This window comes from Lepeophtheirus salmonis, chromosome 8 (assembly GCF_016086655.4).
Source record: "Lepeophtheirus salmonis chromosome 8, UVic_Lsal_1.4, whole genome shotgun sequence".
Lineage (NCBI taxonomy): Eukaryota > Metazoa > Arthropoda > Copepoda > Siphonostomatoida > Caligidae > Lepeophtheirus > Lepeophtheirus salmonis.
In genome coordinates, this window is record NC_052138.2 from 6,843,996 (window position 1) to 6,916,084 (window position 72,089).

A 72,089-nucleotide genomic window follows, 5' to 3' on the forward strand; every position below is an offset into this window, starting at 1 on the left:
ATCCAGTAATATATTCTTCGCTTCGCAAAATTATTTCCTTAGTATTTAAAGATTGCAATAATTGAACTTCAACAACTTTCCCCTGTCGCTGTTTCCAATTTTAAGATAAAAAGAGAAAGTATGACGTGTGGGCAGACTTATACAGTGTACCCTTATATTTAGCTAAATTTTTAATACAGTGTGTCTTCCTTCCATAACAGCCCCAGCATGCCAGCGATCAAACTGGCAGCTCTTGAGGATGAAGGCCGGACTACCACACAGTCATGATAACAGCAAGAACCACTTCCCTAGATGGAAACGATTTGTGCCATCATCATTTCCGTCGTTTCTAAATGATTTTTTAACCAATGGAGTTCTAATAAATGATTTACTTATCCATTAGTTTTTGGGTACTTGGACCATGGGAAAAAAGGATCTCTACTCTGAGTCTCGTCATCTCTGAAAGCTTGCAATTTCTTTATATTCCCTTCACGACTATCCGCCCCTCAAATTGAAGAAGATATATAAAAAAAGACAAAATCATCAACTAATTATTATTAGAAATTCAAATTTGACAGCAAATCCTCACCCACCTAGACACGTGGCATCAATCATCCTAAAGAAAGGGGAGGAAGAACGAACATTCATGGGAGAAAGAATAAAGACTGTGTTATTAGGGGCTCAAGGAACCATGAGCTAATTTGACTTACTGAGTAAGCCTGGAGTAAATGAAGCATAAAGAAACGGAGAGAGAAAGGAAGAGAGAAAACCAACTTAGCTAATAGAATTATAAAAAAGGAAAAAAAGTTTTTCAAAACACTTTTATTTACACATGGAATAATCATCGCATCCTTCCCAAAAATACATTGTAGTAAGAACATATGTAACAATTTGTTTTACTATGTATTTCTCTGTTTCTAATAATCCTTTTTTATTTTGAAATAAAAAGAATGCGTATTATATATTGTACATATTTTGCCGAGTTTTGATATAACTTTGTTCAAATAAAGAGAAAATAGTACAAGTTATTATGATTTTTTTTTTTTTTTTCCTTTTCTTCTTTTGATTTCTTTCTCCCTTTGAATGTGTAATCATAACAATAATAAAAAGAAGACGAAAAAAAGGGATGAAAAAAAAAAAAGAAGAAGGAAAATCGATATTTTATTAATAAACTGAAACAAGGAATCCCTTCTATTCAATGATTTACCAGATGTCATCATACACACATACAGACAAGAACATACTGTAATTCAATTACGGATCGCAACAAAATAAAAACAACATCATACTGTTGATGAGTTACTTTATTACATATTAATTGTAACTACTGAATACTAATAATAATATGAATAATAAGAGTACGGACTAGCACTTGGAGGTAGCAATGAATTATTGAAAAGGATTTTTATATATAAATAAAATATATATGATGTAGATTTGACAAAATAATTTGGGAATTGTATTTTCTCCTACTGTTGATTAATTATTATTCGTTATTACAATTATTAAAGAGAACCGGAAATACTTTATTTTGGATGAATTGTATATGAATAAATAAATAATTTAAAAAACGGCGGTGAATCAGAGTCAGTTCATTGTTTTTTTCACCCCGCTGCATTTGCCGTCGTCGTCGACGACGACGCTTCTGACGACGATGTATGAACAACTCAGGAGCCATACAGTAGTATGTGCTTTTTGTTTTTGTTTTTCTTGCCCACTGTGGAGGAAGAGGAGGAGGAAAGAGAGAGAGAGAGAGAGAAACGAGGAAATGTTGATTCCGTCCACAAAGGGTTCAGTTCTCAAAAGTGAAGTGATGTGTGCAGAGGAGTCAAGAAGCCTACTAATGATGGACTATCTTCCCATCCCTCATCATCCCCACCCTGAGGCCGATTCCCCTCCCTCATCATGGGATTTAAAGGGAGATGAGGCCCCATCCGAACTGTGCTCTGGATGTGGAGTAATTATCAATGATCAATACATACTTCAAGTGGCTGGCCAGTCATGGCACTCCACTTGTCTGCGCTGCTCTGTTTGTCAAGAAATCTTGGATTCTCATTCCTCCTGTTTTATCAAGGATGATGTACTCTTTTGCAAGCTTGACTATGCGAGGTTCGTACGAGGGATTCAATTCCAGATTTTTTCTTTCATATTACAATTTATTTTTTTAATCATTTCAGAACCTTTGGATCCAAGTGCTATAAATGTTCAAGGAACATTTGTCCCTCGGACTGGGTCCGAAAGGCACGAGAACAAATCTACCATCTTGCTTGCTTCTCCTGTGATGGCTGTAAGAGACAACTCTCCACAGGTGAAGAGTTTGGCATCTTTGATGGCCGTGTTCTTTGCAAGTCCCATTTTTTGGAACTCCGTGATGGTATATCTTCCTCTTCGGACGAGAGTGGAGAGTCCTCAGAAAACAGTTCAAAGAAAAAGTCCAAGAGAATGCGAACCACTTTCACAGAGGATCAGATCCAGATCCTCCAAGCCAACTTTCAAATCGATTCCAATCCCGATGGCCAGGATTTGGAACGTATTGCACAAATCACGGGACTGAGCAAACGAGTCACACAAGTCTGGTTTCAAAACTGTCGTGCACGACAAAAGAAGTTTAGTGGACCTGGGAACGGAAAGCGCGGGAAGTCCTCCTCATCGTCTTCTTCCAGCTCTCTCAGCGTTCCACTATCAGATTGTAGTCCATCCCATATGGGAGAAGAGTCATCAACCCTCTGTCCTTCCTCTCAGCAATTGGATATCCATGTGAATATGTATCCCTCATATCGATCTCCTTCAGGTAAAGCAAATATATGCTCTTTCAATCACGGATCTTACTTTAACGTTGTATCTTTTTTTTTCTTTTCTTTGTAGAGTCAGACTCCATGGGAAAGGATTCCATGGGGCTCATGCGAGGAGAGGTCTGAGCAAGCCTTGGACAATATTAATAGTCCCTTCTACACTTACTTCTGTGATATCATTCAACATTAATTTCGACGATTTATAACGTAAATTAATTAGACCTTTTAATTAGAACATTTGTTATATCATACTATACTTTATGCTCTATATGCTTGTCTTTCTCTCTCTCTATCTGTCTACATATCTATCTATGTGTGTCCTTCAAATCCGTATTTATTAAAGTATTATCAAAAATATTATTAACTGAATAAATCGACTCCTGAATGTGATGTCCATCCGCCCAAATAACTCTGCCTTAATTAACTTATTAACGTCTACGTACATAGAGCGGAATTAAGTAATCACTTTGAGCTGTCATGTCTTACAAAACGAATTATACAAATAATTTGAAGTGGGTACATTCATAATAAGTACCATGGACTTGAAAAGAAGTAAGTGCATGGAAAGAACTTGGCACGATCCATTCTCCTTCTTCTATTCTCCTCGAGTCGGCGTTTTTATTTTTATCTTGTTATGAAAAACGGAGAAGAATTGAAGAAAAGGTAGCATTTATAATTAGACGTTACATACTCGTTACCCACTTTCCTCAAAGATCTCCCTATTTGAAGTAAATTAAATAATAAAGAAAACTACTACTGGTCTTTCTTGGTTCTTCATCCGCTACATTTTTTTAAATCAGGGGGCAACGACTCTAAGGATTGGGTAACGATTATATCCAATATTATTATGCGAGTGTGGTAAGAAAAGTTTCCAACCTAACAAAGATACAAGATATTTTTTGCTGGATATATAAAATACCAATTTTTTGAAGGTCTCCGACTCCAACACAATATATTTTATAGCCTATATAAGTACTATTGAGTCTAGAGAGACTATAAATATAGATCTAATTTATAGCTTTAAGTATTTGTTAGTTATACTCCGAGCTGGATTTACTTTGACGCGTCAAATTTTAGCAGAACAAGCCTTTATATGTCTGCTATTCTTTGAATCTATTTAAAGGTTACACGTTCAAAAATAAATATTTAATGACATGCTCAATACTCCAACTGTGAGTACAAAATGGCTGAAACGTTAGTGAGTAACAGTTAGCAGATGTTAGATAGATGTGACGAGCTTTTATTTACGTTGAGGTCGGACGCTTTTCAGACCCCTCTCTATTTTATTTTTCATATTATCAAAGTGTATTTTAACAAACTTTAATTAACATTTAAAAATATGGTGAGATAAAAGAAAAAAACAAAAAAATCTTGAACAAAAATCAAAAAAATTGGGAAATGTTTCATTTATCTTCTTAGAATCATATATACGACCCAATATTTCGTATACTTATTTTGGGTATATTTTATACTTTGTATCAAACTTTAAGGATAAGTTAAGAGGTCCCATAACTAAAACTTCATTCATATATAATACTTATTTGGGGGGGGGGGATTTTGTACAAATGAATTGAAGACAATAATCAAATTTATCAATGAGTGCAGCATCCAAACTATTATAGGAAAATATTCAATCCAAGGATTTTGTTCCATTTTCTAGTGATGCCATTTTTTAGAGGGGGTGTACTAGCAAATAGTCAACATAATCATATATTTTTCCCAATTTCAATGCCATTTTCATGACGTCATGCCTCGTAAAAGGAAGATCGAGGCAATCGAAGGAACATACTTCTAACAAGATCATCCATCTCAAGAGATGTTCGAATTCGGATTCCGAATTCCACGATAGACGGCGGGAAGATAATTCATCTGCCGGAACACTGCCAGACTTCATAAGGGAGGAGAGTGGACTCCTTTCTTGAGAAGTAGACACCTTGATCGAAACAATAAAACAATCCATTCACGATGAGAAGATAATTTAAATATTTCAAAATGTGATCACTTAAAAAATACAAAATGGAATAAAAAACCTTGGAGATTTTTTATTTTTTAAATAGACCTTTTTTTAAATTGTACATTAAATATTAAACTATAATATAAAGTATGATATTCCTATTCACTATGTATTACGAATAAGTTATAAGGGTCTAAAGAAGAGGGCCGTTTTTCATCATTTTCAGCCTAAATATAGCAATATATTGAGTTCAGAACAAGACACAGAATCAAAAATGACATTTTTAATCATAAAAACACCTTTGCATAAGTTTTATCAATCCTAATTTTGATTTGGAGATCTGAGGATAAAAATCAGATGACTAATGGAAATACTCTAATCCCAAAAAACTGACTGAGATCAGTTTTGGATTCTGCCCGGAAAAATAAATTCATTTTTTGGCTTAAATTCATTTGTACAAATTGAGTATTCACCTCTGTTATTCGTCAAAGAATACAACTAAAAACCAGGCTAAATTTTGATAAAAACTATTTTACCTTACTTTTGTTCTGATACACCACAAATAAAAATATATTCGACAAAATATCAGGATGGAATCTTTATTGTATATTCTTACAAAAAGCAAAAATAATACAAGCCTCAAAATTAGAAGGTATTGATTAGTCAATTCTTCCAAACTGTACGTTTATTTGAGAATAATATTTTATAATTCTGAGTGCCAGACTTTTTGTAGTTGCTACTTGAAGGTGTTTTTATAGTCAAAAGGGGTTATCATTATCCTTTAATTATTGAGAAGAGAACATATAAGTAGGAAGTAAACTTGATAGTGTGTGGGATTTGTATTTAATTTCGGTCATCTAATAGATAATCAAGTGAAACGTCATAACACTTAGGCTTGTCACCTTCAAACCATTCCTTAAAATCACAGGATTACCATTTTCATTTTCTGTTTTTTTAGCATACCGGAAAGTCATATTTTTCACAACTATAATAATAGTACATGTAATAATTTTTCACAGCAGAACGAGAGTTATTCATAACACTAAAAAGGACCATGAAATGTACTAGAAAAATCGTCAGAGAAAATACAATGTACAATTTTATGTTATAATCTGGTAGCCAGTCAAGGAAGATTTTACCCCATAGGCTACAGACGGTTTGACCCCCTGAAATTACATATGTCAAATAATATATTGTTGTTGTTTTTTTGGTCAGAATGCCCCCCCCCAGTTTGGCCTGGCCTCATGGCCCTTATGGACTTGAGGGGATTGGCCTGGGCTGTTTTCTGTGGCTCCTCCAGTTCCAGTTTGACCTTCTTGAGAGAGAGCCCATCTTTCTCTTCAACGTTTTGGACTTTCTGTCGTCGTAGACTGTGTCATGAAGACAGCCAACTGCGTGGAGTGGGCGAATGGAAATTTGTCCATCATGTTCAAGTGTCTTTTTCTCGACTTGTATGTAAGCTAAAGTGCTCAAGTTTTTTTTGTTTTGAAACTAATTGTTTATGCTTTGATATATGGAAATATGAATTCAGTAGACCAGGCGCGTTAAGGCAAAAAGGAGGCTAAAATGACGTCATGCTAAATAGTTATGACGTTTTTTAACTTCTATATTTTCATACCTACCGTCAAGTCGGTGCTTAACATTTTAACCTCTTTAGGAGGGAGTGATGTCGATTGCCAACTAAATTTTTACTACAATTGTACAATGTACACGCTCCAAACAGAAGATTTTATCTACGTCTCTATATCTATAACATTATTTGTGAAAATACTCAATGCTCACTCCAACTTAAAAGTAAAGTAACCCAGAATTTGTCATTTATAATTAGTACAAAATTGTTGAATGACTATTTCTATTTGGCTGGAGGGGCTACAGCCCCTCCAGCCCACCCCTACAGACGCCCCTGCTATATGTTTTTAACATACACCAATTTATTACTACTACAACTTGAATGTTTTGCTCAACTTCCCTTGTTATTAATCCTCACCAATGTCTTTCCCAATATTTATTTTAAATTAGCGTGGCTATTTTATTCTACGTTTATTCATAGGTCCCATCTTACATATGTATATATAAGATATTTCATGGTACAATAGACATTCTTACTCAAGTATGTACTTAAATATGTGATTTGAATTGAGTCCTTTTTGAATCCAGGGGGTTTTGTTTTCTTATTCACCACACTTTTTATAGTCGTAGGTTCTTTATAGAAATCCTAGCCAGCTATTCATCGAATGCCAATTAAAAGTGAATAATAAATGATGACATTTAAAGTGGGGGAAAAAAGAGAAATAGGTAAAAAGAAATTCTGGAATTTACATATGTACATACATAATATAGAAGAATCAACCGTAACAAATTTCTTTTTTATTTATCAAGATTGAAACAAAATCTGCGACACTTCATGCAGAGAGGGAAGGTATTTCTCTCTCTCTCTCTCTCTCTTCTTCCTTCATTGACTCCTACAACAACCGCACATCAATGAAAGAGACTTGAATGGATAAATTAGAGAAGAGAGAGAGAGAAGCCATTTTTCTTTTTCTTTCTCTTTTATGAGGTACTTCACTTTATTGTTACATTCACGGTACAAATATTTAGTAGTTTTTATTATTTAAATTATTATTATTATTATGAACTTCTAGTTCTTCTATTTCCCACCTCAAACTAAAAGGAGGGAAGGTGATTGTGGCTTGAATGGAAGGAATCCAGTTAGACATTCCGAATAATAATAATGAATATCCTCATTTAACCCCCCACGCACTCACAAAGCACTCACTCAATCTACTTCTTGGAAAGTGTCAGAGAGGCTGTATAACATCATAAAGGATGCATGTCACCTTTCATAGCAAAAGAAGCTGAGAAAAGGCCTGAAATAATCTGGTAGTTAGACAAATAAGTCAATCATACCAAATACCATTTTCATCCTTAGTCCTTCAAAAGAATATCATTGTCATGGTATCAATCCACAATTTTTAATATGAATGACATATATGTAATCAGCGACGTTTTTTCATCTTCTTCCTCTCAAACTTTTGGAGTTAAACAAAAATACAGGATTTTTATCAAATTAAATATTGTATGTAGATTATAAGTTTATCTTTCAACTATCCTCAAACAAAATTCCTTTAATTTGTCTCACGTTATGATTCTTTACTTTAGTCTTGAAGATGTTGGAAGGAAATAAATATACTTCTTTGGTACTGTATATTACACACATATGTTTTGATTTGTTTCCTCATTTTAACTACTTAAATCTTGTTTAGATTACCAAGTGTTTAATATATTATTATTAAAACTTCAATTATATGGGAAAGGAGTGATTGTATGCCTATATATGCAAACTGAAACAAATTTGCAATCCCAAGAATCTTTCTTTTTTATAAATGAGAAATGAAATTTAGTGATTGACACAAAGGTATTTATTAGTTAATATGAATTAGCTTGAGTAAGACCATGAAAGGTTTGGTGATTCTGGTTGAGTATTTTTTTTTTTTTTTGTATTTATTGGAAATATACAAAAGTCTGGTAATTAAAGTATGAAAATGTTTCATAGTTTTGAACCGGGTCGATCATAAATTTGAGTTTTGATTTATTTATAATATTGGATTCGAGTATTACTCCAACTCGGTTGGAAAAAACTCGACTTTACTGGAACTCCAATAATCAAAATCCGAGACATTGGAGCTCTAATCAGACAAATTTCTTTTATTTCTAAAAAAAAATTCATAAATCATATTAAAAAAGGAGGATCCAGATTGCAAAATATGTTAAAATTCTCAAAACCTCGAATTCGACAAAAGTCGAATATTGATATATTGACTTAATACGAATTGTACTCGAACCAGAACACACAAAAAACGAACTCGAGTCCAATACAACTAATATAAATAAATTTTGTTGATGAAAATCAAAATGTCAGGCCTTCTGCCTCCGCCTAGAAGTCATTATTGCCGCTAAGGGCAGCTACATTAATTATTAAGAAAGCTCAGGCACACATCTATTTATAGTATGAATTCTGTTGTAATTCTATTGTTTTTGTTTTTTAAAGTTGAAATTTCGAAGTGTTCACATCTTAATGGACCAGTCGGTGAAAAAAGTGATTGATGTAGAAGGAATTAAATTCCTTTCGATCTTATATAGAGGTTGGTAGAGCTTCTTCAATCCATCTTTGAGTATATTATGTAGGGGAGACCATAAGCCAGTTGCAACAGTCGCCTTTTCGTTTCCTTTTTGTATAAAAACTGTTTTTTTAGGGCTAAAAGTAGTTTTCTTTTTTTTTCATTCATTATTTTAATAATTTTGCAGTCAGTTTTTCATAGGTTTCCTTAGTAACTATAGAGAAGCATCTGCAGTAGGTGACCTAGAGGGGCTATAGCCTCCCCCCCAAAAAAAAAGGAAATTGGACACCCCTGCTACATCAGTTGAATTATTGATTGTTTTGATTTAAGTTGATGTAACTTTATCAAAAGTCATAGATGGAGGAGAAATTTAAGATATTGTAAAGCTCAGTACAAAGGGGAGAGTTGCAACAGGTGCAGCCATTTTCTTCGCATTGCTAATTCTTCTGTATTATTTTAAATAATTACACTTGGGCGTCCAGCATGTTTTTTTAGCCAGAGTATTTGTCCTGAAAAGGTTTTTAAAATGGACCTTTTTCATAACCGGTAGTGATGGATTCGTCCTATGACTGATTAATCGGTCCTTAAGTCCTAGTTGTATTCTAATTTTCTTCCCTCTCAACTAGTATTAAAGAAACTAAAAACGAAGAAATAATGAATTATAGCTAGAACGTATAATAATATGTTTTAGCCATACACATCCCATTTTAAACTTCAGCTTAGATCTTGTCTCTTGAGAAGAAGTTATGATGAAAGTTAAGCAAACGAAATGACATAGTTATTAATGAAGTTATTTCAGCTATTGTATTTGCCATAAAAGACCGCCTCTAGGACTGACAAATTTTATCAGGATTGGAGTGATACGGCTGCTGTCTTTTTAAGTTTTTTAGATGAATCCAACACTTTTGATCATGACTGATCCATAATCTAAACCCTATTATAGCTTAATTTATAGTGTGAAAGGTAAAATCGAAGACTTGACTTTAATTCAATCGGGATTACTTTAGGATGAATATCTTTAATTGCGAGGTTGCCTTTCTTAATGTAAGGCCAATTCCGGTCCATAAAAAATATATTATAAAAACTTTCAAAATCAACAATTTTTAGTGTGGGGGCAAAAATGTATAGGATTTCTGATTTGCTCAACCTCCAAGTGAGTTTTGAGGGGATTTGAGCAGAGAAGGTACACATGGAGTCTAATTTACAGAATTAAAAGCATATTGGCTTAAGGTCAGAGGCTTGAGAAGTCCCCTGGCAGTGGTAAACCCGGAAGATCAGAATTATGGAAGAGGTGGAGACTACGATCACCAAATCCAAGAAAGTCGATGAGGCGGCATGCAAAGGTTCTCGATATCATTGATTGAACTATGAGGAGGTATGTGAAGGATTTGGGAAGGCATTTGATTTACGACGACATCGGCAACTGCTTTTTAACAGCAAGCAATGCCAACTGGGTCACGAGAGGCCAAAAATTGTCCACATGATTAAAACATGATGGCCCAACAGTTCGCATCTATTGGCAATGTTCCTCCGTCGTTTATGTCATTATGGGGCTAGTAGAGAAAAGAGCCTTTACCAACCCTCACCGAAATTTGGATGATACCAAATCCTCCGTCCAGCATCATCGTACAGCCATGTCAGATGCCTTCATCAATAAGTGCTGCAGTGCGACATAGGTTAGAGACCCTGGTAGCCTCCAAAGTAAATCATTTTGAAAATAGAAAGATATATCAATAAAGAAGTTGATATCCTTTTCATTCTTGCAAGAGTTGACCCTGTTTGTTCCTTATCAAAAAGTGCACAATTATACTTTGCACAATGTATTATAATACGTTGAAAGTTACTGATTCAACATAATAAAAAGTATAGTTATTTATTCATAAAAAAATATATAATTTTTAACTGCTACGACTACGGGAAAGGTTGCATCATTCGAAGAACCGCATTCAAATGTATTTTGTGAAAACTATAGATTGGTTATAATTATCTATAAATTCAAACAATATGAGAAACATGTAGGTAGATTGTGTTAAAATTTGGCAAGTCTAAGTCCAGGCGGCGCCCGCAGGATTACATATAAATATAAATATATATATATTTTTTTTTTTGGGGGGGGGGCCTTGTTTTTTGGAATTTTTGAAAAAAAATTGAAAAGTTAAATTTGTTGGAAATTAATTTCAAATATTAATCCATAGCTTCTCTCAAAAAGTTAATTTTTTTCCAAAAAAATCCATTCAAAAATTAACATCTATTCACAAAAAACTAATTTTTTTGGAAAATCCATAGCCATTCTTCAAACATTTCAAAAAATCCCTAGCTGTTTTTAAAAAAAATCAAAACTCAACAGCTGTTCACAAAAAAAATAATTGTTTTGGAAAAAAATTTCAAATTTTTGCGAAAAAAAATCAAAAATCAACAGATATAAATATTTCTAATATATAACCCATAAATATTTACAAAACCAATAGCTATTCTCAAAACATTTCATAAATCAACAGCTGTTTACACAAAAAAAATCAAATTTAAAATTTTTTGAAGACAAATTTCAAAACTCAAAAATTAATTTTTTCGTAAAAAAACTGACAAATTAAAATAGAGTTTAAATATTGAATTTTCTAGTAAAAGCAAAAAATCCTTAAATTTTTTTTTTTTTTTTTTTTTTTTGGGGGAGCTACTACTCCCCCTTCGGATGCCCCTAAAGTCAAACTCCAAGGGATTCATCCAAAAACAACATGTTTCAACTATCCCCGGTCTTCCCTACAATCACAATGTAGCTATTATTTGTTTTCACATCCGAGATCTTGTGTACAAACAACAATGGATATACATAATAATAAGTACAACAAGGAGATGAGGAGAAGGATAAGAGACTGAGGGAGCAGCATCCAGGCATTCAAAACGGCAGCCAAAAAAAGAAGTTAATTTATGGATGTGTTGGCCTTTTTACTAAACAACAAGTCACACCACACCAAATCTCCGCTTCTACTAAAAAGAAAAATTTAAATACATAATCATCAAAAGATGTTATCAATAATTTCCTAAATGGTTTTGTGTCTTTGTCGGTCGATCCCTCGATCTCTCTCTCTCTCAGAGCGAGCGAACAACATTCTTTTGCAGTTATGTAGTGTTAAAGGAGAAAAAAGAAGGGAAAAGAAAACAACAATAACAACAACCAAAAAGAAGAAATAAAAAATCATTGTGTCAAAAGAAAGAATAAAAAATGGTGGACACAATAGAGTTGAAACATACTTTATTAAGAAGTGTTGTCCCTTAAAAGATTTTTATGGAGATCTCCTTCTTTCTAAGAAAAATAGAGTCAAATTCCTTGATACATATTATGTGTATAAGAAAAAAGAAGAATGGATTTGAATTCTGACTGTAGTTTTTTTTATTTTAAATATCATTTCTCCTTTTTTAATACCTACGGTACACTATACTAGACCCAATCAAAGAAAGGGGAGAAGAAAAGAAAGGAAAGGTTCCGTGATTCAAGGTTGATTTTGACATTTTTGCGAGTTTGTATTTTATTTATGTACATTTATGATGCATTGTACACAAAAAGGTGTAGATCTAATCTTGATTACATCCCCCCTTGGAGTACATTTTTACGATAGAAGATAAAAATAAAATAGTGGGTATGTAATTACCTACCATCATCCAACAAAATGTATCAAAATTATATTTTAATCACCCTTTTGAATATATAATTATATGAATCTACGTACTTTGTTATGTATTTAAGAGATAAAATCAAACAAGCGAGGAAAGGATTCTTTGTAGTGATGGGACGATTCAAAAAAAAAAAATTCGGAAAGCCGATTCCAATGCAATTCTAGTAAAAATTACCCAGGCCGATTTCAATTATTAAATATTTTAAATGATATGTAAAAAAAAAAAATTCTATCAGGGGCGTCCATAGATTATATTTTAGAGGGGGGAGGCTTGGTTTTTTGAATTTTTTTGCAAAAAAATCCAAAAATTGAAATTTTCGTGGAAAAAATTTGAAAAAATAAATTTCAAATATTAAATTTTTTGAAAATAAATTTAATATATACAACTTGATATTCAATTTTTTTTCAAAAATCTACAACTGTTCACAAAAAGTTAGATTTTTTGGGAAAAAAAAATCAAAAACTCTTAGATATTCCCAAAAAATTAAAATTTTCAGAAAAATTTCAAAAATCCACAACTGTTCACTAAAAATAAAAATTTTGGGAAAAAATTCTAAAATTAAATTTTTTGGAAAAAATATTCTAATATCCCCAGGTCTTCTCAAAAAAAAAAAAATTTTGGAAAAATATTTTAAAAATTAAATTTCTAATATAAAATTTTTGAAAAAAAAAATTTAATAATAAATTTTTCGGTCAAAAATTTAAGAAATATTTAGTTATTCACAGAAAAATTAATTTTTAGAAAAAATTTGAAAACTTGAAAACATTTATAAATATTAATTTTTTTGTAAAAAATTTCAAATATTAAATTTTCTTGTAAAAAAAAGAAATTCTACAATTTTGTGAGGGTCTATTTTTTTATTCATAACATAGAGAAGTAATAAATAGAATTGAAATTACAAATTAAGTATTATTTTCCCGATGTGATCCCGATTCCAATTCAAAAACGCAGCCGATTCTCCGATTCCGATTAATCGTCTCAGGACTAGTTCTGCAAAACAGATACATCCGAATAATTCTTCCTTTCAATACAATCTCTCAAATGAATAACTCTAAAATTGGCCCCCTCTTAACACACCTTAAATAGGATTATTATAAACACTCAACTTCTGGTGACTAACTGTCAAGGATAAAAGATATGATTATGAGGGGAGCGACTTTTTGTAGTTCCAAAGCTGTTATCACTGTTATTTTACTAATGAAGAGGGAAGAAATAAGAATAAAGTAATCACTTGTGCATGAATGACGATTAATAATACTGAGGAATTATTTAGGAGTATAAGTCTAAGGATCCACATCGGAGTAATTTGTTTCTATATCATGACTAAATACAGAGACGTATTTCCTACTTCTCGTAGCTGCTTCCAGCTAATCCAATAAAGCCTCACGACAGCTAAGCTGCTCTCCTCCGAAATATTCTTCAAATTGTCAGGATATTTGTATATTAATTTATATAAATCAAAGACTTTCGTTTAGAAATGGTGTCATTTCATACTCAGTCATTGATAAGATTATTATCAATTGAATGTACATGTCAACAAGAAAAATAAATAGAAAGGTAGCTACCGTATGCTTGTATTTTTTTTCAAATTTTTGACTGTCGTGGTTGAGAGGGGCTAAAAAAGCTGGACGTGACTTCTACATGTCAACTAGCTACCGTATGCTTGTATTTTTTCAAATTTTTGATTGTTGTAGCTAGTCATGTAAGGCACAGGCCCTTAGTGCCCTCCTCCCCCTCCCTAAAAAAACGATCCCTGTCCACTAAAGCTGAAGAATTGTGACCAAGAATTCTGTATTTTTAAATGTTCACCCAGACTTGACATATCAGAGAGGTGTAGTAATAAATACGTATTCAATAAATTATCTTTTTTATTTAAAAAAGTCATAAAAATAAATTAACTTCAAATTTTGAGTGCTTTTTTTTTTAAATTTCAAGAATAAATAAATAAAAATTTCATCTCAACCCCCGAAAAATCCTAGTCACGGCACTGCCCCTTATAACTTATGAAGGATATAAGTAAACTTTGACTTGCAGCTTTTTCAATAGTATGAATAACGAGAAACCCCTATACTCACAAGCCCTATACTGACCTTATTGACAGAGACTTCCGAGTTCTAGGAAGATTTATAAATCTAGCTTTAAAAAAAACCCACACACACCCATACTAATTGGTGTGCTAGGCAAATACAATCCTAGTCAATGACTGTCATTTTATTCGCAGTACATTCATTCCCTGTAAAATTAATCAACATAGATTTAACTCCCTCTAAGAAGAGGGATATTTAGTGACGTCATACGGTTTATGTTTTTAAACTAGTTAATAGTTTTTGTGTAACACTGTACAGGGAGGTCTGGACAGACTGCGCTGTAGATGTCTAGGGATGGATGGAAGGGGGACGGACATAATTTATTGGCGAACCAGTCTGATAGTGTTTACAGATTAGAAATGACGTCATCATAAGTCTTTAATAGTGTGTAGGAATTGAATCCCTGGATATCATTATTCACTGGTACTTTGGGGATCTAGGAGTAAATCCCATCTTCCTTCTTTCAAATGGGAATGAAATATCCGGGGATACATCTTGCAAAGAGTGAACGTACTAGGAATGTTTTTACCGGTCACACCTCCTTGGCTATATACAAGATATGTTTGTTCAAGTTATTCAAGTAAAATTAGTCCCAAAGATGTTTGATTTGAAGGTGTACTAGATGTATTACTGGGATTCTTAAAAAAAGGTTCGTGGTAGTATGTAACAACATGGAAAAATTTGGAAGTTCGTCAAATAACTGATTGACTGAATAATATTTTAGTAGTTCTCCAATTATAATTAATTATAATGAAGTCTAGGAATGTTCAAGCCCATTGCTTTACATACATACATAAATTGATGACGAACATTCTTCTGTTGTTAGAACATATAATAGAGAGTGCTTATTATTGTTTCGAAGGACCCTCATCAGTTGTGGGCGGATCCACCCTTCATTCTATTCAAAATTTTATGCATAATGGGTCACTTACTTGTACAAGGAACCAAAACGTTTTATTATTTTGTTTTTTGTTCACCTTCGAAACACACATACAATTCCATAGAGAAGAGGTAGTCTATTTAAAGAGAGAGAATTGATAGGGTGTGGACATTGTTCTGAGCCAGTTCAAGGGTGGATCTCCTTTCTGTTGCATGATGTGGTGTGGCCTTCTTCTTCTGCTTCGTCTTCAATAAGTCAATTAAAAAGAAAACATTTTTTCTTTATTTCTTTCGTCCTTTCTTTTCTACGGAGACAATGAAGCAAACGACGACTAAGGAACTCACATAAACTTTGTAAGTGTTTGAAGTCGTTCATCAAGGAATAACAAATTGGGATTTTTTACTCTTTTACTCGTATTGTGTTATGTTCGTCAGGGAGGTGGACACAAAAAGTTGCCGTTTAACATGTATTTCTTGGGATATTGATAAACTCCCCCCCCCCTCCCCCCTTATGAGAGAGTGACGAGTGGCAAACAGGATGAAAGGGGTTGAAAGAGGTTAGGGGAACGTTCCATTGTTTAGAAAGATGGAGTAAACAACAACAACAACAAAAATAATAATAATCATTTGTACACCTGGTATCACTGCAATTCATAACAAGAATCATTTAGGATGACGTAAAAGCATTTATAATTAGTGACTGAATCCCGTCCAGTTCAGTCCTCATATCACTCGCAAAACTTGTAAATTCGATCCTTGATGACGTCACTCAACTTTATTTCTTCGTTTTTTTATTCTTTCTAATACTGACGGTCCAAAGGACCGGCCCTAAGACTAGACTGGACCGAATAAATAAGAACCGTTACGACAATAGTCCTGATAATTATATATTTGAGTCCTTGATGACGCCCCTCAACTACATTTATTTTCTTTTTTTAATCAACTCTAGTATCTATATTCCGAAGGACCAGTCTTAAAACTGGACCGGACCGAATAAAGGAGTACTGACTCAACATTACTGGTGTAACAACATATATAATCTCCTGATATGTGTGTAATAATTAATTAATAGATCATTAATGAAGAAGGGGAAAAAAGGATCTGCAACAATGAATATGTGTAATATTTTATAACTATAATTAATATTCCTTATAGATCATTTTGACGCGACCTCAGCATTGTTGATATGAGACATTTTGGGGGCTAATCAAGCCATTTTTAAAATAATGGCATTGATATCAAGGAAAATAGAGAACTATTTGATCTCAAAAAGAGACCAACAAATAGAAGGACTTTAACCTTACACTCTTTAAAAGTTTTACCCCTATAATGCCGAGTTTTATTTTACACTTGACCCAAAAATATATTAAAAATATGTTATTACATCGTTATACAATCTTTTTTCCTTGCTAAGATAGAAATTAACCATTACAATGGAAAGAATAAGATTTTTTTCTCAAACTATCCTTCTTTTTTCGTTCCTAATCCATCAACAAATAATAATAATAATTGTTCTGATATAATCATTCTTAGGGATTTTAGCACATACTACTTTGATTATATTTAATTATCAGGGATTTAAATTTGCATCAAGTAGTATTTAATGCAGATATTAAGTTGTTGTTATTTTGTATCATTAAAGCCATTTAATGAAGATTCATCGATAATTGGGGGAAATTTGTTCAACTTATGGAGTTAAAATATCAACTTGGAGCTTTAATGATGTAATTTATGACGTCATTGGAAATGCTCAATAAAAGCAAGAACATAAACCTATAACACCATACACATAATATTAAATGCATAAGTTTTCAAATCCTCCATTTGAGTTGTTTGACTCGAAAAGTTATTAGATGAAATTGGTAATATATATTATAATCAACAGATCATTAAACAGGGGAAAAATTAAATAAATATAATTTCTATAGAGAGTAAGGTTTATGTCATTATATTTGTTGGTCCCATTTTTGACAACCAATAGTTCACTATTTTCCTGAATATTATGAAAAAAGGTGTTCATTGAAACCAAACCAGGATGTTTAGGCCCCAAAATGGCTCACATCAACAATGCTGACGTCATATGAAAACACTTTATTCTGCTCACGTAGTGACTTTAACTGTATCTCGCAACCTTTCTTTTAAAAAGCAAAAATATTGAAAAAAGAAGCTCAAAACAGTTGGTAGTTGTAAGAAATTTTTTCTTTATTCAATTTTTTCTGAATGGCTATGGCTTTTTGAAATTTTTTTCTAAAACAATGTAGTCATTGACATTCCATTTTTGGAATTTTTTTTCCCAAAAAATTTAATTTTTCATTTTTTTTTCCAAAAAAAAATTATTTTCTGTGAATAAATTTGGATTTTTTTAATTCCTTTTTTCCAAAAAGTTAAATTTTGTGTGAACATCTGTGCATTTTTGAAGTTTGATTTAAAAAAATTCACTTTATACGAATAGTTATGGATTTTTGAAATTTTGGATCTTTTTTTCCAAAAAAGATCCAAAAACTGAGCCGCTCCACCCCAAAAAAAAAAAAAAATATATAATCCTGCGGACACTCCTTGTTCCTAAGAACAAAATTGAGGTTTTTCCCCATTTTTTTAAAATCTATATTTTATTCATTTAATTACTGACTGCTTCTAATGATGTTGATAAAAAAAGTATGATTTTGTCGATATTACATATCCTTAATTTCAAAATATCGAATTTCTTTCATTTCTTGACGAGGGAATGCGCTTGGAAATGATAATTAATTATCCCTCTTTTCTTGTCCCTAACTCGAAAAAAATTATACAAAGTTAGACATTTCATAATGATTTTCAGTATACATTACTTTAATTATATTCAAATATCAGTGATTATTATTTGCATCACGTAGTATTTAATACAAATGTTAAGTGTTTTATTTCATTCTTAAAGCTATTTGATTATCAAGTTTTATTGAAGAATTGTCGAACGTATGTAGAAAAAATATCAACTTTCAGCCTCCGAGATGGCGTTTCTTTCATTTATGCTGCAATTTCCGATGTCAGGGAAAATACTTTTTAAGTTTTTGAGAAAAATTTCTTCTATTTTTGAAAAATAGAGATAGCGACTGAAAATAATGCAGAATACAAATATAGGCAATGAGTTCGATATTTGCAGAGAGTTCTATCTGGGGCTATTGGACAAAACATTTTCCGAAGCTGGATAATTTTGGACATTTGGTAGAAAAAGTATACTTAATATGCATTAGCTAGTGTTGTGGCCATCTTTATGTAGGATTGAAAACTGTACTCTCTTCCAGGTCAGTCTCGGTCCGGTACAGTAAAAGATAGATAGATAGATCAATATAGGTTGCGTGTATTCCCATATTTGAATATTGCGTAAAATTCATTAAACAAAATTTTTAGATTTCTAGTCAATTACCACCATATATTTATATATGTTACAGGCAATGTAGGAAACTGCCATTTTTCACATTGCCCGGGCAGTCTATAAAATTTCCAATAGACTGGTCAATTTACTTTTATTTACATTGTCAGGTAAAATAATTTTTGAAAATTGGATTTTTAATCAATTCACCTCACTAAATTTGTCTGCCTGTGTCCCTTGAAGACAAAAATCGCTGAGTAGGTTGCTCATCATTTACTTCACATCTTTAGTGACAAGGGAGCACCACAGATATTACAAAGTGACAATGGCAGGGAGTTTGCCAATTGAATAATCATAGAACTGGTTACGATGTAGCCAGACTGCAAACTTGTGGATGGAAAGCCCCGTCACTCACAATTTCATTTTAAAGAGGATTTTTTGGTCACATACCAAAAAGGCCTACGGGAAACACGTTGTTGGTCATAATATACGACTTTCAAGTTCAACCTGATTTCAAAAAGTTCGTCTCATGTTCATTAAATTGGAGAGAGGGATCTGATAAATAACAATCTGTGGTGATAAGCGTTAGGGTTCAACTACGGCATTGGAGAAAATAATCTCTTGGGTTTCGTGGTTATGGAGGAATCCTCGTTGGCTTATTATGTTACCTGCATTTGAGACTTTACTTTAATCAATAACTAAATTGAATATTAATTTCATCTCATTCTCAAATACCTGGAGTAAAATTGACTTGACAATGGAATTGTTCCTTGGAAACTTGGATGAACATTATGTTTGCGAGGGTTTTACTCCAAGTTATCGCCCGGATTGAATTATCTGTTCAGCTCAAAGTTTGGAACTCGAGTCAAGATGAATTCATAGTATGAAAGATGCAGAAGTCATCTACTACCTACAAATGTCTTATTCAGTGATATTCTATAAATTCCAGAGATTGACAATAATGAAAATTCGCAAACTCCATAGCTTGATATTCCACGTCGAGCAAACGAATTATCAATCATGTTTTTGTCAAAATGGACTATAGGAACAGTATCTAACCGGCATAGTGAGATACTGTCAATTCCATGAACTCCTCTGATTAACGATTATTTCCTCTTTCCTATATTATAACACCAGCAGATGATCTCATGGAGTGTCTCTGAGTCCGTGTCTCTCTAATTCATCAATTTTGTACTTGCAACAAAAGCTCAGATTCTTAGCCATATTGTTAGTGGAACTTCAATATGTCATATAGATATCATATTGCAAGATTTACAAAATTGAGCCAATGTGAATGATTCTTCTTTCCATTGAATTTATATCAAAAGGTAAAGACATTCCATCGATATGACTTTTTAGCTTTGAAATGGATTGGATTCGCTCTGCTTTAAAAAAAATCAGATTTTCTAGCCCATGAGCCCATATATTTTTTTACTACTTGTATTGGAGTCCTGAGAAGTAACTCCTTATTTGGAGGGATTTAAATGAATATTGCAAACTCTATCAACTTGGCTTTCAATTAGATCGTAGAATTGGTTGAATAATTGGTTGAATAATCCCTGGATCCTTCCCTTCATTCTTATATCCTGTTTTACATCCAGGGACACAACATATTTTCGGGGTTGAATTACACGAGCGGAACTCAAGAGGACACGAGACTTATTTTATTTCCTCGAAATAACTATTAAAAAGAAGGGAATTCAAAATACTACTGAGAAAGTAGTTTCTTCTCTCCATCATCCCTACCTATGTACACTTTCCTTCTCTGTAAAAACTAATTTAAGTCCATGTATATAGTAGTAATTGGTCTAGCATAGGCAATGAATTCGATATTTGTAGAACTCATTGGCAGACAAGATTAATAGAAATACATAAATTTCTATTAACCTTGATCGGCAGAGAGTTCTAGCTTGGACTATTGAACAAAAAAAATCCAAAGCTGGATCATTTGAGACATTTGATAGAAAAAGTAAACTTAACATATTGATACATGCATTAGCTAGTGTTGTGACCATCTTTATATAGGATTGAAGACTGTACTCCCTTCCAGTTCAGTCTCAGTCCGATACAGTAAAAATTTAAGAATGATTCTCGCTGCATGTTGGTATGTATCTTTGCACTTTTTTTCTTAAGGAGATGATAAGGTTTAGAGAAGAAGAAGGAATAAGACAAATGATTTTGGACAACAATATCAAAGATGAGGAAACGATAGTTCAACTGGAATATTTTCTCTTATCATCTCCTTTTAAAAAAGTAGAAGAGTTCAGGATTAATTTTAATTTCTTAATGTCCTGGGCAATGCCGGGCAAACCTACTCTACTTCCTTATAAAAAAAAAGGTGCAAGGATACATACTAACACCAACATGCAGCGATAATAATTCTTACAAAATTTACGGTCTTTATGTTTTTATTTATTAAGCAGAATAGTTCTTGATTTATTTTAATTTCTTAATGTCCTGGGCAAACCCACTCTAGTATTGTATTATAATAATAATAAAACAATATTTTTTTGCAAGATATGTCCAATAATCTTAATACATATTTGATATATCTTATTTGGCTCAATAAACCATATACATTTGTAGGGAAAATTCAGAGGACAGGTAGTTAAGGACCGCTCCCAATGATCAACAGTCCACACGTTGTTACCTTTATATATCATGCCACCTTTCATCTAAAAAGAAACAGAAAAAATGCCCGAAATCACGCCAACTGCTATATATATATTAAGTCCTCCCAGACTATCATTAGCCCTATTAATATTAAAATCCTACAAAGTATTTTATTCGATACTGTATATAATATTGCTTCGTAATATTTTAATTAAAAGTGTAGCTATACATTTTTATTTATATGTGATAGCCAAAATTTATTCATAGAAATAACAAAATGGCCAATCTTATATGTACAAAAAAAAAAACTTGCAAATCTTCCTCCTCCTCCCCGTTTTTGTCTGCCTAGTAACAGTTTTTATTCTTCATTCTACTATTAAAAATTAGAAAGGAAGGGGAGATCCCATTAACCAGTTACTTTGTCTTGGATGAACACTTATGATAATTCAATCTGGTCAATATTTTTCAGATAGTAACATGAAGGGGGAGACTGCATTAACCAGTTAATTTGTCTTGGTTTGCTGTGATTCAAATAAACACTTATTGCCGCAATTCAAATGAACACTTATGATCATTCTATTGAAGCATTGGATATTACGCAGGATACTAAGTTATTTGGAGATAAAGTAATTTTAAATTTGTTATGTAGTTAGTGCATATATTAAGCGATTTTTACTTTATACAATTTAGGAGTAGGTTAGTTTATTGACATGGGGTTGAACAGGATTTAATTCACAAAGGTTATTATAATAAACTTTTGTTTTCTGATTAAAAAAAAACATCAACAAAAAAATTATTAATCATAAATTTGGTTTAGTTACATACTGAGAGGATTGTTACATAGCTATCTGTTGATTGTTTACTGTTACTGATTATTTGGTATTTTTGCAATTTGTTGGGTTGTCTTCAAAGCATGCGTAACTGTGGGAGTATCGCCGTAGACAATACCTGTTGAGGAGTAATTCTGACGAACAATATTGGCTTACTTATTCCTTCGTTTATTTATCAAGAAGAATACATTACGAAACCGCTATGACGGATCAAGTGAGATTAGTGAATCGACAGCTGACAACAAAATACATAGGGTGTTTTTGTGTTAGTGAGGTAACGTCGTTTCCGAAGGACTGATCCCAACGACCGATAGTCTGAACTACATGTCCCAATGATTGACAGTACAAAGGACTGGTCGTAAGATGGACTGGACCGAATAAATAAGGATCCACACAGCACTAGTGTTGTCCCACCTCACAACTAGCTTTTGTCCACTCTCAACCTCAACTGTCAAAAGGCAAAGAAAAAATTACAAAAAAAGAAAGAATACATTTGGTGATGTCAATTCTTAATTATTATTAATAGAATAGTTCATAATTATTATTTACGTATATTGATTTCATAATCTTATCAATGACTAAGTATTAAATGTCACGAATTCTAAACGAAGGACTTTGATGAATATAAATCAATATAAAATTCAAATTACTATCTAATACCCTTTGTGAGTTCATAATACGTAGAGAAGCTTAACAGTCATGACGTTTTATTAGATTAGCTTTGAGCATCCCTGAGAGGGTGGAAATCCTACTCCGTATCGAGTAAAAAGATTGGCAAGAATAGCTTCTAATCTAAGTCGATCCTCAGTTCTATTCTTTGAAGGAATTTTTATCATAACCATAGCATAACTTCCAAACTAATGTTGTATAGTTGTAATGCTCTCAATAGAGGCATGGAGAGATTTGACAATATGGATCCTTCATATTACAATATTAAACTGCCATGTCCTCTAAATATTGAAATCCTATTAGCTTCTTAATTGCAAAATTGTTATTGCCCAGAATCGGATTCAGAATTATGTAGGATACCAAAGAAAAATTCCATTGCATTTATCAAGACCCAAAAATAGACAATTATATATTTATATTTTTTTTAATATTAAATTTCATATTATAACTGTTATTCTACATAGGATTAAAATAGTGTGCGTGTGATGTACGTCCCGTTTAGAAAAACAATGATAAAAATGCAATTATTTCAAATATTTTTTGACATTAAATAAAAGTTGTTCGAAATTTGAGTTACGTACGTAAAGTTATGTTTAATTCTGATCAGACCAAATTCCTAGGTTCTAGAAGGCAAGTTTGATTTTTTGCTAATAAGTTGATTTTTTTCTTAAAATAAGACCGATTCTCCCGTGTCCCGACGTTTTTTAAAAGGTATGGGTTGCTGATTCGAAAATGCATCAAAAAATGAATTATTGTACTAACAGAAAAATGGAGAACGTATATTTAATACGAATTCAAAAAGGGAATTAGGAAGAAGATGAGCAAGTTAATCTTATTATGTATTTTCATTATGGCTGAAGAAGGAAAAAAAAAGAAAGCAATGGGAATGACAATAAATAAATCACAGGATCAAACATTTGACAAAATTACTTTATATTTACCAAAATCAGTATTTTCACATGGTCAATTATATGTTGCATTTTCAAGAGTATCCAAAGGGTGTGCAGGTTTGATTATATTTATATCAGATGGACCAAAAATAACAACAAATGTTGTATACACGGAGGTTTTACATTAGAAATTTACCTATTATATAATTTTAGTAGATCGTTTTAGTTTAGAATTTTAGCATAAACAAACTAAATATTAATGAAATCTTTATAATTGGCTTTCTTCGCAAAAAGGCGAATGTGTTTTGTTTTTTTCTGCTTCGTTTTTACTATTAAATTATAGAAGTCCTACTTTCTAAATCAAATTGTGCACGCGCAAGACTTTATTGCATCTTGAACCCTTGTGAAATCCATTTACAATTTTTTTAATACAATTCCATATTCCTTTTATAATACAAATATTATTAATAAGTAAAATTTTTCTAATGACCCATAAAAAAGTTCAAATGGGGGGGTCAAAAAAAAAAAATATTTATCTACGTTCATTCCCATTGACGAGACGCAATATTCACCACCTCAATTTTTGTTTAGGACGATACCCTCTAATGTACATAGTGCAATTTATTCTGATGTAAAGAAATAATTGAAACTTTTTGCTTTTCTTTAATTTTGTTCAATATTGTTTTTACCAGACTCTAAAGATTCATTCAATTATTTATTTTTATCATATTTATCACCGAATTAGATATAAATATATATACATGACATGAGTCTGTTCACGCCTAATCTCCATTTCAATCATACAACTTAGTCATATACTTGATCATTTACAATCTCGCTGACCCACCCAAAAATGTTACCAACATGATTGTTCCGACATATTCTGTTGTTCCAACGTACTTTTGTAAAAAAAAATAGACAACTATAAATTGTATTTAAAAGCAGTATATTAATTACGTGAATATATACTTAGATAATGGGTAAGTATATATATATATTGAAAATGATTTGCTACAGGGAAAGAATGGAACCACAAAAATAATTAATCATTTAAACATTTTAATTTAGGATCTTTTTTCTTGGATTTTACATTTGAAATAACTTCATCAGCTTCTTTAGGGGGATGCTTAAAGACACCTTTTTGCCCAATAACCCAATCCGGTGTCACAGCCACATCTTTAAAATGTTCATCATCCTCAGAACTAGAGTCACTTTTGTCGATTGTCTTCTTTTTCTTTTTCTAAAAAGAAATCAAAGTATATTAGTTACCCAACAAAAATGAGGACTTCTCGGCTCACTACCTTTTTTAACCTTCGATGCGCTAATAAATCAGGCTTTTCTCTTTTAACTGAGGGTCTTTCCTCTTCTTCTTTGTACTGAGTGATGACTTCCGTTGAGGAAAATAATTGAACTCCACCCGAATCTTTATCCTCGCTATAAGTATCCTTCGATGGTAATGAACAGCTAACTTCATCAATCAGACTAACAAAGAGCAAATATATTCAATAGTGATTATTCCTCTTGTTCGCCTCGAACAAAACTTACTCATCTAGTCTTTTGGCAAGTGCATCTCCAACATATTTACGGAAACCACTCGTTGTTTTGAGACAGCCCAATTCCTCTTCAGGCTTTTGAACATTTTTATCCCTTCTCAATGAGGATTTGATTCGTTTATCTCCGTTATCCTTACCTAAAGATGATAAATTACATCTTGAACTAAAACACGTGATAAATTTAATTTGAATAGCATGAATATATTTCAAAAAATAAATCAATAACTAATCCCATTCAACCTAAACTCGGGATCCACCTTTTTTGAAAAATTTGTACAAATCTGCTCACAACATCTGCGACATGAACTTCCTCATACCAATAAGTCTCCCTGTCCCATATATTACAAATACCGTCATCGAGGGTCTTTGGACTTAGAATGATCACAAATGGAATCCCAATGAGATCAACAATGTCTAGACTCTCTTGAGGAGTTGAATACAGTCTTAAGCCCTCTTTCCGAAGGGCTTTACTTAGAAACACTCTGAACTCAGATAAAAAATTTCTAATCTGAGGCGAACTGTTTATATAATCATCTGACATAAAAATAGCTAATTGATGAGGTACAATATATTGATTTAGAGCCATTCGAGGACGATTCGATAAAAACATGCGTTCTCTCACAGCATCCAATAATAAGGCAAGCGTTCCAATACTTGGACATGTACTCGTCTCTAAGACTTTATAGCCCTCAAAATCATCCAACATTTTCAAGGACTCTACAACAAAATTGTCATTGAACCCATAGTCCTGGTCCTCAAAATTAGTAGATATCCTTGCAACAGGGAATTCAGAATTAGATTCAACTTCTTCCGGAATGAATATAGCGCCTGGATTGAAAAAAAGTCTCTTCCACCAAATACGCCTCTCTCTTAAGACGTCTTGAAGAGCGAAACGCCACGAAATATCCTTGTTCATAAAGACATAACTTTTGATTTTGAATTCTTCATTTTGGGAGGCAAGGGGTTTGAGTATATAATTATCATTATCGAAGCCTTCTCCCTTGATAATGCTACATACGTCAAATGGGCCCTCTGTAGGCCAGACAAAGAGAGAGCGCTTAGTAGCTCCATCCATACCTTCCTTAAATTTAGAGAAAGAAACCTTGTTTTGAGCGGAGAGAAGAACATCATTGGACTGCACTAGATCCTTGTACTTTCTGAGAAATTGATGACGAAGTAGAGTTCCATTTTTGGCAAAACGGATATAGGGTATAGGATTTGGCCTTAAATAGCGACCTTTTACCAAGTATTCCAATGAAAATTGAAGATTGGACTTGGTGTCTAAGAAAAGTGTGAATCATGGGTGATGGATGTAGTAGCTTTAAAATGCAAAGCACATGTACAATATTGAAACTAATTACTACTTCAAAATGATATTAAAATGTAAAAGATCTGCTTGTAATATGAAATTCAAACTGAGTGTATTTTTTTAAAATTACGATACAACCATCACCATCAATAGGATCCTTGTGTATGGAAGAGAAATGTCGATTTGTAAAAGGGGAAAGATGTTTGGAAAGGGTCTTTATCATGTTGGTTGCTGAGTTATATTCCCAATAGGCGCAACAATGTAGTCCTCTTCCACAAGGGATGCGTTTGAAAGAATTTCCTTCTTTAGATTTCTCGACTCTGCATCCACAATATCCTTTTTAAGAAGTTGAAAGTGATTCTGAAGAGGAGAGAACATGGGCTCAATCTCAGCCTTGAGATTTCTTAGAGGTTGAACGAACAAAATAGCACTTTGAATCCGCTGTGATTCTATTAGAGGATCATTCACACGTAGACAGGACACTTTTTGAAGAACTGAAATGTCTGGTAATGGCTGTGCTTGAGGGGACAGATTCCCGTTCATTTGTTTTTTAATAGGAATCTTCGGGATTTTAGCGTTGAAAATCGATGAAGAGGATCGGAGGAGAAAACGAGAGAGTTGCATGCCTTTGTTGTGTGTTTTTTTATTTTTAATGAATTACCTAAGGTAAAGCTTGGATCCAGGGCTTCTTTAAATCCAGATAGATCCTCATCAGATGAGGATGACGACATCCCTTGTAGTTATTATAACTTGAGAGCGTGCTCTCCACTAGCTACCAGCAGTAGCTCTCGGCCTCAGCTTGAATCAAAACAATGATTTCTACTAGTAATAATTAATATCTGGAGTGGACAAAGGCTCAATCACTTAACCTCATGTAGAGGAACGTGTATTTTTTATGCTTAAAGTTGCGCCAATAAAAAATCAGACATTTTCCGGCATAAGTATGCAATAACACATTGCAGTGTTAATATTTCATTTTTATAAATGTATGTTTAGGTTATCATATAAAAAATATACCAAATACTGTGAGGTGTACATTTGATAGTTTAAAATAAAATATTCAAAAAATACTTTTAATGATGAATAACTTAGAATCATTCCTTCAAAGATACATAGTAATTATGTTAATAGTATAAAAGGCAAAATATATTAATAATACTCATTGAAGAAATGAAAATAACACGCAAACAATACTGTCTAGTGTCTACTATAATATGAATGATTAATATTGTTAATCATCATTCCATTGCCCCTCTTTCTTAGTTCTATATTTAAGGTTTACGTTATACATACAGTACATACATCCTATACCATAGAGATGATTCCCAACTTTCACGGGTAAAATGTCCTTCCTTGTATAAAAAAAATAATCGACTTGTAGGAAAAGGTTAAAGATAATATCTGTAGCAATCTCGAGTTGAAAAAAATCACTCTAAGCAAGTATTTTGAATCAAAAACTTTTTTATTTAACTTCAAAAGTGTTGTCTTCATGGAAGAGATATTAATTGTAGATTATCTGATGATGAAGTAACAAAGAATTAATGTTGTACAAAGTCAATTAGGTATTGCCACTTGATTTTTAAACATAAAAAAATACACTTCCCCTACATGAGGTTAAGTGATTGAGCCTTGCTCCACTCCAGATATTAATAGTAGAACTTATTGATCAAAATCACAACAAACTCATGCGTCTGTTAATATATACAGGGAAAGAAAAACAGCACCAATGTTACATTTAACATTGTACAACACATGGCCAAGATACTTAGGGCTAAGTATCTTGAACATAGCTTGATCAATCAGTTCTAATTTTATCTGGAGGAGCACAATCTCCAACCATGCGACTTGTGGCGAAAAGCATTATTTTTGATAATAAATTCCACTTATAATATTTGTTGTAGTTGTAATTTTATCTCAACATCACTTGGTATTTTAAACAACTCTTCCATTTTGGGATAATATTTGAAATCCTAAAAAATTATTTTTGAGCCAAAAATGATGGATTGACTTAATGTATAGCATTCAAAATCAAAGTAGATATATGATAAAGAGTCTTTCTAAAGTAAACTTTAAAACTGATGAATTTGGCCTTCAAAAATAAAGTGTCCATTCAGATCGTGTTTGTAGAAGATTATGTAGTAAATTTCATTCAAATAATATGCAATATTATATCCTCCCTTTTTGCATAATAATATAATTAGTTAAATAGTATGATTATGTACTAATATGTTAGTTACCATACAGAAAGATATAGAAAACTTCTTACAGACTATATTGATTGCTCATATCCCCAATTAATGAGTTTAGAAGGATCAAAATAATCTTATTTTAAGTAATTACATTTAATTGAGATGGGAATTAGTAAAGTCGCGTGTATTTACGCACAGAGTTGAAAAGATTTGGAATTAGACTAAGTTTTATTACAATAATATAAAATAACTCCCAATTACTGTTACATTATTAATGTAATTAATTAATTGGGATGCACAAAATTCTTATATTTGTTGCCGAAATGGAACCAATTGGAAACATCAGTCAGACTGTATCGATTTCCTATATCCCCATTCTTAAGCTTAATAGGATCAAAATAATGTAATTTGTTGTTACTAGGTAAATTTAATTCCTATGAAGTGGCTGATGAGTGATCCAGAAGTCCGTAGTCACATGTATATGCTCATAAAGTCAGTTTGGAACACAAGTAATACATTTATCTATGATTTGGAGTCGCAAATTTTAAAATAACTGCAGATTCGGAGCCGGGATCTCTAAACATTATAAATCTAACCTCAAGAAACTATTCGAATCATAAATAATTTCGTTAAAACTACACACATCTAAGAATAAATTATTCTTAATTTAGAGTTTCAAATAATATTTTGTGATCTTGGCTCTGAATCCAATCATTTGAATTATACAACTCCAAATACACTTGACTCTTCCGACTTTCTAAATTAATCCCATTAGTATGGAAAGATTAGTCGAGGAATAATATTTCATATTAATTAATTATTTGAATGGAACTTATTACATAACGCTCTTGCATAAACTGAAATTATACTTTATCTTTGAAGGACAAATTCATCAGTTTAAGTAATAAAATTAATAATTTTTGGAACATTTACGTTGGAAAACGCTTTAACATTAATATATCATTTTTTACTTAAAATATTATCCCAAAATGGAAGAGTTGCTTAAAATACCACGAGATGTTGAGATGAAATGACAACTACGACAAATATTAATAGCTTTATAATTGTTCAAAGTTCATGAATTTACCAAGTGGAATTTGTCGTTAAAAAAAGATGTTCTTCACCATAACAGGTTGCGTGATTAAAGCTTGTGCTCCTCCAGACATTATTATAAGTTATACCTCATTGGCTTGATATTCTGAACTAAGTGCATTATTAATATTATTGCAAGACATCCCCTAGTAGTTTAGTTAAAAGACGAGCCGACCTCTCCACTGTAGAGAGACTTCTGCAAAATTTTAAGAGTAGCATTCATTCATGAAAATGACAATACAATGGACCGTCTACGAATAGGAATATATATTATGTATTTTTTTAATAATAATCATTTTGACATCATTTTTATTAATTAGAAATGAGGCTTTACTTCAGACACGCACACGGGAAATTTATGCAAATTCTTTTAACTGCTTCCTTGTATACTATATATAATAATATAAAGACAATTAACTAAGTAATGTATAATAAATATATCAATCAAAATGACTTTTTTATCTTTTAAAATGTAATCATTAGTTCCTAGGCCATTGGTACGCACGTTTACTTTACTATATATATATAAGGTGCCAGTCTCTCTTACCATTATCAGGAGCAACAGACGGGTTGTTATGTTTAATATGGAATTAATAAATGAAAGGGGGAAATGCACGGTAATGAGATAAGAATAACAAATAAGTCACCAACACAATCATTATTATTATTATGTCTCTTGAATGTCTTTTGCGCTTTGACAAGCAAGAACACAGGAACAAAAGAAAAACATACGTAGAGCTAGAAAAATACATATTTATCGCATTTCCTTGATGTCCAGTCCATGGATTTAAGTGAACGTGGTATCATCAATTTATTTATATATCCCTTCTTCGTGTTGTATTACACATACTTCGCAGTATTCTTAAGTTGATATTGACAATATATTTTGTTTTTAAGTCATTAATTAAAATTATGATCATTAATAATATTACAAATCGGGGATGGCGATATCAACTCTCATTATTTCCTAGGAGCACAGACCTTCATATCAAATATACAATAACTCATAATTTAACTATCAAAAAAAAAGAAAAAAAAGAGGCCCACTAACACAGACACAAATATATATTCTTATATATAAGAATGTGTGAGACTCAATCATTCATTGATAAGTCAATATCGTAGTGAATCACACATTAGGAATAATATAATTGCAATAATAATGTTGATTAAAGATTCAAATTTACTAAATTCATATACAATTAATTAATTATTAATATAAATAGTCAATTCAAAGTAATTTAACTAGTAAATGTATGTATGTACTCAGTTACGGACTCCATAATAGACGGACAGACAGTTCTGCAAACTCACAATTTACATATGTATATATAAATTATGACACAGGCTTTTTAGTATTATTGTTAAAGAGGAGAGAGTGAAGTATATAGATAAACAAAAAGTCACACTTTATTCTAAACTGTACAATTATATAAATAGGTATGTAGGTAGTTAATAAATATATTATTTTCCCCCTATAAATCCCCGAAGGAGATTATTATATGCAATCATCTTGATATTATAATCTAGCCGAGATAACGAATAATATCAATATCTTTTAAATATAGGGTTGTGTATGGGGATGGAGGTGACGGCGGGGGCAGCAGGGATTTATTCAAAGAATATGTGTAGTCTTCTTAGATTGTTGCAGGATTCATTCTTAATACACATCAAAGAATACAGAGAGAGATAGCATTAGGATAACCGCTTGTTGGATATACCCGAGTCTACTACATAATCACAATTACGTATTTACGTGTATATCAACAACTACTCTTTCGTGACTATATGGTATACATACAATATAATTTATGTACTTGAAAGAGGGGTGAGGGGGTAAGGATGTGGAAACTACAGCTTATAGTTATTCGGTCATGATGGTGTCTTGCTTGGTATACACAAAGATGCACAACTATTATTTTTTTTATTTTGTAAAAATTAGGATACATCTATATATATACTCTGTGTTTTTCTTCACTCATTCACGCAAACCTATTTTTTTTAATTTTTTTTTTTGTTCTTAAAAAATACTCCCAGATAGGATAAAGATATATTAATGTATGGATTGATGTATTTAATGGAATAAGGGGGAGACATGCGATCGATTGAATGATAATTATAGATAAGTACACACACTTATATATATATAGATATATATACACACACATCACTTCTTTCACTCGGTTTTCCACACTTACGAAAAAAAAAATATAGATATCTTAGAGTCTCTCTTAAATAATCTTCGCAAAAAAAAGGCATTATTTTAAATCGTTTTTTTTTTAATCGATTAAATCTGTAGGTATATATATATATATATATGTATATATATACTTATGTACACTAACAAAACAAATTTACAACGGCAATAACTGATTAATTGGGGAAATAGGTTTTTTGTTTTTGTTTTTTTTAAAATCTCTTTCTTGCACTTTGCAATTGGAGCTTTCGTTTGTCATCTTTTTTTTGTGTGTGTTTTAACTAGAAAAAAAGGGGACAAAGAAAAAAAAATAAAATAAAAAAAGTAGAGGAAAGAAGGAAGAATTTGTTTTAAATGGGGTATCATCAAACAGCGATAAAATAAAAATTGCGGATATATGCGGATGAAGAATAAATAAATCTTATGAATTTCCTCCCGTTGGGGACCCTTGATTCATGGAATCGTCCTTATTTGCTGAGGAACCACCTTCTGCAGATCCTGAAGCTGAAGGTCGTGATTTAGTATCGTCAGCTGCAGACGCATTAGCTGAAGAAGCCCCCGCTTGGGCTCCTGATGAAGAGCTCTCCGGAGGATTAGCTGCATTTTCAGCAGCAATGTGGGCGGGAATCAATTGAGAATTTAAGCTGGGCATATTCTTCAGTTCAACCGGGAGAAAGTTAAAAAGAGGCGGAAGATCTCTACCATTGGAAAGCTTTGTTCCAGGCTCACGAAGTTCGTCGAAAAAGGTATGAGCACAAGCCTGGAGAGAAAGGATACGAGCTGATGGTGTATACTCCAGGAGACGTGACACTAAATCGATTGCTTCGGGAGATGTGCGAGCACGAAATACTTTCTGCCAAGGATGAGCTTTAATTTGAGGGAATTTAAATTCAGTGTAGTTGGGATTCATCTCTTTTATTTGTTCTCTAGTCGGAGTACCGAGAACTTTGATAATTTCCACGAGTTGGTCAACGCCAGAGTCACCGGGGAAAATTGGTTGTCCCAACATTAGTTCCGCAAAGACGCAACCTGCGCTCCAGACGTCAATATTAGTTGAGTAATCTACAGCACCAAATATCAATTCTGGAGCACGATAGTATCGGGAGCATATATAAGATACATTGGGCTCTCCGCGTATAAGGTGTTTAGCACTTCCAAAATCGCATAGCTTCAAGACACCTGATTCAGGATCCAAGAGTAAATTTTGGGGTTTAATATCCCGATGGCAAATTCCTTGAAAATGAATATATGCTAGACTTCTAAAGAGTTGATACATATATAACTTGATGAAGAAGACAGGAATCGTTTGTTTACTCTTGGAGTATTGCCTCGCAACTTTGTAGACTGTTTCAGGAATATATTCAAGGACCAAGTTTAGGTAAATTTCGTCCTTTTTGTCTCCTGATGTATAGAAAAAATATTTCAACCTGACTATATTGCAATGCTCAAGGCGACGCATGATTTGGAGCTCTCGGTTTTTAAAACGTTTGTCTTGTAAAACCTTTTTGATAGCAACCAGTTCCTCAGTTGCACATAATCTGGCCTGATAAACCACCCCAAAACTCCCATTACCAATAACCTGCAATAAAATAGAAATATTAAGAGACTTTAAGTACATTATCTTTCATTCAAAATATAAGAATGTCTCTGAATACAGATTCACATCATAAGTATTACTGTATTCTCCACAAGGTTTAAGTGATTTCATTAGTCACTTTAATTGGTCAAATATGGAATATAAATTTACTCTAATAACTAAATAACGTAGAAGAAATGTAAAAAGAAGAATGAATAATTATTCTTCAACCCACACGCAGACAAGATTATATGTATAAGGCTGAGAGTGAAGATTAAACCTAAGGTTCTAGAAAAATTACAGGGATAAAAGGTAACTTTACCAAATTCCTTCATGTTTGTCTGAATTGGAAGTATGTAGTAATATTTACTATAAATGCCCTTGTGGAAGTTAAGCGCATGGAAGGGCTTGTAATAACTGGTAAATGCACTTTGTCATTAAAAATTCCTACTCTAAGGAAAAGGATACATTAAAAGAAAAGGGGAAGAGAACCTTGGTGTCTTTGTAGGAGACTTCGGTACTCCGATCCATAACTCCTTGGCTATGACCGTGGCTGGCTATAACAGTCATGATCTTCGTATCTTTTGCCATCTTTTTAATTCCGACGTAACTCGTGTTACTTCCGCTACCGCCGCCGCCACCACCGCCGCTTTCACCCCATTTGGAGGATGAGGATCCTTCATCTACAAAGGTCGTGGTCCGAGGACGACTATTCCCACTCATTTTGGACTAAAAGGAAAAAAAGAGACTTAGATGAGAAGGAAGTGCTGGGGGGCGGAGGAGCCCAAAGGAGGACTCCATCCGTCTTTTCCTCCATCCTTCATGCCTTACTTACCTAATACTTCGCTTTCAAATTCAATCCACCAAGAACAACAAAATAAAGAAAACAACCAAAAAATAAACAACTATAAATTCCCTTAAATAACACACATTAATATTGAAAATAATTAATTAAATCGTGCTAATATATATTATGAAAAAGGCGATCTTCTTTCTTTTTCTCTTATTACGACGCCATTTCCCCTTCTTTTTTAGCCTTTTTCTATTCTTTTTCTTCTTTTCTTTCTTTCTTTCTTTCTTTTTGTCTTTTTCTTTCTCTCTCTCTCTTTCTTTCCTTCCTTCCTTCCTTCCTCACCTTCTTCTTCTCCCTCAGCTCTTGACTCTCGCGCTCTCTCTCTCTCACTCCGCTCCAGAACTATCATGTAAAGGCATACACGTACACACATACCCGTCCTGCACATATTTCTTAGCCCTTCCCTCTGGCAGAAATATCGATTATATAGTCCTGCTAGAGTACTAGCACCTACTCTATTCTCACTCCGTAAAGCTTTAATTCTCAGAACCTTGCATGCAAGGAGAAATCTATCTAATCATGACGTCAAAGAACAAGCTTACCAAATAAATTCTCTCTCTTAGCCAAATCAATATTATCCGCCATTTTTCTTGAATGAAAGAAATATCTTCATTAAAGAGCTCGAAATCCCTCTTTCAAGGTCATTCATTGACTATTAACTCATATTTACTCAACACTTGGTAGTCCTAACACCAATGTTTTTGTACTTAATCACTCTCAAGCCTTGGAGGGCTTCAGTTATACTTCATATTATATACACATTCATTTTTAGAAAATGACTTGACAGAGGATAGAAAATGCAAATTAAAATTTATAAACATGATAAAGGGAGAGGGGAGGCACTTTAAAAAGCCCTTAGAAACAGGGATGGAATGAGGAAATAGCTTATTTGCATGCCTTTAATATGAAAAGAATTACTTCACTCATCAGATAATCATTATATTTTCCTATAACTTGTACTTTCATTTGTTGGTTAAAATGTACCCTCTAATATAAATAGAAAATAATAGACCCTTAAGTTAAAGTAATCTATGCTTAACGCAAGCAATAAATGGCTCTTCAAATATGGATATGAATAATGCCAGAAAATAACTACATACTGTTGCTTTTTTGTTTTAAAATAATAATATTTAAGAAGGAGAAGCCTTTCTTGGGACTCCAAGACTCAAAATATATGTTTAAGATACGGATTTTTATAACATTGGCTAAAAATGTAGGACTTCAGTGTGAAGAATAATAAATGGATTCGTGATTTCTTATAGTAGATATTTTGGGGGAGTTCTTTTTGATCAAACTACTCTTGACTGTTCTACTTATTAGCTTGCATTTTATTGCAAGTACATAGATGCAACTATGTCTTATGAGTGACTGCATTCCCTGTGGAAAGAGAGAAACAACTTGTATCGTGTCGACTATAAAAATTAGTATGATTATTATTGCAAGAACTTTTTTATCAATGAAGGATGTGTCAATGATACAGACTAATTTTTTTATTTATAAAAAAGTAAATACTAATCGTATATGAGAACTGTAAAAGTACGTAATAAGGAAAAACAACAGTTAGCAAAAAGTGCATTATGCTAGTGCCAAATAAGATGAAAGCAAATAAGAGAAAAGCAAAGGAATTGACATAAAAAGAGAGAACATGGAGAAAATAGTTTTGTTGTTGCTTTTCCATGCATACATATTATTTATATGCATATAAGTATGTAGGTAGCACTCGAATAAGTCGTTCAAGTAGTAACTACTAGTTATATCCGTAGTAGCACTCACTATTAATATATATTATATCCATGAATCCTCAATTTCCTCTCCAAATAATTATGAACACGCATAATATTTATTTATGCATCAAAAGATATCGACGGATGATATCATCATCATAAACAAATATTCTTCATGTCTGCAAAATCAAATTTGCTGACTTCAATCAATTCTTCTGAAAATTGGAGATCATGTTATAAAAAATAAAATCGCACATTCCAACTTCAAGCAATGCGTACATAGTTATACTGACATAATCCAATTGAATGTCTATGAATTATAACTCCTTCTGACAGAAGCAACAAAAACTCGCCGTAAAGTATTAATTCATAAGTTATACATGCACTATGATGTATAATAAATACTTGTTCTAGGTAATTATTCATTATTACTTAATACACTAATTGTTAATAATAATAATAATTAATTATTAACGTCAACATGCGGGATATAAAAGAATCAGTTATTTATTTAAGAAATCCATTTGGTAAGAAATATTTCACAACCCTATAAGCAAATACTGCTATAATATATTGTAAACATTGCCTGGCTATAAGTATGCATTATTTTATACTATTCGAGGTAGCGAGAGTCAAATTAACAAGTTCCGAGGAATAAAAATATCCATTCTTAGGCAGACTATTCAAAAGCCGATATTATAGAGTTTTTTTTTAGACGTAAGAAGAATGTTTAGAGTTATTATTAACATGCCAGAATGTATACCTATTGTATACACACAATCTCCTTTTAACATATGTTGTCCTTAAGTAAAATCAATAAACTAAAGCCTACCATAATAAATTCATGGTCTGCAAAGGGATGATTGTTTTGTGTAAATTCATCTTACAAGTTAATAAATAAATACAGAATTAAAGAATAGTGGTTTTAATCACACTGAGCTCCATCTCCTATCCTTTCGTTAATCCAATCTTGCAGAAGTGTGATACGAGAATAAACTCCAGGAAAGTCAGGTCTTGCACATCCAAATCCATAGGAAGTTGATCCGGCGAGAACGTATCGATTATTTTGTGGGCATGATAGTGGCCCTACATTTATATAGTAAAATAAATTAGTTTTAAATTAAAGAATTATACTTGAAAGATAGACTTAACCTCCACTATCCCCTTGGCATGCGTCTAATTCTCCTTTTTTATAGCCAGCACATATCATTCGTGGCGTTAATGTTTCATAACTTTTTTTACAAACATCGTTCGTTATAACAGGAACATTAACCTCTTGGAGTATATCTGGTTGTGGTCCTGTTTCGTTGAGTCTCCCCCAACCCGTGATTGTACACATTGTTCCAACAAAGTCCTCATCCTTAAAAGGAAGACAAATGGGTTGTATTTCTCTTCTGAATTTAATAGGCCGTTCAAGTGTGAGTAAGGTGATATCATAATCATTCATGGCTAGAACGCTGAATTCCTTGTGCACTTCAACTTTTTTGACGGGAATACGGAGAGCAGTGTCATTGCTAATAGTGATGAAAATATCAAGGATTTTCCACTTAAATGATAAATTATTATTATTATTGATATACATATGAATATTACCTATTTTGGATGTTGTGCTCCCCTAACAAGATCTCAACTTTATGAAAGGTTTGGAAACAGTGCCCAGCCGTTACCACGTGGCGATCAGTAACCAATGCTCCCCCACAGAATGGTTTGTTATCCCCAATCTTCACAATTCCTATATGCCAAGGATACTCATTTTCCTCCACTTCTTTCCCTCCAACAATCCGACTATTCACATTTTTTGTTCCACATTTGCACTTAAATTCCTCTTTTTGTGCCTTGACGACACACATAAATCCCTTATTTTGAAAGTACTTGTTATAAAAATTAAAAAATAAAACGTTCCTCCGACTCAGCTTTAACTTTGAATAGGATCCGCAAAGTAATTCATGATCTTCACCATGACCTTGACCATTGATTTCAACACCCCCAAAGATACATTTTGGACCAAGACCTGTCACACGAAAGATGGAACATTCCATGGTAACATTTTGATTGGGTGAGGTCTTGATATTAAATGAACAATCAATTCTCCCTTTATAAAACTGAGGATAATTTGGGCTTTTAAGGATGATAGACTCCTCCTTGACAGATATATTTTGATTCCCCTCACAAGTATACTCCGTCAAACAAAAAGCAGATTGGAAATCCTGGTTTGAGAGATTCAATATGATATGATACAAAATAAATTGTGCCTTTTGTATTTAATGAATCAACAAGTTAAAAGATTAACTGAAGCTTACCTTAAATATGATTAAGCAAAACAAAATTCCCTTGCATATCATGATTAATTTTCAGGTGTATTTTATAGACTGACTATAAACTGTTATGATTTTGATTAGTTTTCAGAAAAAGAGTATTTTTGAAGAGCAAAAAAAAAAGAAGCTCAGAGTGAAAAGCACCTGTTGGTCTTCTCTCTTCCAAGGTCCGTATTTGTATAAAAATAAATCACTTTTTCAGTCAACATACTGTGATATTAGCTTAATAGGTAGGTAATTATTTATCCTCCTTCATAAAAATTATCATAGAATAGTATTCATTAAAAACGATTTCTATAAAGGCCTAGAAAGCAATGTCGAATGTTGACCCCCACAGAATAGAACATTGTTATTCTCTATTTTACTACGGCCAATGAACAATTACTCTTCCATATCAGGTAATTCCATCAGTTTATGAAATATATCCTATTATATATTATTTAGATGACTTAGTACGTAAAAACACATGTTTTAAGTCATATCCTTCACTTAAAATATTTGACCTTGACAGTCATTATTTCTAATGAGTAATGAGTGACAAAACAGTTAGATTTTAATTATATAACTATCAACTTTCAACAAATACACATTGTTTTCATAAACAGAGCATGAATTATCTTCCATACTGTTTTTGTCTAAATCTAGTTTGCTATGTAAACCACGTGGTTATCGCTTCGATGTAATACAATTTTTTCCCTGCAGAATTCATCTTGTGAAGTTAGTTGTATAGGACTGTCTGATATCCAAGATAGGGGGCCCTCTATCCAATGAAAACCTGACAAGGTTTCATATTTTAAGCACTGAAAGGAAGTCGAATTTCTGTCGAAAAATTCAAATTTCTACATGGCATCATTGTCTTGTGATATAAACTTTGCTTAAAGCTTGAATTTTTATATTTCATATTGAGTTTTGCCCTGATACAAGGGGGGGGGGGATATATAGACAAGTTGTACCGGAAAAATGCATGCTCATGGCATAATTTTTTATCACGAAAAAATGATGCCACAGAAATTCGACTTCCTCATAATGTTAAAGTTTGAGATTTTGTTAGATTATGACTAGATAGAGTGCGCCCTAGTGGTTATTCTTGTAAATCAAACAGTTCCTATAGACTTTAGAGTATGTAATTAATGATACCCTTAGCATGTTCTAGCGGACGAAAAGTATTCTTTTTAAATTTTGACGAAAATAGATGACACAGATATTTTTAGTTTAAGCTTTTGTCATAGGGTAAAAGATGTATGTATAGGAAGATCAAATGAAGAGGTGAAGAAATGAATGTCGTTCAAAGATTTTTCCCTTAATAGCTCTATTTTTCCACCCGTTCAGACGCTCAAAAATGAGATAAAAGCTTGAATGGCGCTCATTTCCTGGTCAATATCCAAGGTTGGATAGAGTCAATGTCAACTTATTTAGCTCAATTTTTAATATTTTCAACGTGCCTACTCTTCCAAGTTATTGTCTGAGAAGGTTTGTGATAAACGGAAACTCATATGGATTTAATAACATTCAACTTCGTAGCAATACATGTTTTATTATTTTGCAAACAGTTGTGATGTGAATGACTAACTTTTCGGGAATTTTTCTACCTTACAAATCCATGACTCAGACTTCAGATACAAACTATTAATTATGAGCCTACTATGAATAAGTGAGCTTTTTACCTAATTGCATCACTTTAGGCCCTTTAATAGCAACTCTAGAATGTTTTACCATAAAATGTACACTGTATATATGCATTTATTAAAAAAATAGATTCATCTGTAGTTATTACAAATCCTTTCTCTGATAAATTGTTGTCAATTTGTTTAATAATAAACACCTCTTGCCGAATGATCAAATATATTTGTTGATTGATACAATGAGAATTGATAAAACACCTTGTTTATATAAAAATGTGTGATGTATTTTGTTGTCAACTGTGAATTTATTTGCTTTTTTTACCTCTTCATCAACATCCTTAATTTGAATGACCTCATCTTAAACCTTGAACAATAATAATAAATAATCACCTTAACCATATCTTCCAACCTTTCCTAAAAGAAAATAAAAGACAGAGAGAGAAAGGGTTGGTGCTTCCTTTCTTTTTTCTTTTCTGTTCATTCTTTAATAGATCGTCGTGGTGATAAAATCTCATTCTGAATGATGAATTCCCGCCTATTTTTCGGGTTATTAAAGAAATCCCTTAATAATAAAGGGCCGACAAGATAACTTCCAAAAGGCAATAAAATAAGTTTTATTTTTGTTTCAAAATAATTATGAGATATGTGATGCCCCCTATTGCCCATAACGGGAACTTTGGTATTTTAATAGACGGAGATTTTTTCAATTTTTTGTTTCTCTTTAAATAACTTTTCATTGAGAGGAATTTGAGGTATAGTTATTTTATACAAAAAGATGCAAAATTTAATTTGTAACATATCTCTTGCAAATGTACGGTTGATAAGTAGAACAAGTAATTAAATATTGGCAATTGTGCAAAGGTCTTTAAAATATTGTTTTTTCCGAAATAATCTGGTTTTAATTTCCCAATTTGGGCAAATCGTACCAATTTAAAGTTATTGCATGACCCCAGATCTGATGACATCAATTTCAGCTCTTTAGCATAATTAGCCGTAGAGGTATTCGTGTTCGATTTGTTTTTGCAAATTTCACATTATGAAAATGAATTGAAAAAAGCGGTGTAGTATTGGTTCTCTCAAATCAAACTGAATACGTAGGCTGCTATATTTATTTATGGCATAGGCTACACTAAGTGTTGCCAAGTGCAATTTGACATTTCCTCACAAAAGTTAGACATTTTTGTAGCATAATCGTACTCAGAATGTTTTGACGTACGACTATAATTTTTGTTGTTTACAGTGACTTGAAAAAATTAATTTGGCAAAAAATGGAATTAAGTCGTGAACATTTTCGTGCGATTTTCGTGCGATCATTTTTCACAACTTTCGAGGTGGATTATCACGACAAGAGTGCATTGATGGACTTAAATCTTTGTATGTCGATGAATCACCATCCTATAGCACTCTGAAAAACTGGTATAATTAATTAAATCGTGGCCGACGCTCGCTCAAAGACGAATTCCGTAAAGGTCCTCCATAAACGCCCGTTGTACCAGAGAACATTGATATCGTGCTTGAAGTGATAACACAAGATTGCCATGCGACATACCGTGAGATAGAAGCAGCCTTGGGCATTTCTTCCACTAGCATACATTCGATATTGCATGTACACCTGGCCGTAAAAAAGCTTTGTTCTTGTTGGATCCTGCAAAATTTGGCAATCCCTCAGAAGAAGGCTCGAGTCGAATGGTGCAAAGAAATGTTGAAAAAATACACTCGCAGTACTTCAAAAGATGTTTATAAGATTGTCACAGGTGTCATATAATCATGGATATATGCGTATGAGCCCGAAACAAAACAACAATCGACCTTGTGGGTCTTCGAAGACGAGCGAAATCCAACGAAAGTTGTTGGTGGAAGAAGCACTTCGAAGCAAATGGTCGACTGTTTCTTCGGCAAAACTGGTCATGTGGCGACTGCTCCACTTGAGGATCGTAGGACGGTCAATTCTGAGTGGTACATGACAATTTGTTTGCCTGAAGTCTTCGGAGAAATGCAAAAAACGAACAAGAGAAGACGAATCATTGTTCACCATGACAATGCGAGCTCTCACACATCAGCTCAAACCAGCGCCTTTTTGACCGGCCAAAACGTCGAATTGATATGTCATCCACCGTACAGCCCTGACATGGCACCCAATGACTTCTTTTTATTTCCGCACATCAAGAAAAAAATGCGTGGTCAACGATTTTCGTCGCCAGAAGATGCTGTAGAAGCGTTTAAAAACCATTTTTTGGAGGTGTCTCAATCGGAGTGGAAAAAGAGCTTCGATAATTGGTTTGAGCGCATGCAAAAGTGTATAAATCATGCTGGAGAATAAACCCATTTTTGATGATAAATATTTGCATTTTCATTATTAGGCCAGAAATGTATATACATATATAGCACCCTACGTATTAGAATTTGGACTATTCCATACTAGGCAAGGATAAGGGTGGAGGGAGACAGACATTTGGTACACCTGAATTAAGACCTTTTTTAATATCAGATACTTGTTATTTGATTTTGGAGGGAATCATGAATTACTGCGATAAAGAAAATAATTTTCAGCATTTGAAATATCATTAGTGCAGGGAAAATATTTTAACTACATTTAAAATAATAAGTATAGTTACTTTATTATGCATTTTAAATCAGTTTATACCAGAGATAGCAGAGAATATTTCTTTTAGAGGGAGATGTTAACACACTCACGGCTTATTACATAATGAAGAAAAAAGAGCACACGCAACAACCGGTTTTCCTTTTCTAATTCCTATACATAGTTTTTTTTTTTATCACACACATCCCCTCTTTAGACATGGGGCTTGAGTCACTTTTTTAAGACGTCACTTGAATTAAACAAAACCTTCTTTAGACTTGACTGAACATTATATCTACATAAATAAACGTGAAAATCATCAACGTCTTATAATTAGTTTTGAAAAGGATTCCGAGAAAATTACTTAACTTAAGGGGGTCACCACATCTATAAGGATCGGTATATCTGAGAACACGAGGAGAAGGTGTGAACAAGACGTATGGTACTACTGAATTAAGACCAGTGTTAACATTATGTGCATGCTATATCATTTTGCTGGATAAAATGTATTACGGTATAGAGAGAAGAACATTCAATATTTTTAGTGGCGGGGTCAATATTCGAAAATTATATTCAAGCATATGTATTATTATTTAATTAGGCATTTTAAAAACAATTTAAACAAAAGATAAGTGAGAATTATTCTTTTAGAGGGAGATGTAAACACCCCCACGACCTATGAAAGGGTGAACAAAAAAGAAATGAAATCTCAAGGACTCACTATAATTATTGTGGATTTAGATTAAGTTTTTTTCCTCCCTCTCAATCCCTTTTTATTAGGTAATATCATAAACTTTTTTATTAGATATAGTGTAATTTTCTTGTGACCTATAAATGTCCTGACAGGCGAGTCACTCCCAGGTTGTACGATTATGTAAATACAACGTTATTAATAGAAGTCAAATAATATAAAACGTCGGTAAGTTAAAAAAAGAAAGCGAAAAAATCACTGATACCTCCAACAATTGGAAGAATGTTTTGGGGGAGGGCAGCTTAGCTGTCATGACTTTTCAATTAATAAGCTCTAAGCAGCTATAAGATGAGGTAAATAAACACAAACCCTACTCCATATCTAGTATAATGATAAAGGTAGGAATTACTCCGATCTGTCGATCGTTATCTCGACGTATATGTATACAAAATAAGAATGCAATAAATTAAAATGCCTGTTGGATGACCAAGAATATATATGCTATGAAAATGTTAATGTTTTCAAATGGGCTAAAATACAAAAAGGACACCATCAGTAAACTAGAGATAATATATATATTCCTGGCTTTATTTTATACAAAGCACTGGATAACAACAAAATCTGCTGCCGATGCTCCTATCCATGAATTGCAATTGATTAAGAACAGTGCCGTATGTCAGGAAGATTTTTCAGTCCGCTTTACAAGGGTGAACGGTTGATTTTCAGTGGTGAACGTGGGATATTTAAACAGGGCAAATGCTAAAGCATAAATTAAATCTTGCAAGAATATCGTCCAATGGACTGTCTGACCATTATTTTCTTCAGGCAAACATTGGGAAAATAAAATGAAAAGGAAAAACTCTAGACGGAAAGTCAATGCCGACCTATTCATAAAGGAAGGAGTATAATGGAGTATAAAATGCACGGTGCAAGAATGAGAGAAAAATTTTGAACTATACAATTAAGTCAAACACTTGGCTGACTTTTCAACCTCGTCATATTCTAGCCACGGGAACTTACGGAACCAATCATATTGAAAGTCTCTGGAGTATTTGTCATCTATCTGAGGACTGTATGTTTGTAACTTGGGTTGTAGAGGATGATCTCTCTCGACTTTAGGCACAATTTCCCACTGAGTCTCCACTCTGGTTCTGGTCTGGATGTCCTTCCGGGAATATTGTTGTTGTTGACTACAAAGAGCTGCTCGGGAGAGAAGATTGGTCGGATATCGAGATTAGGAAGTCTTATTCCATGAGAAATCCGTCCGCTGGGGTAATTTGATGAGTCGCCATTATTTTCTGTGTCTGCAGTAACTTTCTCTTCAGCAGAAACGGACTTTTCAGATCTTGGTTCAGGCAGTAAGGCCTCAACTGGAGCAGGGTCATCGGGACAGGAGGAGGCAGTGACTGAGGATGAGGATGTAGCAGAGGAAGTTTTCTTAACAGCAAAGTTCAATGTTTTCTGCTTCTTATGATCAATTTTCACTTGATACTTGCAGCTGGGGTCATTCTTATGGAGTTTAACTTTGTGATCATTAAAGTTGTCCTTCTGTATTTCCTTCTGACAGATAGAACAAATCACCAACTCTCTGTTAAAATGCGTTTTCCGCTTCCCGTGATACATTTCTGATATTTAATAAATTACTGCAACAATCCACTCTAAAAAGTACATAACTATTATTTATGTCCCTTTTAAGCAGTAATAATTTAATTTATCTTGTATTCAATGTAACAAATTCTCACGCTCTTAAATATTTCAGGAGTACTCCATACGAAAATTTTGTGTGCGTCTTTTTTTTTTTTTTGGCTGTAAAGTACTTCACATTTGCAACCAGTAACGTTAAACGTAATATCTAACTCAAATATCCACTCAATGTGAAGTACTTTAAATCCATACGAAAAATGTTGTGTGCGTCTTTGTTTTTTATTTTTGGCTGTAAATTACTCTTGAAATAATTGCAGTAATTTATTAATTATCAGAAATGTATCACGGGAAGCGGAAAACGCGTTTTATATTCAAAGGTTCAATCATTTATATTTATAAAATGACAGGCAATATTTGAAAGAGATATTACGGTAAATTACAGGATTTGAATTCAAATTTCTGCGATGAATTGAGATACCCGAGAGTGTTAACTGTAGTTTAAAACCTCCGTTTTATCTATCTGACTTAATTTGGCCCCAATATTGTCTTAGAGATATAATTTATTAATTTACTAATTTTATAAATGTGCCGGTGAATTTTGGCTACTTTAAGTACAATTTGTGGTGCCTCCAAAGGATTAATCAGAATCATTTTTTCATTTAAATGAACTATAATTTGTTGGAAAATGTATTCCATGTTCAATTTTGAGAAAAAATATCTAGCTTCCTTTTGGGTGGACGTGCTACAAGTATGTAATTTTATTATAATGACTCCGTACTATTATGAGTTGGTCATAAGTTACATATATATAATAGATTTTAATAATTAATTATGACTTAATTCATCTATATTTACATACCTATATGATTGGTGGACGGTTGAGTAAGGTTTTTTTGAAGCGGACAAAGCGCAATACTGACGTACGGCCCTGAGTCACATTTTCTTTTTGACGCTTTCGGATTGAAAAGTGACTGGGTTATTACACCGGTTGATACGAGGGAAAAAAATGAAAACTATATAGCAGCATGGGAGTTTTTGAAGTCAGTAAAAGTGATGTGTCTTGACGAGGTTGAGGAGACACAAACTGTTTTAAACCAAGGAATCCAAGATGACCGAGAGAAATGAGGAGAGGAAAGGCGTGGAGGAATAAAACAAAGGTTATATAATACGAACAATTATATTCTTATTAATACAATAACCTACTCTGATACATACATAAAGTACACGACTATTTATGCTTAAAACGAGGTAAAAGACTGTACTTTACACGTACATATACATACAAGGAAATTAGAGAAGTAAGAGAACAAGGGAGAAGGAAACACATATACATTACAAAAATGTTGCTGAAAGAGGCTTAAAACTCATGAGTCACTTTGAAACTAGGTTTACCACTTACCAAGAGCAGAGAAAATCTTTTCTGCAAGTTGTGGAATACCACAGAAATGAATATATTAGTTTCAAGAAATCTAATTTAATCAATTAAAAATCCTTTTATTTCGTGTTTGTTATATTTGATTGTTTTTTAGTATAGAGTTATTAACTTTATCAAGGAAAAAGTTTATTTTATTCTATCGTATTCTATTTTGTATACATATACGTCAAGATACTAATAACTTAGGAGAATACCTAAAAAGACGAGGAAAAAAATGGAAAAAATATAAAAACAATGATTTTTTAATTATGGGGTAAAATTTACCCAAGGGCACAAATAAAGAGGTAATATTGTATTTATACAAATTGAAGCCAGGTTTATTGGCTTTGATTTGATACCCATATCAATGCTATACGATAAGCCATTGCGAAACTAGAGTAAATAAAATAAAAATCACGTTATTTTTGCCCTTTTTCAGGGCCATCTACAATAAATTTTCAAGGCCCATGCGGCAGGCATAGCTACGGTTCAAAATCCAAATGACTGGTATTTTTAGTTTTAGTAGACTTTGGAGAACGGGAAAAAGTCAAATATTAGAAGGTTTAAAAAAAAGTTAAAATTTGAACAAGTCTAACGAACACGCGCTATCTTAAAGATAGTCGATGAAAAATTGAACAGATTTTATTTATATTTAGTTACTTTATGTTAAAATTTTAAGCTAAAACGATCTACTATAAACTATAATTATGTAATGAGTCAATTTCTATTGTAAAACTTCCTTGTACACAACATTTTTGTTTGTTTTCTGTCCATTTGTTCTAGATATAATCAAATCTTGCTTCCCTTTGGACACTCTTGAAAATCCAACATATGATTGACCATGACTAAATACTGATTTTGGTTAGTATAAAGCAATTTTTTTGAAATGTTTTACCTTGTGATAATTTATTGTCATTGTCATTGCTAACTTAATTGGGAACTGTGAAAATGGAAACTCATCGCCACGAGAAGTAAGGGTGATTCTTGGAATAAATACAATTATTATATAAGATGTTCCTTCTTCAACCATAATAAAGATCCATACTAAGACTAACTCACCACTCCTCTTCTTCCTTTCTTCCCTTTTTTAATTCGTATTTAATATACGTTCTCCCCTTTTCCGCTTGTACCATATTTTTCATTTAATTTTTCTGGGTGCATTTTTGATTAAAAAAATCCATACTTTAAAAAAACTTTGAGAAACGGAGAATCGATCTAGTTTTATTAAAAAAAAATCAACTTATTAGCGAACAAACAAACTTGCCCTCCTGAGCCTAGAAATCTTGTCTGATCAGAATGAAACATACCCCTACGTACGTAACTCAGAATGAACAAAATGTCTAAAGTCTGTATTTATCTCCATTTTTGAAATAAATGCATTTTTGTGTGTTGATTTTGAGACCCTTTGGGAAGCAGTATGGAGGCATTGCCATACTATCAGATGCCACTACACTCAACATCATGCCTCCGTCCGGGTACTTTGTCCTATTGATAGGGGGAGCCTCTTTGGGACTTGTCGCCAAATGAAAATCGTTTTGTGCATTTCTGCTCTGGTCAACTGTCCAAAACTTCTCATAACTGAAGTTGGGAACAACGTTAGAATTTTTCTTTATCTAGTTCAGAAGTATTATTCCTTTGGTCACTCTCATTGCATTGATGGCCTTTGTAATGAGCTACCGATGCCTTCTATTGAAGCTTTTGAGCTCTAGGTCCCTTATTACATCAATTGTAGTCGTCTTGGACAATCCTGTGGTCTTTCCCATGCTGGCCATTGATATTTCAGGGTTCTCATGGATTCTGCCCTTTATCTCGCCCAACTTAGGTTCTGTCTACTTCCTATTCTATCCACCAATACCTTTTTTCCTCTGAGGACCATTTCCAGACTTTACCATAGCCTTGACATTATAAATAAAAGTTCTGGAGGACTTCCCTTGTCCATGATCTTTGAGATTGCCAAATTGGCTTCTAGAAGGGCTGAAACTCTTTCCCTCTTTGCCTCCATATCTCTAGACTGAAGCTAGAAATCAATAAAATTACAAAACCAAAATCAACTGTTCTAAAAGTTGAAATCAAGGATGACCAAACTTGTTTTTGTAAACTAATAAAAATATGGCCTTAAAAACTCGAAACTTGATTTTTCTGACTAATTCAACTTAAATGGAGCTTGTGTGCATGTCCATTAGCCGAATTAGTCAAAAAAATAGGGGCAATGTTCAGCTAAATTCTTGTTTTCTAACATACAATATTTCAATATATACAAATATATAATAGACACGAGGACTGGCAACATCCACGTGGAGGTTCACACATTGAAATTGCATATGTAAAATAAGATAAAAGTAAGACAAGGTACACATATCAAATAAATAAAAAGAGTAGATTTATATTAAGGGGTCAAGCAGGTTGAGTGTGTAGACACTACAGTACCCCCCAATCTACGAATTAGCGAGGCTTGAGCTGGTTGATATGGCGGGTGGAAGTGTCTTCACCAATCCTGACACTCCATAAAGCGTTACCAATTCTTTCGATGGTTTCACCGGCTATCCATTTAGGTCCTCGTCTACTATTAGGATTCTAAGCCAGAAATTCATATTTGGACGAAATTTTGCAGTACGGTCTTCAGAAATGGACGTCAGTGGTATCATAGAATTTAAACGTGTGCGGATAGGACGACCAAAAAGAGGTTGAGCAGGAGATTTATCCCCTGCTAGAGGAGTCGAACGATATGTAAATAGGAGGTCGTCTAGGGATATGCCTTGATTTTTCCTCACCCACTCCTTCATAATTCGAACCGCCCTTTCAGCTAAACCATTGGATTGAGTGTGATATGGAGGCGATAAACTATGTTGAATCCCCTATTCGGTTAACTTTGCACGGAAGGCTTCGTTGGCAAATTGAGGTCCATTATCTGAGTGTATTTTCAAGGGATACTCGAATCTTGAAAACTATATTAACAATTGCGAAAGGGTAGCCGAAGTCGTTGTCGATTTCATGAACGCTGCCTCCATACATTTAGAACCTGCATCAATAAGAACTAGCAAGTCCAATCCATTAATTTTTGCGTAGTCAATGTGAGGTTTTCCCACTCAGCTACAGGTGGAAATTGGAAGAATTCAGACGATGGAGACTGTGAGTTCTCCTGACATGTTCGACAAGCAGCTACAAGTTCTTCAATCTTTCGATAAATATCGGGCCACCATGCTAAGGTTCGAGCTATTGACTTCATTTTAACAATACCCCGATGAGACAGATAAAGTTCTTGCAAAAATTTCTTGCTCAGAGTAGTAGTAACGACCAACCTTATTCCCCAAAAGAGGAGTCCATTTCTCATAGATAAAAAATTGTTCTTTCTGAGAAAAGCAATCTCATCATCTTTGATATGGACTATAGCTTTAGCATGAGAAACAGTTTGGCCTTCAGAGTCCTCAAAAAGAGTAGGAAACTCAGCCATTAAAGAATTTGTCAAAGTTTCTCATAAAGTTGTGGACTTGCAATGAAAACGTGAACTACTATTATTAAAAGATACTAAACCGAGGTTGATGCAAGATTTAAAATCTAGAATTGGTTGTCCAACGTTTGTTACTAAAAATTGTAATCTGTCTTTAAAAGATCCATTATACTTAACGGAAGGGTTACCAATCCTTTCGTAGAGACTACTCCACCTCCAAAAACTTTAATAGATCCAGTATTTCCTACGAACAACAGACTTGCGTACCAAAAAACTTGGAAGAATGTTCACATTGACACCCCGCTCAAGTAAGAACTTGATCCTCCTTCCATCGACACTGGGCTTAGCAAACGCCTCGCGCTTGTTATTGCTGTAGAGATATTACCCTGAATGTATTATTTACGTAGGATTTACAAAACTGAGCAAAGTGATTCATACGATTACATTTTGTGCATCTTTTACCATACGCAATACATTTGCTTTCTAGAAATACATGTACATTACCACAAAATATGTATTTCCCTTCTTTAGGAGTAGACTCTTGCCCATTAAAAGGTTTCATCTTTCTAATAACTTTTGACTTTGGCCTCGAAATACCTTTAGGTCCCATATTCTGATGAGAAAATAGTTTTACTTTTAACTATTTCTCTCGAGTGATCTTCAGCGGACTCCATGGCTCTACCTGTCTGAACCACATCATCTAATTTGAAAAACTTTCTTTCAAACACAACTTGTCTTAATTTACTAGAGGAGGTATTTCTTAAAATTGCGCCCACAATTGCTTCGTCCTCATAGGACTCTTTACACCCCTCACAATGAAATTTTCCAAACCGAGCCTGTGCCCCTAATCGGGTAACGAAATCATCAATAGGCTCACCCTACATTTGATTGAGTTCTGACAAGCGAAATCTCTCAAAGAGTAACGAGTCAGATGATGAGAAAGCCTTAGTCATTGCTCTACACTCTACTGTATAAGCATTATCTTCTGAAGTAGGGGGTTCCTCCATTGTTGAACAACGGAGCCGGCGCAGTGGAGTAGCAGTGCTGCCTTCTTGTTTGGATCCATTCCACCGAACAAAGAAACATAATTATCGAATTCGTCGGATCAAGTCGCCCAACGATAACCTCTACGTGCACCAGACAATTACTCAAATGGAGATAGTTGGCTCACACCAAGATTAACTGTTCCCGTCGACTCCAAAGGCGGAACTTCATCTTGAGTCTCAAAATAATCTTTAATCTACTCAATTTTTCTTCCGATTCTACAAGCTCCATACGAGTGCATTCCGTTCTTAATTCAGCAAGTGTTAGACACGGGAGTAACTTTACCATCCTCGCTGCCAAAGTGTGGTGTTCTTTACTAAACTCGTCGCCAGGCAAGGGGCCTGGAAGATTAGAACGTCGGGAAGAAAGAATGAGGCTGGATTGAGATTTAACAAAAGGGGTAGTATATTCTATATAAAGATATAGTAGACACGAAGACAGGCAAGATCCTCGTAGAGATTCAAACACTGAAATTGTAGATGTAAAATAATTTAAATGTAAGATTTATATTAAAGGGTCAAGTGGTTTGAGTACGTAGACACTACAATTTTCAGTTAAAAGCATATAAACTTTGAACTTGTAATTGTTATGGTTCTTGCACAAGACGCACATACCCGTCAAGTATATGTGACAGTAGAGATTGAAATCCAGTAGAATCGTTGCTTCTTCTAGTAGTCCTAGGACAGATTACAATTATGATCTCTACTAGGAGAATCAATAATTCTACTAGTAGAAATTACAATCCAATTCTCTCCTAGGACAAATTACAATTTTACCGAGGAGATAGTAGCATTTAATATTTGAAGAGGTTGGGTGTTTTTGAAAATATGACGCCAAGTCATAACCTCTATGGTGTATCCGTTCATTTGAGCAATATTTATTTCAGCGAGGATTACTTTTGGAATATTCATTTGAGCAATTATTCATTTGGGATACTTAATATCAGCGTAGTTCCAATGAGTTCTAATACTATCTCGAGAAGCACAAGCTCCAATCACGCAATTGTGGTGAAAAACATCACTTTTGATTATGAATTGACTTGGTAAACTCATATGAACTTTGGACAATTATAAAGCTTTAATATTTAACGTAGTTGTAATTTTCTCTCAACATCACGTGGCATTTTAAGAAACTTTTCCATTTTGGGATAATATTTGAAATCCCAAAAATTTGTTCTTTAACAAAAATAAACTGAACTGAACGTATTCAGTTCAAAGTTAAAGGTGATTTATATTAACAGGTAACGTAAATGTTCCAAATATTATCAAACTAATAATTTAAACTGATTAGTTTGTCCTCCAAAAATAAATTAACAACTTCAGTTCGGGTTTGTACAAGATCGTTATGTAGTAAGTTTCATTCAAATAATTAATTAATGTGAAATTTTATTCTTCGATTGATCTTTGGATACTAATGTGATTAATTCATAAAGTCGATAGTTGAGTGTATTTGCACAATGAGGCAAATGGATTTGAAGTCGCTTAATTCAAATGGTTGGATTAGAGCCAAAATCACAAAATATAATTCCAATCTATAAATTAAGAATAATTGATTCTTAGATGTGTGTAGTTTTGATGAAATTGTTTATTTTTATTCATTATTTTAGGGACTGAGAATTTGAATTTAATTATGAGAGTAAGATTAGAATAGTTTCTTGAGGTTAGATCTATAATATTTAGAAATCCGGGCTCCGAATCAGCATCTATTTTAAAATTTGTGACTCCAAATCATAGATCAATATACATATTCTCTGTTACAAACCGTTTATTGTGTCAAAGAGAAGATAAATGTGGTTCTTCTGACTCACCACTCACTCATCAGCCATAATTATTACTTCAAGGGAATATTTGTACCTAGTTGGTAAAAATTACATTATTTGGACCATTTTAAGCACATCAATGGGAATATAGAACATCGATACAGTCTGACTGATATTTCTAATTGGTTTTATTTATGCACCAAAAATAAGAATCGTGTTCATCCCTATGAATTAATTACATTATGAGGCAACATTAATAGGGAAATCAAAAGAACTGATTCAACAAAAGAATTGAATTATTTACAGGTAGCAGTTCACTTGAGGCTACTCACACACTTTTGAATGGAAACATTCTTCCACAGCCGCTTTCTTGAGCATCATAAATCCCATATGATATCCAAAAATATATCCCGGACGACCGGGTTTCTTCAGGTTTTATTAACTAAAATGAACGCTTACATTAATATTGTTTTAACTAGAGGATAAGTGAAAGGTGTTATATCATTATTCATGCGATATGGAATTTTTAGGATAGAAGGAATGTTAAATTGAGCCCAACAAAAGTCAGCCAGCTTGTATTCCTTAATTCTAATTTGGATTAAATGCAGTTTGATCCAAATGAATACCGTAATGCAGATATCTATGGCACATCATATTTCTTGAATGTATATATTAAATAAATTTATATATAATAGTTTACAATTTTTTTCTTACTATTTAATCTTTAAAAAATTTGCTATATTGACTCAATACAGAGTTTTTTAAATATCAGTTTGAATCATTCCGAAAAAGTTATTCAGTTCTCTAAAAAGAATCACAACTCCCTACACTATTGTTATCAAAGAGACAACGCATACTTTACACGAAAAAATGAGAAGAAATCGGTATGAAAGAATAATTTTTGTACGTTATTGAAATATATACGTTACGACTTGGCCTCATATTTTAGAAAACACACAAACTCTTCGAGTATTCAATGCTACTATTTCTCCCAGTACTAGTAGAATTATTGATTCTCCTAGTAGAGATTATCACGATTGAATCTACTATTCTACTCAATTTCAATCTTTACTGTGACATATACATTTGTACACGATTTGCTCAACCACACTGTACTAAAAGTAACGCTTTAAAAGAGATAGGTTGTGTTTGGGAAAATGTTTAGAATGTTTGTTTTTTTCCATTTAATATGAAGGATTTTAGTTCATATGAAAACCTTTGTGGACAGAAAGAGTGCTAAATGTGAGTTAGTCAGAAATTTATTTGTATAAAGGCTCTTATTTCGCCGTTTAGGATGTCTAGACCCATGATATTTTGTTTTTTCGTTCCCATTCTACACATTAATGTAATGTTAGATATTTGTCTTTAAATTGGGTTTGAAAAATAGAAACAGAATTGACAAATTTGGCAGTTTAAGGCTGGCTTGTATATGTAACAGAAAAACGAACGGCGTTCAATCTTTCCGTTCATTTTTTGAACGAATGAATGAGGAATGGAAAAAAAAAAAATGAACGATGTACGGAAAATAAATATTAACAGCGTTCATTTTCTTATTGTCCATTTGAGGTAGCTTTTTGAATATTTTTCCCGAAGATTACTACATCTTTTTTCTTGATTATGGGTATCTGTTGCTTCATTTATGTAATTGTATCATTTAATGGAAAATAAGTCATCTCAAAATAGCCTTTAAAATCATAAATATGTAGTAAAAGATCAAATAAAAGGTATAATGGACGTTAATGCATTTATTTATCTAGTATCTTCTAAAGTTTTTATTCAATTTGTTTATCCGAAGTACATAAATTTGAACCTGACATTAGCGCCTTCAATCTTATTACTGGGCAATATGAAAGTACTTTATCTTGATTTTTAACATCTCCTTATTTCAATATATATCATTAATTGTCTGGAAAGCGTGGGAAGATATTCATGTACTCGAATTTCATATTATACAATTCAATTGTAGGTATTTAAAACTTTTAACTTTTGCACAATACTATTCTGCGTAGTTCCTGAAAATTTAATTCAATTCTCTTAATATTTAAGAAAGGTATGTTGTTTTATTGAAATATCAATGACTGGCCTGACTATTAAAGACCCACCTGTCGCTTGTTTTATGGTTGCAACTTGGCCCAACTATAATGTTAGAAAAATTAAGCCCGGTCTGAAAGTCAGGTTAGGTTTGGGGTCACCTTTTTTTGCACCCCTGAATGAACGGCATACTTAGCATTTGTCTATATTGTCAATGCCACGGGTCAACTTTTCCAGTAAATAAGGTAACTCAGAAGAAATATGTCGGTTCAGCTATTTTTTAAAGGAGGGGCTCTGTTGAAAATAAATTGGAGACTGCCTTGAATAAAAGTACTGCCTCTATTTTGGGGCTATTAAAAAACGAATAGGTCTATTCATCAGAGAAAAAAATTAAGCAGTTGCTGTTGTAATTAAGATAATTTAAGAATTGTTGACATGGGTGAAGACAAAGTTCTTTTTGACGTTGGGACAGGAGTGGCCTCTCAATTCTTCTAAGCGACCTTGCTCCAGCCTTTCGGATGGTCTTGCTCACAGTAGACCGATGCACCTTCTCTTTTTGTTGTACTCTGACATCTTTATCGTTGGATTTACCCTAAAAGTATCCATAATGTATTCAGGCTTCACTTTGGGGGTCTTCCACTCATAGATTTGTCCTTAAAGTTGTCCCCATTAGCCAAACAATTTATAACCCCACAATGTGGCCTTTTTGTCGTTTAAGGCCTTTATGATGTTCAATTTGGTCCTCCCGCCGGATTACATTGCCTATGATGGCTCTTTTTGCCTCCATCGCATATATTCAGAACTTTTGTTTACAACATGTACATCAATCAAAGGCTTAGAATCTAAGTTATTCAAAAATAATCGGAATTTTAAGATTGAATCCACAAAAACTATTCAAAACTGTATTTTTAAAAGGTCTCATTACTTTTTCTACATCCGGTACATGCACATGTGTATTTAATACTTGTTCAAGGAAATGATTCAAAATTACCTAATGCATTATTTGTTTATACATAATAATGATTAATTATTAAATTCAACTTACAGAATATAAGATAATCAGTTATTTATTTAAGAAATCCATTTCATAAATTATAATTCACAAATATATAAGTATGTATTATTTTATAATATTCGAGGTAGCGAGAGTGAAATTAATAAGTTCCGAGGAATAAAAATATCCATTATTTGGCCAACTATTCAGAAGCTGATGTTTAGAGTTTTTTTTTAGGGATAAGAAGAATGTCTTTAGGTCTTAGCAACATGCCAGAATGTATACCTATTGTATACCCACAATGTCCCTTTAACATATTTTGTTCTTAAATAAAATTAATAAACTAACGCCTACCATAATAAATTCATGGTCTGTAAAAGGATGAATGTTTTTGTGTAAATTAATCAAACAAGTTAATACATAATTAAAAAATAGTTACTTTAATCACACAAAACTCCATCTCCTATCCTTTCGTTAATCCAATCTTGCAGAACTGTGATACGAGAATAAACTCCAGGAAAGCCAGGTCTTGCACATCCAACTCCATAAGAAGTTGATCCAACGAGAACGTATCGATTATTTTGTGGGCATGATAGTGGGCCTACTTACATATAATAAAAGAAATGACTTTGAAATCAAAGGATTATACTTGAAAGATAGACTTAACCTCCACTATCTCCTTGGCATGCGTCTAATTCTCCTTTCATATAGCCAGCACATATCAATCGTGGTGTTAATGTTTTATAACTTTTTTTACAAACATCGTTCGTTATAACAGGAACATTAACCTCTTGGAGTATATCTGGTTGTGGTCCTGTTTCGTTGAGTCTCCCCCAACCGGTGATTGTACACATTGTTCCAACAAAGTCCTCATCCTTAAAAGGAAGACAAATGGGTTGTATTTCTCTTCTGAATTTGATAGGCCGTTCAAGCGTGAGTAAGGTAATATCATAATCATTCTTGGCTATAATGTTAAATTCCTTGTGTACTTCAACTTTTTTGACTCGAATACGGAGAGCAGTGTCATGGCTAATGATGATGAAAATATCAAGATTTTTCCGCTTTAATGATGAATTATTATTATTATTGATATACATATGACTATTACCTATTTCGGATGTTGTGTTCCCCCAACAAGATCTCAACTTTACGAAAGGTTTGGAAACAGTGCCCAGCTGTTACCACGTGGCGATCTGTAACTAATGCTCCCCCACAGAAGGGTAAATTTTCCCCAATATTCACAATTCCTATATGCCAAGGGTACTCATTTTCCTCCACTTCTTTCCCTCCAACAATCCGACTATTCACATTTTTTGTTCCACATTTGCACTTAAATTCCTCTTCCTGTGCCTTGATGACACACATAAATCCCTTATTTTGAAAGTACTTGTTATAAAAATTAAAAAATAAAACGTTCCTCCGGCTCAGCTTTAACGTTGAATAGGATCCGCAGAGTAATTCATGATCTTCACCATGACCTTGACCATTGATTTCAACACCCCCAAAGATACATTTTGGACCAAGACCTGTCACACGAAAGATGGAACATTCCATGGTAAGATTTTGATTGGGTGAGGTCTTGATATTAAATGAACAATCAATTCTCCCTTTATAAAACTGAGGATAATTTGGGCTTTTAAGGATGATAGACTCCTCCTTGAGAGATATATTTTGATTCCCATCACAAGTATACTCCGTCAAACAAAAAGCGGATCGGAAATCCTGGTTTGAGAGATTCAATATGATATGATGCAAAATAAATTGTGCCTTTTGTATTTAATGAATCCAAAAATGAAAGGAATAACTGGAGCTTACCTTAGATATGATTAAGCAAAACAAAATTCCCTTGTATATCATGATTAATTTTCAGGTGTATATTGATTTATAGACTGACTATAAACTGTTACGATTTTAATTTTCGGAAAATAATATTTTTTAAGCCAAAAAAAAAAATAATAATAATAATAATCTCAGTGTGAAAAACACATGTTTGTATCTCTCTCACTTTCAAGGCCCATATTCATATATAAGAATAAATCCCTCTTTCAGTCAACTGTGATATTGGCTTCATAGGTAGGTAATGATCTATACTTTTTCACAAGAATTATCATACAATAGTAATCATTTGGAAGGATTTCTATAAAGGCCTAGAAAGCAATGTTGAACGTTGACCCCACAGAACATTGTTATTGTCTATTTTAGAACGGCTAATGAACAATTACTCTTCCATATCCAGTTATTCCATCAGTTTATGAAATATATCCTTTTATATATTATTTAGATGACTAAATCTCATACACCTCCCTTAAATTTTTGACCTGGACTGTCATTATTTCTCATGAATAATGAGTGAGAAAACAGTTAGATTTTAATTAAATACTTAATAAATTTCAACAATTACGAATTATTTACGTAAATAGACTATGAATTACCTTACATACTATTTTTACTAATTCATGCCTAGAGTCAGGCTTGAGCTGTTCATAATTTTTCCGTTCAAGGTCACATTCATTCATTCCAAAATCAATTTTTGTCAAAAGTCAGTTACTAGGAAAAAATCTTCGATGAAACCCAATTTTTTCCATGCTGAATTCATCTTGTGAAGTTAGTTGTATAGGGCTGTCTATTAGTTATATGCCTATTATAAATGAGATGGTTTTTTACGACTACCTAATTGCATCACTTGAGGCCTTTCAATTGCAACTAAACAACTCTAAAATGTTTTTAATATAATATGTATACTGTATATATCTATTTATTCAAAAACAATTTTTTTCTAGGTCGGCAGCACTGTCTTTCAATATGATACCATGTTTGAGGGCTATTTGTTGTCCAGTTTGCGTGCAACAGCTGTATAAGTCAGTCTACCTCACGAGGGCTCCACGATTTTTAAAATGAATTTTTTATCCCTCCATTTTGATGATTGTTGGCTTGTTTGCATGTCATACTCATAGACCCACGTCTCATCATCAGTTATGATGCGTTCCATGAACGTTGGATCGGAATTTGCAGGATCAAGTACGTCCGAAGAGACTTGCTCACGGTATTGATTTGCATAAAATTCAACTCTTTTGGAACAAGCTGTGCTGCGACGCGTTCATGGCCAAATTTTCAGTCAGAATGATATGAACTGACTTGTGAGAGATGTTAAGGTAATGTGATAACTCCCGTAAGCTGGTGTGACGATTTTTTGTTCAATAATTTCGTTCATTGTAAAAATTGTGGTGCACTAGTAAGGTAAACTGACTTATCCAACTGTTGAAAGCAGACTGGTCAACAGATCGCGCTCCAACTTGGTATCATAATGAAAAACGTGCTACCAACCAATATTTTTTTTTTTTGTGATCCCTTCAGCGCGGGCAATTTAAATTGCTTTAAAAACACTTGGGGACATGAAACCCATAAAAAGGGGCTAGCAACCCCGCAGCAAGTACCAACAACAGCAACAAAACGACAGATCCAAGTCTCAAAAAAGAATTTACCAACTATTTTAATTATGTTTAGCTATATAAACAAGTAAATTAGTATCACCTACTCATATTTTTTTGAAATTTGTCCACTTTTAATCAATATTATAAATTAAGGTAGTCCAGTTTTCTGTTTTAAGTCTATTTAAATCAAAAAATAAATTTAAAATATTAACACAGGCACAAAATTAACCAAATATCTGGAGAAAAGTAACCTAACTTTGAGACACCTTCCTGAAAATGGTGATAAAAAAGCTAACAAGATTTGTGGCACAGTGAAATCCCTATATATGTAAAACAGGATGACAAAGTTTCATTTTCTTACAAGGTGGGCATTTTTTTAAATTCATGATCAAGTACTTGTCCATAAATTTCCGATTTAAAAAAATAAAATCAAAATTGAGGTGATAATAATTTTAAGTATTCTACTTTTGACTTTATTTTTTGAGTCCTTCTACCTCAAAATAGTCACGTACTAAATTTCAAGAGGTACGCTCTTTTGCATAAAGAAATATACACGAAACAGTAGGGCCGCTTTAATTAAAGCAAGGCTGAAAATTTTTATCCAAAAAGGGACTCGAACGGGTATCTATATTTTATGAACCCCTATGAAATAGGAGTTAAAATATGGCACACTTAAACTACTCATGAATTTGAGATCGTGCGCCAAAAATCATACAAATATGAGAGGGTCGGGTTACATGCCTTGGGCACTATGGTAGGTCGATTTTGGAATTAGGTCATTGAACAGGCCTAGATTGTAGGATTTCGAAGTCTTCAACTTATCAATCTAATTCCTTATGGACTCTCCATTTAAGAAATATCAAAAGATTACGACAAGAGTAATCCTCGATCCTTAGAATAATTTAAGGTCTCGGAACTTTAAAAACCTCAATTCTCGAGACCTCTTTCCCCCAAAAAAATGATAATATTAAAAAATGATAATAAGACAATGCAAATTTTAGATGATCCGGATAATCCGGTTTGTTATATATCATATAAAAAGCGAGGAAATACACACGGTTACTTCTTTCTGTGTTGTGCTTTAAATATTTATGGGCATTTGAAAAGAAAATGGCAGGAAAAAGGAAAGCAGTGCCAACTAAAAGTGAAAGTTTAAATAAGTTCGGTTGTCATCCTTATCCTCTTAATCAGACAGATCCTCTTTGTCAAGTTATTCAATATAACTATTTTCTTCTATAGTCATGTTTTTATCTTTATGTAAGATGCAAAAAAAGTAAATTGCCTTATTAAGTACATATATTGTCTGTACTCGCCCCTTTAAATAAAGTTCCTATTAAAGACTGTCAATATCTTTGTGATAAAAGAACAAAGTTGGACCGAGAGGAAATTTCCGTTTAGGAGCTGTAAACAAGAATTGCCAAGGATATCCCGAGAATAATCCAAGATACGAATGTTGAATCAAATAAAGGGGAATTAAACTATGAGGTGACTTTTTTTAGATTTTGAAAATACATTTGAATGCATCTCGCATGAGTATTTATTAGAGCGGTTGGTGAAATGTAAATCCCTCAAAAATTAATTGACATGATATCTTGTACAATGAGAAAGGCAACTTCCCTTATTAGAGTACGGAGATGCAACCTAAAATTAAATTTAAGAAGAGGACTAAGACAAGGTGACATATTTGCAGTAACTCTTTTTGTAATAGCGTTAAGTAGCTTTTATGAACAAATTATCCCCAACAAGTTGATAAATTGATAGATATAAGCACCAAGATTTATACTTAAATGCATGATTTACGCCCATGACAAATCAGTATTTTCATCGAGTGACCCTAACACTCTGAATAAGTCCATTCGTGAACTCCTTGAGACACTTCAAAAAAAGACTTGTTCCTAAAAATTAATGTCGAAAATTCAAAATAAAAATTTTCCACAGAAGAATATTTGCAGCAAGTACATCCAAATTTCTATATATAACCCCATCAAAGTTGCTAAGAATTTATGTACCCTCGACTGAAAAAGAAGGCATAAAAAAATTGCAAGAAGTTATTTCACAAATAAATAAATATACAAAATTCTACCGTAAATTTGAGTTCAATTTCTTAGACAAAGTTACGACTCATCTTCTTTTGTTCATCCCTTTCACGGAAGAAATGAGAAGAGATATTGACCATTTTAAAAGACAGTTCCTTTGTAATGAAAAAACACCCTATATATCGGAAAAAAAACTTAATACTCCAGTTAGTGAAAGGAAGATCCGTTTTTGTAATACCAAAATACTGTGGAGGTACTTAAACTCTTCCTGGCTTAGACAAATAAGGTTGTGTCCGGATTTCTAGACTAAAAGAATAATACATTTTTTTAAGAACAACGCGGGCTACTATTTTGATGAAAGAATGCCCATGGGCCCAGGAGAGCTTTTTTCAGCTATACCTAAGAATGAGGCTTACTGCAAAGGGCTATTGTCTTCTTGGAATTCCTTTTTGTTGGCTGCTCTTCCACGGCTGGGAGATAATGAGACTGTAAATTTTAATGATCTCTTCAAAAGTAGATATGAGCTAATGAAGCATACGGGAATTGTTTCTGTAGGAAAATAAACTCATTCCTATTGCTGTCTTCCTTAAATTTTGTAACGGCCAACCGTATCATTTCCGTACTACATAAAAAAAAAAAAGTATGTGTCCAAACATCTAGTTTTACATTGTATTGGAGGATCTCAATCTACAATATGTTTGAAAAGAGATTGTGAAAATGACAGTATCCGACTCCCCAATTCTTTTAGTTTCCAAATGACTCCGAAAGCTGAATAGAACGGACATGGGGATCGATAAAGTAGGTTGGAGATTGGTCATGATAAATCTATTCACCGATTCCAGATGGCTTCGTTATCGAATCGCTGCATCAACAGTCCTCACCAACAAGTCAAAAAAAGATGAAATGGAGAGGCCCTGCTCTTTCTGCTAGGATCAAACGGAGTCCTCCTTCTATCTTTTTTATGAATGTAGTAGGAATATAAGGGAAATCGCAGAACAGATCCTTAAATATAGAGCTAAGAAAAAAAGATTGGAGCGTGGCTATGCCACCGACAACTCGGTCTTACCTAAAAGCTCACGCTTTCATCACGAAAGTTATCTGCATTTTATACTTTAGCCAGACTTTGGGCTTTATAATAACGAAGTCAGGACTCGATTATTTCATTGACATACATTTTGGGGTGCTTCAACTGTTTTCAACCATAGTGTTTATAAATAATTATTTATAAGAACTGGGTAGAGATCAAGGTGGTAGAAGGGTAAAGTGTGATAAGGAGTCAAAGACCTTTTGGAAGTCGATGAACACTGCTGCATATTTTCGATTATTACTGTGTTCAAGGTCTATAGCGTCTTGAATAGAGCTTGGAATATCTTCTGCTCTCCTGTTTTTCATAAACCCCTTCTGCACATATCTGATGAATTGTGGAAGAACTTTGACCAGTCTGTTATTTAAAATACCAGTGAGTACCTTGTAGGAAGTTTTCAACAACGTTATTGGTCTTTAGTTATTGATGTCCAGATTGTCTTTATTTTTTTATTTTTCAGTGTTAAAACGCCCTCACTCATAAACTTGAGTATACGTCTGAGATTCCAGATTTCACTAAATGAGTACCAATTGTTAGTTTGATAGGGAAAGGGGGGTAAAAATAATAATAGGTAAACTCATCCTCTTATTTTTTTCATTTATTGAATGTTAATGATTGTTTTTACCTATGTTAGGTTTTCTTTTTATGTGTTTTTAAACCTATTACAAAAATGTTATCAACTCTTATGCCTTGAATTTAGAAGAATAAATAGATGGATTAAAAAAAAGTAGTTATCCTATATCGTCATTTGTCCCAATTGTTGATGGGCTTATCAATATTGAATAAGATATGACAATGTTAATTGATTCACTCAACCTTTCTAATGAGAGAAAGAAATAAAGGCTTAGTTTATATGCCTGTCATTCTCTCCAAGTGTTGAACTCTATTGAACTGTGAGAGTATTTACAGATTAATGAAAATCATTTGAGTTCAAAAAACACTATTAAGCCACAAAAATATGCAGCTGTTATTGATATTCTTTTTTGTACCATTGTGATAGAAGCAGATTAAAATATCATATACACTATATCTATTCACAGAAAATTAATGTTTTTAGAAAGAAATTTCAAAAATGAAATTGCAAATATTAATTTTTTTGAAAGAAAAATCTACAGCTATTCACAAAAAAAAAAGAATTTTTTTTCTCTGCTGCATAATTTGCCTGACTCGCCAAAAAAAATTATAGTTAAAAGCAAAAATTCCTTAACCTGCATTTAACTGCATATAACGAAATTTAGTAAAAGGTTTGCCGATGACAGGACATTCACTGCTCCATTTCAAGTGGCCACGGATTGCCTAATATTAATTATTATTGCAAAGACTGTGAGGCTTTTGAGGAATGTTCGTTTTTGCTTTTACTGAGAAAGTTTGTAGCATGGAACTTAGAAGGACATATTAAGGCCTTGCCAAACCACATCGTGGGAAAAATATATTTTTATTTAATTCCTTCGAAAAAGGTGTTTGGCATACATAATTCTAATTCGTAAGTTGGAAAAAAGTTGACCTTGAAGGAACCAATGGATAGCATGGAGTTAAGAGCCATACTTATTGCAGCTGCGTCAAGATACATGGCTATAAATTTGAAAATCGTATTGTACTGTATTTTCCGGGGAAGTAAATTAAAATTTTAAATTGCATCATCAAGATCTTCAATATGCATAAAAATAGGCGGATCCAGGTTACTTAGTTTTAGATTTATGACTTTTTGTGTATTTTAGATTTTTCTTGTTGTTTGTTTTTTTATAAATCTTTTTTTTTTTTAGTTTTTATTTATAGAATAGATTTTTACTGTAATTTTGTATTTAAAGAGATCTTTGACTTTGGGCACTAATTTTAAACTACAATGTTTATGTATATTTTTTATTAAATTTAAGTACCTGGTTTCTAACGATGTTTTTTTTTAAATATTATATGTTGTAAAATATAAATAGTTAAAAAAACAAAATAATAATAATAATTTAACTCCCCACCCCCCACCTGAAGAAAAAATATGTCTATGGCCCTGGTAAAAATATCCCTAATATAGAATAAAGAATAGTCCACCAATAATTAAGAACAGTGGCTAAAGACTCAATGGAAAGAGCGGACAGACAAAAAATCAACAACAACGACAAAATACAAGGTGAAGGAATAAGTTGATCATCAATGATACAAATCTAGTGTAGAACGGGCTTGTTAAAAAATAAAAATGAAAAGCAACATGGGCACCCTAACAATTTGAAAAATGTTCTAGAAGAGAGAAATAATAATGCTCATGACGTTTCATTCAATCAACTACAATCAGCTGTGACAAGAGAGGAAGGAGAAAAGGATAAAAACAAGGACATTTGGTAGAATTACTCCTATGTCCATCCCCAATTCTACTCTGAGCCCCACAAGGATTTACTATTATAACTCTGCAACAAATGCTCAAGGTTACTCTCCATCCTTGATGCTCACACACGAATGTTCAATCAGGTTTGAATATAATTGAATCTATTTTGGAAGCGAGGTTTACTACTCAGGAATGAAGTAATAATGAAAACTGCAAAGGAAAAAATATTTTCTTTTTTTTTATTTATAAAAACCAATTACAAATTAACGGGCGAGCTAAAAAACACACCGGATTTAAATCATTGTCAATCATCTACGCATTCAAGGACACTATAGTTAATGATGTAAATCGTTTGAATTTTATTTAGGCTCAAAAATCGTTCTATCCATTTATAAACAAATAATTGAAGAACTGTTGGAATCCTCAATATAACTTTACTGATGCAGTTCATCGTCCTAAATTATGAAATTGTCTGCATAGTGTGGAAATCAAAAATAACATCCATATCATTCTCCCATAATCTATGCTAATATTATAACATTTAAACAAGTGATTGAACAAACTTAAATCAACTTATTTAAAATTAGCCACAACCTATGGATTCTATAACAAATAATTGTAATTCTAACTTCATGAAAACAATATCCCGTTCCTTCAAGCTCCACAAAATTACTATCATGCAAAGAACTCTATTTTAGTTAATCCTCTGTTACTGCGTGACATGGAGTAATTAATGAATAGGCATATTCATATTCTCTTTAAAAACCCTGATCCAAAATGATGTGAGCTATTCATAATCTTCATGGGTCAGGCCTTAGTCACAAAAGAGACGGATTGAGAGGCCTAAAAATATTTGAGATTAGCATCTAAGCGAGGAATAGAGTCAGTCGAAACTAATCGAGGAACTATTTTCCAAGAAACAGGAACACTTTGGCAAGGAGACGAATAGGTTGATGCCTCTTTGCAAATGAATGTTTGAACACATTGTCCCAAAGTAAAAGTGTCAGTTTAACAAGAGTTTTGGTTATGTTTAAATCTACAAATGTTCAAATACAGTAGGAATTGCATAATGTACCAAACACCTGAAGTCTGAAGATTGTTATCCGTAGCGGATTTATTGTTAAAATACATTCGGCAACACATTTGACATTACCATTATTAGAAAATATATTGCAAATATTGGGGAATTATAACAAATAATTAGATTAAACCCACAAAATAGTAAATGATCTCAGAAATAGATATTATGGCAACTGACAATTTTAAGCCAATCAGCGACGAAAAGCTAAAAAAAAACAAAAACATTTTCTTCTTTTACTGAGTGTTCACTCTTTCACTTGAGTCCTTTACTAACTACTACTAATTGATTTAATCATTACCTCCGTAAGGAAGTTGAAGTTATGTTTTGCCTCTCTGTGTTAGTCACCAGGATTATAGCAAAAGTTATTTTGAGAGGTCAAGGTAACAGAAGACGTAAACAAAAAAAAAAATGCATAGTCGACCATAATTTTGGAACAAATTGAGATAAATAACTGAAGTCTATTTATAGCGGAGGTTTTTGTGCTCAACCGAATATTATATTTTGAAATCCAAGAGTAGTTATGTTGTGACTGGAATATGTATCTTATAATAATATCAGTAAGGGATTTTCTGGTGATTTTAATCTGTTCTTCTTTTCTATTTTTTCTATTCTTTATAGTTGTGTATGAGAGTCAGTAATTAATTAGTCCTCAGCATGTTGACAAGTGAGTTTCTTTTCGAGGTGTCTAAGGACATTATAATGGTGACTCCGACTAAACGAATTCTGGCGGTAGATGGTATACCTTAAGATTGTGAATTGAGTGAACTTAGTCACGTGTCAGTGAAACGGATATCTCTTACCTCCTTACGGCCGACAGGATATTTCCTTCGTATTGAAACTCAATTTGAGTTGGTTTAAATAATTCAGGAAATACCTAAATTTAATCATCTGTTGAGTACAATTCCGGAGGACTTATTGTACAAAGTCCTGGATTATTCTCTAAACAAGTGTCTAAAGTCAGAACTGCCGTACTCGGACTTTGCTTTTAACAAGACTGTGTGTAGGTTCTATGCAACAGCTTACAAAAGAGTTTGTAAACCTCATATCAAATAAGGACAACATCTCTGTTTGTGAAAATGGAATCGAAGGCATGGGACTTCATTAATGAAATCTCCAAGGACGGTACGGATTTTAAGGAGACCCTAGTGAAGCACATGGTTATAAATTACATTCCCACATCATCGTGTCAACGTCTCACTCAAGGCTTTAGTGGTTTATCTTATGATGAATTCATAAGGTGTGCGAGAACTGAGGAGAATGTACATAAGTACTCTAAAACTTATTTGTTATCTGCAGGGATGAATATTCTATGTTAAAAAAAATAGAAACCGAAAATTAACCTGGTAACCCTGACAATTTGAAGAATGTTTGAAAGTAGACCAGCTTAGCTGTGATGGCGTTTGATTATATTAGCTGTGAGCAGCCCTGAGAGAGATGGAAAGAAAGAGATAAAACACAAATCATACTCCGTATGACGCAACCTCTGAAGCTCACCTTTTCAGTTAGTTATTCAAAGGATATTGTTTATTACTTTTGTAATACTTAGGACTTTTAATAATGGCATTAATTACATGTGTGTGACTCGTAAAAAGTAAAGGAATCAGTTCCTGAACAGCAACAATTCTACGGGAGTCCTTATTTCTTCCTCAAATCACGAGACGGATAAGTATCTACGTCATTGTCGTCATATGGGATCAGGGCCGTACGTCAGTATTGCGCTTTGTCCGCTTCAGCGGACTAAAAAAACAAAAACTTTACTCAACCGTCCACCAATCATATAGGTATGTAAATATAGATGAATTAAGTCATAATTAATTATTAAAATCTATTATATATATGTAACTTATGACCAACTCATAATAGTACTGAGTCATTATAATAAAATTACATATTTGTAGCACGTCCACCCAAAAGGAAGCTAGATAATTTTTCTCAAAATTGAACATGGAATACATTTTCCAACAAATTATAGTTCATTTAAATGAAAAAATGATTCTGATTAATCCTTTGGAGGCACCACAAATTGTACTTAAAGTAGCCAAAATTCACCGGCACATTTATAGAATTAGTAAATTAATAAATTATATCTCTAAGACAATATTGGGGCCAAATTAAGTCAGATAGATAAAACGCAGGTTTTAAACTACAGATAACACTCTCGGGTACCTCAATTCATCGCAGAAATTCGAATTCAAATCCTGTAATTTACCGTAATATCTCTTTCAAATATTGCCAGTCATTTTATAAATATAAATGATTGAACCTTTGAATATAAAACGCGTTTTCCGCTTCCCGTGATACATTTCTGATAATTAATAAATTACTGCAATTATTTCAAGAGTACTTTACAGCCAAAAATAAAAAACAAAGACGCACACAACATTTTTCGTATGGATTTAAAGTACTTCACATTGAGTGGATATTTGAGTTAGATATTACGTTTAACGTTACTGGTTGCAAATGTGAAGTACTTTACAGCCAAAAAAAAAAAAAAAGACGCACACAAAATTTTCGTATGGAGTACTCCTGAAATATTTAAGAGCGTGAGAATTTGTTTCATTGAATACAAGATAAATTAAATTATTACTGCTTAAAAGGGACATAAATAATAGTTATGTACTTTTTAGAGTGGATTGTTGCAGTAATTTATTAATTATCAGAAATGTATCACGGGAAGCGGAAAACGCATTTTAACAGAGAGTTGGTGATTTGTTCTATCTGTCAGAAGGAAATACAGAAGGACAACTTTAATGATCACAAAGTTAAACTCCATAAGAATGACCCCAGCTGCAAGTATCAAGTGAAAATTGATCATAAGAAGCAGAAAACATTGAACTTTGCTGTTAAGAAAACTTCCTCTGCTACATCCTCATCCTCAGTCACTGCCTCCTCCTGTCCCGATGACCCTGCTCCAGTTGAGGCCTTACTGCCTGAACCAAGATCTGAAAAGTCCGTTTTTGCTGAAGAGAAAGTTACTGCAGACACAGAAAATAATGGCGACTCATCAAATTACCCCAGCGGACGGATTTTTCATGGAATAAGACTTCCTAATCTCGATATCGGACCAATCTTCTCTCCCGAGCAGCTCTCGGTGGTCAAAAACAACAATATTCCCTCTACAGAGGACTCTGAGACTAGCGACAATGTCCAGGGAGGTTAGAAGAGCAAGACTGAGGAGATGGAGTTTGTGGACGGAGGCCCAGAGTACCCTGTCGTCTTCACGAGCCAGCTGGGTGACCCGATACTTACCGGGCGGGAGCCAAAGCGGAAGGACATCCAGACCAGAACCAGAGTGAAGACAGAGCGGGAAACTGTGCCTAAAGTCGAGAGAGATCATCCTCTACAACCCAAGTTACAAACATACAGTCCTCAGATAGATGACAAATACTCAAGGTTCATATTATAATGTTTCATTTTGCATTATATGTTTGAAATTTATGTTTCTCTAGGCAGATATTGACACAGAAGACATGGTTTCGTCACAAATTGCTGCGGAGTTAATAAGCTCGGGAGTGTTCAAAACTGATGCCGGAGCTATACAAGGTGATCGTTATCCTGGCCTCAATGCCCATCAGCAGCTGTGAGGCGGAGCGGTCATTCTCCTGTCTCAGAAGGCTCAAGAACCACATGAGGACCACCATGAACCAGGAGAAGCTCTCCTCCCTCACCTTCTTGAACATGGACAGGGTGATGGTGGACAAGGTGTTCCATGAAGACATGGACAGTTTGATTGACGATTTGCGTCAAGGAAAGAGAGGAAAATCTGATAAAGAACACATGCATTTTTTTCTTCATTTTTTCAAACACATCACCACGTATACATGCGAGTTAAGAACATCAAGACTTGTGAACATAATTTATTTTCTGTCGATGTAACCGTTTCATGGTATATTATAATCTCGTTCATTATCTTCATCCATTATTATTTTAAAAATATTTAAGGAGGTTTAAATTGTTTGACTTAATTGTGTAGTTCAAAAAATTTCTCTCATTCTTGCACCGTGCATTTTATACTCCATTATCTCTTGATTTATGAATAGGTCGGCATTGACTTTCCGTCTAGAGTTTTTCCTTTTCATTTTATTTTTCCCAATGTTTGCCTGAAGAAAATAATGGTCAAGAGTCCATTGACGATATTGTTTGCAAGATTTAATCTATGCTGTAGCATTTGCCCTGTTTAAATATCCCACTGTTCACCACTGAAAATCAACCGTTCACCCAGGTTGTAAAGCGGGCCGAAAAATCTTCCTGACATACGCCACTGTATGGGATTCAAGATGTCCAATTTTACTCAGAAACAGCAGGTGTATTTCCTTAGATATACCCTGGTGAGGATATACAATGGGGAAAGACAAAGTTTACAACTTCACAATGTCAAAAATAGGATTATATCTACAATATATTTACAAATGATCAAATGCGTTGCCGTTTTCAAGAAAGAGTTATCAGCATAAGCGTACGAAGATATATCATATTCTATTCATATATAACCTTATAAAGTCACAGAGATTTCCTGGTGGTCCAGCGGAATGGTTTCCGCCACAAATGAATTGAGCCTGTCAATGACTCTTCCTAAGTCATTTTCCTTATCCCATAATAATGAGAAAAGATTAAAGATACATTGGCCAGTTCAAAAACTTTTTAAACAGCATCTTTATCACGAACTTTGTTTTCGGCATTGAACTGTTTATACTCATTAGACACACATCTAGCTTATCAATATATTTTATGAGTTTGATTGTATTTATTGATACCTAACAAAAATAAATTTGTCATTCCTAGTGAAAAATACTCTTCAATTCAGAGATGAGAAAATTTTGTAATTAATCTGGAAACTTGCTAGTTGTTCAGACCATGAGATGAAATCAGTATTTGCAACATCATTGGAAAATGTTGTTTAAGGAAACTTCTCCTTCGATAGAATATGAAGCTCCGTCGGTAATGAAAACCATTAGTCTTTCGCCACTGAATTTTGAGCCAAGAACGTTATAATATTTTTACAGCAACACTTGAAATAGTTTTATTGTCGGCTTGGGTAACATTCACTACAGCAGATATTCCTATAATATTTTTAGCCTGATACTGGTGCTAAACAGGCTTTGATATCCTAATCCAAATCCATTCTGATTGTAGATTCTAAGGATAAATTATTATCAGCAAATAACCAAGCCCTGAAAAGTTATGCCAGTTCTACTCAAAAAATTAAGTTACCCATTTTGGGAACATATGCTTGGAATTTTATCGTAGATATAAAGTTTTAGGTATTGGGATATGATTTTCTGAAGCACCAAAAATTTTTGGAAGATGTTTATAATAATAAATTAATTTCAAAATTATCAGCATTAGTATAGATTAGGAGAATGATATCGACGTTATTTTTGATTTCCATACTATGCAGACAATTTCATAGTTTAGGACGATGAAGTGCATATGTAAATTTATGTTGAGGATTCCAACAGTTTATTAACCAGGGCTTTCAATTAGAGGATGGAACTCTCATTTTAATCGAGATAATTAGAAAACTATTAGACAAGAATAATGAGGAGCTTTGAATATGTCATAAATTAAGTTCTGATTATTTAAATGTAGTTGGAAATGCTGACAACGGGTTCGGCCAGCCGCTTGATTATTTATTCATACAACAGCTAGTGTCATTCGACTTTTAAATGAGGAGGATCAATCTAAACAGAAATTTGCTGATTTTATAGAGAATGTAGATAAATGGTTTGATGTCGTTAAGAGTTCGCAACCTATAATAAATAAAAGTTTGGGAAATTGTTATGGTGTTAATTTGGAGGAACAAAGAGGGAATTCTTATTTCAATGATAAATATGGTAGGAAAAATGAAACAAATTTAAAAGGAATCACAATAATGAAATTATCCTATCCTAGTCATCTATCTCAAAGCCCTAATCAAAAAACATAATTATTTCAACACAGTCGAGATGGCGTTGTATGAACATTTAAAAAATGAAATTCAGCTTCCCTATGTATTGACATCTCGCCTAAATCTGGCTTATTTTTAAAACTTTTTTACAGAATTAGATATATTGGACGGACTAACTCTCATCCTAATGTTGTAGAATCAATAGATGGATTCCTTATCGTTGTAATCAGTGGCTCTGAAAAGATTATTGTTGGAAATGCTCCAGTGTTCAAAATGACGATCACTCTCATTTCATGATTCAACAAGTCATAGGGAGTAAATTGAATGAAAAATATTTAAGAGAAAATCATGAATCTATAATAGAAGAAATTTGGAAGAATTTGAAGAT

General features: G+C 33.1%; 5 protein-coding genes and 1 long non-coding RNA gene across 8 annotated transcripts; 2 read left to right on the top strand and 4 right to left on the bottom strand.

Moving 5' to 3' along the window:
- The first annotated feature begins 1,694 nt into the window (after positions 1 to 1,694).
- LOC121123466 (LIM/homeobox protein Awh) lies at positions 1,695 to 3,177 on the top strand. Its single transcript, XM_040718588.2, has 3 exons — positions 1,695 to 2,088; positions 2,157 to 2,770; positions 2,845 to 3,177. Exons 1-3 carry the CDS (start codon positions 1,748 to 1,750, stop codon positions 2,895 to 2,897), a joined length of 1,008 nt encoding a protein of 335 aa, XP_040574522.1. The 5' UTR covers positions 1,695 to 1,747; the 3' UTR covers positions 2,898 to 3,177.
- A 20,681-nt stretch (positions 3,178 to 23,858) lies between these two features.
- On the bottom strand, positions 23,859 to 27,511 carry PolG2 (DNA polymerase subunit gamma-2, mitochondrial). Of its 3 annotated transcripts, none has more exons than XM_040717693.2 (4): positions 27,356 to 27,511; positions 25,378 to 25,522; positions 25,134 to 25,314; positions 23,859 to 25,072 (listed from the first exon to the last, which is right to left on the bottom strand). In XM_040717693.2, exons 1-4 carry the CDS (start codon positions 27,423 to 27,425, stop codon positions 24,875 to 24,877), a joined length of 594 nt encoding a protein of 197 aa, XP_040573627.1. In that variant the 5' UTR covers positions 27,426 to 27,511; the 3' UTR covers positions 23,859 to 24,874. The 3 variants fall into 3 exon arrangements, with proteins under 3 accessions (XP_040573627.1, XP_071746390.1, XP_071746389.1); XM_071890289.1 differs by having other exon boundaries at positions 26,839 to 27,461; XM_071890288.1 differs by lacking the exons at positions 23,859 to 25,072; positions 25,134 to 25,314; positions 25,378 to 25,522 and adding exons at positions 25,523 to 26,666; positions 26,839 to 27,255 and having other exon boundaries at positions 27,356 to 27,495.
- Positions 27,512 to 31,363: 3,852 nt separating this feature from the next.
- On the bottom strand, positions 31,364 to 34,803 carry LOC121123548 (glycogen synthase kinase-3). The gene is made up of 3 exons (XM_040718671.2): positions 34,584 to 34,803; positions 34,241 to 34,477; positions 31,364 to 33,751 (listed from the first exon to the last, which is right to left on the bottom strand). Exons 2-3 carry the CDS (start codon positions 34,469 to 34,471, stop codon positions 32,594 to 32,596), a joined length of 1,389 nt encoding a protein of 462 aa, XP_040574605.1. The 5' UTR covers positions 34,472 to 34,477; positions 34,584 to 34,803; the 3' UTR covers positions 31,364 to 32,593.
- A 2,013-nt stretch (positions 34,804 to 36,816) lies between these two features.
- Positions 36,817 to 38,763, bottom strand: LOC121123549 (venom protease). Its single transcript, XM_040718673.1, has 4 exons — positions 38,626 to 38,763; positions 37,919 to 38,532; positions 37,478 to 37,839; positions 36,817 to 37,411 (listed from the first exon to the last, which is right to left on the bottom strand). The coding sequence occupies exons 1-4, from the start codon at positions 38,665 to 38,667 to the stop codon at positions 37,251 to 37,253; spliced, it is 1,179 nt and encodes a 392-aa protein (XP_040574607.1). The 5' UTR covers positions 38,668 to 38,763; the 3' UTR covers positions 36,817 to 37,250.
- LOC121123551 (uncharacterized) lies at positions 38,741 to 40,448 on the top strand. The gene is made up of 3 exons (XR_005866026.2): positions 38,741 to 38,870; positions 38,943 to 39,038; positions 39,870 to 40,448. It is a non-coding gene; the product is annotated as an uncharacterized lncRNA (long non-coding RNA).
- Positions 40,449 to 55,925: 15,477 nt separating this feature from the next.
- Positions 55,926 to 57,783, bottom strand: LOC121123550 (venom protease). The gene is made up of 5 exons (XM_040718674.2): positions 57,684 to 57,783; positions 56,977 to 57,590; positions 56,536 to 56,897; positions 56,308 to 56,469; positions 55,926 to 56,239 (listed from the first exon to the last, which is right to left on the bottom strand). Exons 1-4 carry the CDS (start codon positions 57,723 to 57,725, stop codon positions 56,309 to 56,311), a joined length of 1,179 nt encoding a protein of 392 aa, XP_040574608.2. The 5' UTR covers positions 57,726 to 57,783; the 3' UTR covers positions 55,926 to 56,239; position 56,308.
- Between the last annotated feature and the right edge of the window lie 14,306 nt (positions 57,784 to 72,089).

Coding starts and splice junctions, on each gene's coding strand:
- PolG2 (XM_071890288.1), bottom strand. CDS start 26,917: ATGATAAAGACCCTTTCCAAACATCTTTCCCCTTTTACAAATCGACAT. Junction 26,667..26,838: donor ACACAAGGATCCTATTGATG/GTGATGGTTGTA, acceptor CACTTTTCTTAG/ACACCAAGTCCAATCTTCAA.
- LOC121123466 (XM_040718588.2), top strand. CDS start 1,748: ATGTTGATTCCGTCCACAAAGGGTTCAGTTCTCAAAAGTGAAGTGATG. Junction 2,089..2,156: donor TGCAAGCTTGACTATGCGAG/GTTCGTACGAGG, acceptor TAATCATTTCAG/AACCTTTGGATCCAAGTGCT. Junction 2,771..2,844: donor CTCATATCGATCTCCTTCAG/GTAAAGCAAATA, acceptor TTTTCTTTGTAG/AGTCAGACTCCATGGGAAAG.
- LOC121123548 (XM_040718671.2), bottom strand. CDS start 34,471: ATGAGTGGGAATAGTCGTCCTCGGACCACGACCTTTGTAGATGAAGGA. Junction 33,752..34,240: donor TCTCCTACAAAGACACCAAG/GTTCTCTTCCCC, acceptor ATTTTATTGCAG/GTTATTGGTAATGGGAGTTT.
- LOC121123550 (XM_040718674.2), bottom strand. CDS start 57,725: ATGATATACAAGGGAATTTTGTTTTGCTTAATCATATCTAAG. Junction 56,898..56,976: donor GAACACAACATCCGAAATAG/GTAATAGTCATA, acceptor CATCATCATTAG/CCATGACACTGCTCTCCGTA. Junction 56,470..56,535: donor ATGCCAAGGAGATAGTGGAG/GTTAAGTCTATC, acceptor ATATGTAAGTAG/GCCCACTATCATGCCCACAA.
- LOC121123549 (XM_040718673.1), bottom strand. CDS start 38,667: ATGATATGCAAGGGAATTTTGTTTTGCTTAATCATATTTAAG. Junction 38,533..38,625: donor TTTGCTTAATCATATTTAAG/GTAAGCTTCAGT, acceptor CTCTCAAACCAG/GATTTCCAATCTGCTTTTTG. Junction 37,412..37,477: donor ATGCCAAGGGGATAGTGGAG/GTTAAGTCTATC, acceptor ATATAAATGTAG/GGCCACTATCATGCCCACAA.